The sequence below is a fragment of the Castor canadensis genome, unplaced genomic scaffold (genome assembly GCF_047511655.1).
Source record: "Castor canadensis unplaced genomic scaffold, mCasCan1.hap1v2 HAP1_SCAFFOLD_311, whole genome shotgun sequence".
Taxonomy (NCBI): Eukaryota; Metazoa; Chordata; class Mammalia; order Rodentia; family Castoridae; genus Castor; species Castor canadensis.
The window spans coordinates 1-60596 of record NW_027395418.1 but is presented as its reverse complement, the minus strand read 5'-3'; the positions used below and the strand labels follow the sequence as shown (position 1 = coordinate 60596).

The 60596-nt window shown below is 44.2% G+C and overlaps 4 long non-coding RNA genes across 6 annotated transcripts; 2 read left to right on the top strand and 2 right to left on the bottom strand.

Moving 5' to 3' along the window:
- Window positions 1-9934: 9934 nt before the first annotated feature.
- On the bottom strand, window positions 9935-29543 carry LOC141420510 (uncharacterized). 2 transcript variants are annotated; one of them, XR_012445054.1, is made up of 5 exons: window positions 29405-29543; window positions 27849-27907; window positions 27292-27476; window positions 10892-22946; window positions 9935-10353 (listed from the first exon to the last, which is right to left on the bottom strand). It is a non-coding gene; the product is annotated as an uncharacterized lncRNA (long non-coding RNA). The 2 variants fall into 2 exon arrangements; XR_012445055.1 differs by lacking the exon at window positions 27292-27476.
- A 194-nt stretch (window positions 29544-29737) lies between these two features.
- On the top strand, window positions 29738-43379 carry LOC141420512 (uncharacterized). Its single transcript, XR_012445058.1, has 3 exons — window positions 29738-29878; window positions 39020-41932; window positions 43198-43379. It is a non-coding gene; the product is annotated as an uncharacterized lncRNA (long non-coding RNA).
- LOC141420513 (uncharacterized) lies at window positions 38830-45113 on the bottom strand. Its single transcript, XR_012445059.1, has 2 exons — window positions 44973-45113; window positions 38830-39186 (listed from the first exon to the last, which is right to left on the bottom strand). It is a non-coding gene; the product is annotated as an uncharacterized lncRNA (long non-coding RNA).
- A 194-nt stretch (window positions 45114-45307) lies between these two features.
- On the top strand, window positions 45308-57346 carry LOC141420511 (uncharacterized). Of its 2 annotated transcripts, XR_012445056.1 has the most exons (4): window positions 45308-45446; window positions 46944-47002; window positions 47375-47559; window positions 51905-57346. It is a non-coding gene; the product is annotated as an uncharacterized lncRNA (long non-coding RNA). The 2 variants fall into 2 exon arrangements; XR_012445057.1 differs by lacking the exon at window positions 47375-47559.
- Window positions 57347-60596: the final 3250 nt, after the last annotated feature.

Genomic DNA, 60596 nt, shown 5'->3' with positions numbered 1-60596 from the left:
GGCTGCTTTACTTTCACCCTCCAAATTTTGTGCGAAATGACTCTTGTAGCTAGAAACAAATGGGAAGGGAATTATGTGAAATGTAGTTCAGCTACTACCATAGCTTCCTCACCAAAGAAACCAGCAGGCCTGTGCCAACTCCAGTGAAGCCAGGGTTTAGGAGAATAATGTCACCTGGAACCAAGTCTCTGAGGGGCCTGAAAGTGCAAGGAAAGGTTACATCTGTGGGAAAATTGGGGACCAAGGATCTGAGTCAACAGAATGACCTGTAACCCCAAAGTCAAGTCTTTTATGGGTTCCCCCATCCCAGACACATCCTGGGCCCCCCTTAACTTTAATTTTAGATTATGTGAATTATTCAGGTGTTATAATTGACTTCCAATACTAAATTCATTGACTTACTACAATTTACTCTAGAAAATTATGTAACACCTTCTTACCTAGACCCCTCCCCCATTCAATCACACAGTGGTTGATTCAAATTCAAGGTGAGGCCCAGTGGTTAAGGTCTCCTCCATTGAGACAAAAATCATGTTCAATCCATGAACAAACAAATAATTATTGAATATTTGAGCCTTGCCCTGTGTTTCAAACCCTCAGAAAAATAAAAGATGTTCTTTAATTGAAGAACATTCTTTTTCTTTTTCTATTTTTTTCTCTTTTGGAGTACTGAGGCTTGAACTTGGGGCCTTGCACTTGCTAGATAGGTGCTCTGCCACTTGAACCACACCTCTAGCCCATTTTGCTTTAGTTATTTTTCAAATAGGGTCTCACATTTATGCCTGTGCCAGCTTGGACTATGATTCTCCTATTTACTTCTTCCACATAGCTGGGATGACAGGTGTGTGCTGTCACCATGCTCAAATTTTTATTGATTAAGATGGGGTCTCACAAACTTTTTGCCTAGGCTGGTCTTAACCATGATCCTCCCAATCTCTGCCTCCCAAGCAGCTAGGATTACAGGTATGAGCTGTAATGTTCTGATGTTCTTCATTTCTTAAGCTTTGGACTTCTGTTTAGTTGATTTTATTTTTCTGAAAAATCTGGATGTATGGTTAAGAAAAATAGGGGAAGAGTAGAGATATCTGTGTGTGAAGGGAGGAAAGAGAACATTGACATACAACAAGAAACCTAAACATATCAGTAATTACATTAAATGTAAAGAGACTAAATATTGCAATTAAACTGGTGAAATTTAAAAAATTTTTTGACTATATGCTGTTTAAAAGAGACACATCTTAAACATAAGAATTAGAAAATACTGAAGTAAAAAGTTAGAAAAGGTATATTATGCTAACACTAAAAAAAATTGTATGTCTGCATTAGTACCAAACACAGAAACGTAAGGCAAAAAAGTATTACCAATGATAATAGCAAAGTAATAGCAAAAAGTTGATTCTACCAGAAATTTGTAGCAATTCTAAATGTGTATGCTTCTCGTAATATAACCTCAAAATATGTAAAGCAGATACAGACCTACAAAAGAACTAGAAAAAAGTCACAATTATATCATAAGATTTTAACACATTTCTCCTAGTGACTGATAAATCGACAGATCTTAAACCAGTAAAAATACAGAAGATTTGAACACCATAATTAGAAAATTTTAATAAATGAGTACACATAGCATATGTCTAGCACATGCAGAGTACATACTCTTTCAAAGGCACATACAACACTTGCTATATTTGACCATGAAAGATTAACATAATCAGAGTATATTCTTTTAAAATAATGATATTAAGGTGCAAATCAACTAAAAAATAATGAAAGTTCCCATATGTTTAGAAATTAAGAAAAAAAAATATGGACCTGAGAAGGTAGTGCAATGGGAATGAGAAAGTATTTTGAACTGAATAGTTGCTTATGTGTGCTTATTGAGAAACTGATTCTGAAACGTACACAGGAAATCAAATGGGACAAGACAGTGTCAGCAAAAAGCAAAGTAGGGGCTGAGGGCATGGCTCAAGATGCAGAACACCTGCCAGCAACCACGAGGCTCTAATTCAAACCTCTATACCATGAAATACAAATGAAAGTAAAGAACAAAGTAGGAGGATGTACTCTACTAGCTCTCAAGATTTCTAGTAAAGCTTTGCCAGTTATATAATATGATATTGCATACAGATAAGGAGGTAAATCAATGGAACAGAGCAGAGAGTTCAAAGACAGACCACACACACAGAGATCCAAGGCATCCCTGCAAAGCAACAGAGAGATGATGGTTGTGATGGCCAGCTTTATGAACTTGACTGGGTCACAAAGTTCCAGATAATAAATTAAACATTATTCTAAGTGTTTCTGTGAGGGCATTTTTGGATGAGATGAACATTTAAGTTAGTACAGTGAATAAAGCAGATTGCTCTTCCTAATGTGGTTGGGCCTTGTTCAATCAGTTGAAGGTCTAAAAAGAACAAAAAGGGTGATCTGTGTGTCTCTAAGGGGAGTTCCTCCTGTCTGTAAGAGGGGATTCCCTGATGGTTGCTTTCAAATTGTGACACTGGTTTTTCTCATTCCTTTGAACTCAAACTGGGACTGCACTATTAGTTCTTGTGGGTCTTCTGTTTGTCAGTTCACCCTGATGATCTTGGTATTTGTCAGCTTTCATAGTCACATGAGCCAGTTTCCCCCAAGTTCATATTAGTCAGGGTTCACAGTGGTTCCCTGGAGAGCTCTGACTAATACAATGATCTTTCAAATAAAAGATGCTAGATTCATTGGATATTCACATGACAAAAAATAAATTTGTTTTCTTGAGGCATGGTCTTACTGTATAGCCTGAGCTGGTCCCAAACTGACAATCCAATTGCTTCAGCCTCTCAAATGTTGCAGTTATAGGTGTCTGCCACCACACCAGTTTAAAAAATAAATCTTTAATCCTTCACACCAAATAAAAAAGTCAACTAGGTGGATTATTAATTTAAATATCAATAAAATTTCCAAAAGTTAATATAGGAGGAGCTCTTTATTGCCTTGAGATGGAGGAAGATTTCTCATCAGATTACGAAAGTTCTAACCATGTATCATAGTGGGGTGCATTTGACTACACTAAGATTAAGAACCTTCGTCAGTGGTTGGGTGACTCAGCTGTTTCCAGTTTGGCCATAGTGAAGAGAGTCACAATAACATGGCTATACAGGCATCTCTTGTGTATATTGATATACACTCCTTTAGATATATGGCCAAGAGTAGTATGGTACAGTCATAGGTAGGTCTACTCTTAGTTTTTTGAGGAACCGCTGTACTGATTTTCATATACTGTGTACACTATACCACACCACATCACACACACACACACACACACACACACACACACACACCGTGATGAAACTCACTAAACACTATTTTAAGAGGCGAAGGAGCCTAATTATAGAGGTCCCCATACACGATTGCATGTTGGTTTTGCACAATTGCATTGTTGGTTTTGAACATGGGGCCAGGCAGCACACAGGGTGGGGAGCATGTCGCAGAGCAAAACATTTCACATCATGAAAGGGAGCAAAAGAGCTGAAGGACAAGAGGCCATGAACCAGTGAATTCCCTTGATGGCCTGTCTCTAAAAATCTGAAGACTTCATGCCTCTTACAGGCTCTAACACCTGCAATACTCCCAAGCAAAGGACAAAAATCCCTCACATATTGGCCTTTGGGGCATTGGTTCCACTGACATGAGGTAGGAATGAATGGGGAGAGGTTTGTCAATAGCTAGTAAGTTCCAGTGACAATAAGGAATGAGAAGTTCCATACAAGCAGATGTGGTTGGCGTCCTATCCTTTCCAAGATTGCAATGCTGGACCATTGTCTGGGCAGCGTTGGTTTAGCATATATAGAGTTGCTGGGGTCGGATTGCAATTTCTGAATGTTAGTAAAGTCTGTGGAAGTCAGGCCTAGAGAAAGACTTGTGTAAGCAGGCTCGTGAAGAATGGGTTTATGAAGCTGACAGTTTCTTCTTTTCAGAGTTTCGGATGACTCCATGTCAAAGTCCCTTTGTTGACTATTAAAGTGTTGGGGGCGTGGCATTATTACCATGATGGGAAGAAGGGACAGCAGGCATGCTGCAGCCCCAGCATGGTGTCCCGTCTCAGCACCAGGGACTGTTGCTAGGGTACCAGGTCTGGTTCTCAAGCTTAGAAATGCAGTGTGCCTTCTGAATGTGGGTTTTCTTTCTTGTTGTTGGTTTGGGGGTTTGAACTCAGGGCCTCACACTTGCCAGGAAGTTGCTCTATCACTTGTGAAGAGGAAGATAGCCTTAAAAGAGGGTTGTAAAACATGGTAAACTGTCAATTAAAAGCTGTAACCTCGGACAGAGCTGTGAGGAATTGCCCATTAGAGCCATGCAAAAGTTCGGGACCGAGATGAAAGGCACCATGCAGAGATAAGCACCCATTCCTGCCTTTCTTTGTCTCCATTTGTAAATAAACTTTCCAAAGCAGGTCTCCCCTGCTGTTCTTATCTAAATAACACTAGGTCCCTAGCTCGCTACCAGCCCAATTAACCTAAACAATCTAACTCACTGGTTAGGACACCATGACCTGAGCACATCTTTGTAACCTGATGCCCTACACTACCTTTTAAATATCTTGTGAATCCTTTGTTCAGGGCTCAGACACAGGTACACATCTGGGCCCGCTGGCGTAAAATTAAAATCTGAGTTCTCCACTCCTCTGAGTATCGCTTGGTTTCTCCTCTGACTATATTGCCACAACACTTGAGCCACTCTGCCAGCCCTGAATGTGGGTTTTCATTGTGGGTGAAGCAGTCTGCTTGTCTGAGCTATTTCACTGTTTTTGTTTGTTTGTTTGTTTTTTATGGGTGTGGATTTTTTTTTAATCTTCAATCTTGAATCCTTTGTTTGGTGTTGGTGTGAAAGCTACTGTTTCTCATTATACTGAATAATGATACAATTTATTGTACTGTAAGCTATTGAATAATAGGGGAGCATGGTGATAGAGAAAGAGTGAGTAATGGGGGTTAATTTGATTAAAGCATGATATATACAGACCTGAAGTTCCATGGCAAAACCTCCTTGGACTATCAATCTGCACTTTAAAAAATTGAAAGGCAGGAGGGTAAACCAGGTCTTTTCTGGGCATAGGTGCCAGTAGGAGGGGGGAGGCATAAGGAAGTAGTGAGTGAGGCTGTAGCATTTGTATTTTGTGTTCATATATGAAAATAAAAAAATGAAACTTGTTGAAATTGTTCTAAAAGGGAGGGAGAGAAGAAAAAAGATGGAGGGGGTATATCTAAGATATATTGTTGTATCCCCTGTACAACTATTATATGCTAATAACATTTTTAATGGTTAAAAAAAGAAAAGGAAGGGGCAGAGAGGAGGGGAAGAATGGAAATATAATAAAGGTGATAAACTTGGTCAGAGTATATTGTATGCATGTGCAGAATTATCACAATGACATCCCCTCATATTATCGATGTATGCTAATCAAAAATAAAATTATTTTTAAAAGATTAAGAACAACCGTGAAGCCAGGCAAGATCCTTTCTATTCAGGAGGCCAAAGCAGGAAGAGCACTTCAGCCCAGGAGTTTGAGAACAGCTTGAGCAACATAGTAAGACCTCATCTCAAAAGAAATAAAACTTGTGGGAGTCCATCAAAACATTCTTTCCTATCAAAGAAGGTTGTGATCACATACTTCAGAGAGATGGCTGTCATGGGAAGAGGAAACAGCTCAGCATGATTCCTGGGTGAGTAAAGCCTCTATGTTACTGAAAAACACTGACCCAACAAGTTAGCAGCATGTTAGAGCCCAAATCCACCTTAGAGGGGAGCCAAGCTCGTTAGCAAAGCACCATTCTTCAAATGGTCATAGTAATCCTATCTCTGTTTCAGATGAAATCAGGAGTGAAACACATACAGAAACCAGTAGTGGCTGGTAGTCCTAAATGTTAAGTGCACTTCCTGCCCACCACCAACTTTAAAGTACTTCTTCATTCTCCTGCACAGGTCCAGACTGATGGCTTAGTTTTTAAAATTATTTTAGTTGCTTCATTGGTTCAAAGAACACGAGCTCCACAATTTTAGAAACTGAAGGATTCTACCGGGTAAAAAGGATATATCTTATTTGGACAGAGCATTTTCACAGGGCTTGTCTGTCTCATCAAGATTGTGCCAAGAACAAAAGCACTAAGACAAAGAGGAAGGAAAATCCAAGCTTTCTCCCTGTTGAACTACTTGTTCCACTATTGAGAATATCCACGAAGCAGGAGTGGCCACTATGAAGGCAAACTGAGCTGCAGTCTCAGAAACACCCTGTTCTTCCTCCCAGACCGCTAGCATTGGTTCCCATAGATAGCTGTAGGTGCCTCAAAATTGGCACGCTTCAGGCTGCGGTCATCACTTTTGATTTGTGCTGGAATCCTGGCATCTTCTTCTCAGATTGAGAGAGGCCAAATCATTAAAGATGAAAATAACAGCTCAGGTCTTTCCTTTTGGGATGATTTACGTTGGCTGCTTAATTTGTAAAGGTTGGAAAGTTTTGAACAACTGTTCAAAAGACCTGTTTTACCTCTTATTCCAGCTAATAAGGTACATTTTAAAAAATTACTTAATGATTCTTAAACATTGGTTCTGATACAGTCTTTGATGCTAATGAAAAGTTGGCCAAACTTTGCTCCTATAAAGGTACCAAAAGGCAATGGACTATGAATCCATGCATCTTAGTTTACTATAAAATGAGGGAATTGAGGCAGATGTTGAAATGATCTCTAGTGTTGTGTCCAGTGGGAATCTACAAATATTTATATTATTTGATTTGTGGGAAAGAGTTGCTGCAGGTGGTTGGTGGAGTTACTGGAGAGGGTGAGGTAGGAGGACTGCCTGAGCCCAGTAGTTCAAGGCCAGCTTGGGCTACATAGCAAGACCCTGTACCAAAGGAGAGACAAGGTGATGGGGAGGGAGAAGAAAAGGGAGAGAGAGAGAGAGAATAAGAATATATACCGTATGTATACAGAATATTATTATTTATGCAACAAACACTTTTGAGTACCTGTCTATGCCAGGGATGATAACAACAAGGTGTGGTCCCTGCCCTTAACCTGCTGATAGTTTGGGAGACTGACAGGTAGACAGGTGATTAATTACCTGCAGTGCAACAAAGGCTGTGATGTGACAGAAGAATACAAGTGAGAATATGGGATGGGGGTGTGGCTTTCACCAGTTCAAAGCCAAGAAATTGGTCCTATTTCTTCCTTAACTGAGTGAATCAGATCATGAACTGTTTTACATCTCTAAATTGAAAGATGAGCACCTTCGTGAATTATGGAGGATGCTAAAAATAGTGTTTCCTACAGGGCAGGGCTCCCTACCAGTGTAGTCACTTCGAGAGTTTTTGACCTGAAAGTTCTTTGGCATATTTTTTTCTCTACTTTTTCCCTCTCTCCTTTTTTCTCCACTTTATTTTCTAGAGACCTGGGTAGTCCCAAAGGAAGTATGTTTATGGATTCAAAGGGTGATTTATATAGGTAAAGAAGAAAATGATTTTTTTAAACCAAATACATAATGAGCCAGGTGCTGGTGGCTCACACCTGTAATCCTAGCTACTCTGGAGTCCGAGATCAGGAGGATCGTGGTTTGAAGACAGTCTGGGCAAATAGTACATGGGACTCTATCTCAAAAATACCCATCACAAAAAAGGACTGTTGGAGTGGCTCAAGGTGTAGGCCTTGAGTTCCAACCCAACTGCAAAAAAAAAAAAAAAAAAAAAAGAATGCAGGGTGATAGCATGGCTCAAGTGATAGAGTACCCGGCTCTATATCATTTTTATGTAGTCTCATACATATTGAAATTTATGATAATTTTAATTCCACTGCATTTTTCAGAATTCTCAATCACAATCCTCTGACAGCTGTCAAAGATTACTACCTTTTTAAATTGCCACCATTAAAATATCTGTAAGTACTGCAATAATTAATTTTTCTGTTGTTGTTTACTTCAATCAAAAGGTGTCATCTTTTTAGTTTTAACTAGGTAACTGAAAAAAATGTCTTTGGCAAAGGAAAGGGTCAAAATGAAGAGGCATAGGTGTGTATTATTTTAAAAAAAGACAAGATAAGAGGGGAGTGAATGCAACATAAAAATGAGAAGTGACATAATGGTTAGAAAAAAGTACAGATTCTCTTCAGTGCTAAGGTCATTAACTTGATGATGCAATCAATAAACTTACATTTCTTTAATAAGAGCTCTCTGAAACTTAATTTCTGTGACAAATAAACTCGTGAGATGGCTTCTTTTATAGGGAAACCCAAACTGAACTAATAATAGTTCCTTGAAATGTCTTTTTAAGTACACACTGTTTGTGTTGGGTTCCTCATGAATGTGTGCTTTCTCCCTCAGGGACCTGGGAAAAACACAAGTGTGACTTGGCACACTTGAGAACATCCTACTGATGACTCTTTAGTTGGAAAAACTGTAAGCTAGTTTTTATTAGATTTATGTATCACCTAGTTTCCTTTGGTTTGCTTGATTAATTTCTTAAGTCAGGCTGATTGAGATGCCATTTCCCTGTAATAAAATTCATCTTTTTTTTTTTTTTTTTTTAAAAAGGGTCTAGGGTTTGCACTCAGGGCTTTGCATTTGCTAGGCAGGTGCTGTACCTCTTGAGCCCAACCTCCCAAATTTATACTTTTTGAGTCTACAGTTTGATGAGTTTGCATAGATATGTAACGATGACCCCATTCCTGACATAGAATGATCCTGTCATCCCCAAATGCCCCTCATGTCTCTTTGGAGTCAGTCCACTCCTCCCACTGCTAGGCCCTTGCAACCATCAAACTTATTTCTCTTCCTATAGTTTTACCTTTTCTAGAACTTTTTTTTTTTGGTACTGGGGTTTGAATTCAGGGCTTTGCTCTTGCTAGGCAGGCCTGTGAGCCACTCTGCCAGTCCCCTTTTGAGCATTTTATAAATGGAATCATGTAGTACGTAGCCTTTGTGTTTGGCTTCTGCTGACCCTCTTCCCACCAAAGCCATGATCAGGTGTCCACAGGCAGAGATTCAATCACACTGTGTTCTTGACACGTGTGGTCGGTGTTGAACTTAACTGCTGACTGACAGGCATGTGGATAAGCATGTTCAAGAACACCCACAAGGCGGACTTGACATTATGGAGCTGCAGCAGAGGAACCCTTATTCTCCTGCAAGAAATCTGGTTTCCTGTCTTAGGCACAGAGCTCCCCAGTACCCACATCCCAGCAGTCACTTTGGCTTCAGGCTGGCATGACTAAATAATCTTAGGCCTTAACCACTCTGTCAAGAAAGAGTTATTAGGATAATAACTAGTTAAAATGTTTTTAATGTATAAAAGAAGCAATCAGGCTTACTGGAAATAAATTACCTGTCCCATGTTTCAGTGGGAAATGAACTGCACGTGGAGATGCTGACAGAAACCGCCTCCTACAGAGGAAGCGACTTGACTCATTAAGAGGAGAGAGACTTGAGAGGGACCAAGAGGCTCACTACACTGTCAGGTTACACTAAGACCTGGAACACTAAGAAGCCACCTGTAGGAGGTGACAGTTTTCAGTGGGGAGGACTGGGATGGGTGGTGTCATTGTTACAAATTGAAATATTTGATGCATTTTATACGCAAACCAGCAATTATTACTTTGTTCGCACAGTGCTCACTTAACTGGTGCTATGTGAAGACTGCTAATATAGGTATTATAGAATGTGAACTGAGGAACGGATCCAAAAGCTTCAGAGAGGATAGCAAAAAATCTAGTGTGAGTTTATATATATATATATATATATATGTACACATACACACACATACAGATATGTGTGTGTATGTGTACATATATATATATACCATATAGCTTAAGCTGATTTAAAACAAAAGCCTTAGACTAATTTTTGGTTTTCTTTCTTGAAATAAGCTAATGGCTTGTTTGTGTAAAGCTTTTTTATTAAAAGAAAACTTTTAAAAATCTTGTACCTAGCACAGTATTGTTAATAGAATTTATATGGAACATTTTATAGTTTAAGTCTGTCGGTTTCTTAATTGTGGACAAATTAACAGGCGGCCTTTTGCTGTAACACACCGTGTCACTCACTCAGCCCTGGCACCTGTGTGGACACATCAGTTTCATTTCCACTGTCCTTGGAAGTTCAGACTCAGCATGGATTTTTGTCAGGTAGCTCTAATGCCTGCTGTTTGTTTTCTTATTCTTTTTTCTGCCTTTCCTTCCTTCCTTTTCTTTCTTCCTTTCTTTTTTAGTTGAAGTTTAAGAGGGAAAGTACCAGTGTTCAGATTTGAACTATAATAGTTTGTATATTCAACATTTGAAGCATATTCTATTTTGTTGTACTCTTGTTTCAAAGTGTATTCAAGTAGGTTTTCTGAAATATAGAAATGAAATTTCAAAAAAAAAAAAAAGAAAGAAAGAGTTATTAGGATAATGGGCTGGAAATGATCATTAGTATTTGTACCCTCCCCTGTTTTACAAAAGAGAGAATGGTGGCACTAGAAAGCCAGGCAAATTGCCTGGAGACCACCCAGCTAGCTGTGCTCTGCTGCCACTGGACAAAGGAATAACCCCAGGAGCAGGAATTTTATTTTGTCAAGCTGCTCCTCTTTTATTATTTATCCCTCCCTCCCCCTTCCACTCTGACCTGATCACTCTCAACCTTCCTACAAGTTCTGCTAGGCTTAGGAAGGGTGGAACCCGAGCAGCTGCTGCCCTGTGTCTAAGAAAAAGTAAACAGAAAGCTGTTTTATTTGACACTTTCTTGTACCATGAGGTTCATGTGAGCAAAAGGAGGCCAAGGTTGAGGTTGCTTGCACCTTGACGGCACTTTCCTATGTCCCCAAACAGTGTCTTACCCAAGGGGGTCATTCAATGACTATTGACAATTGATTGTGAGACTCTAAACTCACCTGACACCAAGAAGCTCTTTTGCACTTTTCTCTTCTGAAGAAGCAGAATATTGCCTGTGGCTTGCAGATGGCCAAGGAACAGTCAGGTTATCCCAGCTGGATCTGTCTGGCTCCTGTCAGTGAGAGGCTCTGTCTTGAGAGCAAAGCATAATGCCCTATCTGGACGGTGACCCTCTGTAAGTACAAAGAACTGTTGTAGCCAAGGTCTACAACACACCTTCTGCCAAGATTGATCTTTCCTTTTACTGGGCCAGAAGTAGCGTTCTGGTAGATGACTAGGGATAGCTGGGATGTTTGGAAGATAAGGGGAGGGAAGGCTGCTCCCCTATGTATGATTGCCAATGAAGATTACACTTGGAGTCCTTTGGCCCAGGGCAGTAATTGAGTGAACCTGACTCCTTCAGCCCAAGCCCAGGAGTCTCACCTGGCAGATGCTGTGCTTTGAGAGGCAGGAATAGCTCTGCAGAGACAAATGCAAAGACAGAAGTTCACATACCATCTCCCATGAAGTGCCCATAGGCAAACCTGAGCCCAGGTGGATATTGTGCAGGTCAGAGGTTCATCTTCCCAGGCAATTAGAAATAAATGGGTCTCCAGATCAGCCATTAGGAAAGGGACCGGCAGGAGGCTCAGCAGCCAGCTTGCAGGACACTTTCTTGCTAGGGTGCGGTCAGAAGATAGCCACCGTGATGTGACCCCCTTCTTCAGGGATCAGACTCCATCCTCTTCAGTGTGCCAGGACTGGACAATGCGGATGCTCCTGTCCCAATCCAACAGGCTCTCAGAGCCTGAGGCCCTCATTTATTCCTTGGGGCTGTGTCTGTCATTCTTTTACTCAGGGAATACTTGCCAGGGGACAGGCTCTGCTAGGTGCTAGAAAATGCCCTAACTTACAAATTTCAATGACACATGAATTTCTTTTGCATAACATACATAATAATTCTTGCTGCCGATGTATAAAATGAAGTTCATTTGTAGTTGGTTTTTTCCTCAATGCTATTTTCTCCTCCATGCTCTCCTGCATTCCAGTTCTGCATCAGTCTCTGTGGATCCATGATGCTCTATGTGGCGTCCTTTCTAATTGCCGTTGGCTCTCCTGGTGCAAAAGATTTGAAGGCTAACACTGTTCTTTGAGAGCTTATTAAATGCTCTGCGTCAGGCCTGTAGACAAGTAGTGGTTGTATGTATGATAAAGGTATCTGGTCTCAGGGCTTTGCTGTAAGAAAATGGTAATGTAGACTCAAGAGGCTGGGAGTCAGGCTTTATAAAATGAACGGTAAAGTTAAATTTTGTCATAGAAGTAGCTCTTGGATTGACCCAGCATAGCTGTGTTAAGGAACACAGGCCTGCCACAAGTGCAGCTTGGAGTCTTTGCTCTCTGCACCTTTTTCTAGAACCCTTGGGCCAGCTAGTGATGCTTCCTAATTAAGATGCTTCCTCCTGGGTCAGTCCCTCAGTTTCTCACCAACACACCTTTGGCTTGTGACAGCTTCTGCATTGGGATCCCAATTTTAGTACTTAGAACATTGGCAAGGGAATTCATGGTCATGGCTTAAGAGGATGGGCTTTGACACAAAAGTCCCATGTACAAATCTTGCTGCTGCCACTTCCCTGTAGTGTGGCTTTGGGTAAATTACTTGACCTACTGAGCCTCAGTTTCTTTCTCCATATAAAGGGTATAATGTTGATTCCCTGATCACAGAGTTGTGAGGATTTAAGAAATAATGCATGTATTCCATAATACACAGCAAATAATACAGCTGCTGTTATTAATTAGCATTAGTATTGACAACCAGCATGGGATTAAGTGTACAAAAATAACAGTGGATATTGAAAATAGCCAACAATGACAAAACAACTAATTTCAGCTCTACTGCCAAGCCGTTGTGGGCTCCAGCTAATTGTGCACCCCTGGGTCACTCAGTCCCTGCCTTGTTGAAGCACTACAGTGGAAACAGAGGCCAGTTGGGGATGCAGAATACTCTTCAAAGACAGCTGCAGAGGGCTGGGGCCATGGCTTAAGTGGTAGAGCACCTGCCTAGCAAGCACAAAGCGCTGACTTCAAACCCAGGTACCGACCCCTCCCCCTAAAAAAAAGAAGAGGGATGATCCTTTCCTTTCCTTGCTGATTGCTCTACTCCTGTGCACTCAGGATTCCCTTTCTCTTCCTCCTTTGGCAGAGTCTGTTCCAGACTTGCTGTCTGATACTAGGGCTGCTGGCCATAAGCTCTGTGTGTGTGTGTGTGTGTGTGTGTGTGTGTGTGTGTGTGTGTGTGTGTGTGTTGGGGGGGGCGATTTCAGCTCTGTATAGGCAAGGACTTTCAAATAATTTGCACTTCCAGTCAGGGAAAGAGTGGCTCACCTTGTAACAGCTTCTGTGGTTCCACTAACATTTACTGAGTATCCACTGCATGCCAGGTTCTATATTGTATAAATTAAACATTGTTTCTTGCAGTGACTCATTCTGTAAAATCCTCTTATGTACATTTGAAGATACCTACTTCCCAGATAAGACACCTGAGTCTCAAATTAAATGAGCTCCCATGGTTGTTCACCACAGTGTTGAGGGACTATGATTTGATCTTGGCTCTTTCATCTTGTCACATAACTGGATGGCCATCCTTCAGCATTTGTAATATGTTGTGATACATTACCTCCCAAGGCCTTCTTTTTTTTTTCTTTTTTTTTTTTGTGGTACTGGGGATTGAACTCAGGGCCTCATGCATGCAAGGCAAACACTAAACCACTGAGCTATATCCCAAGCTCCTGAGGCCCTTCTGATCTTAAGATTAGTCTGGGATTCCTTTATCATTTAGTTTTCCATCTATCCATTTTCTCCCCAGCTGGATTGTTAGTACCCTGAGGACAAGGATAGTATTTGTAGCAAATAACTAGCATGTTTGGGAACCACCTCTCTGATGCTGCCTATTTCCTTAACATATGGAAACAGGAGATAAGAGAGCGAGTGAGAGGGAGAGCCCACTAATAAAAGGATAGCCAAGAACTTCCAATTCAAGGAATTTACCTCTTAGAATTACTTTCCCATGTATGCAAAAATATGAATAAGGATGGATTTTTTCAGTGTTCTTGTAAGTGAACAAAGTCTATTCCTAGAAGAACAGCTGGTGAAATGATGACACATCTGTATCATGGAATGCTATGGAGCCATTATAAAGAATGAAACAGCCAGGTGCCGGTGGCTCACTCCTGCAATCCTAGCTACTCAGGAGGCAGAGAACAGGAGGATTGCAGTTCAAGCCAGCCCAGGCAAATAGGTCAAGAGACCCTATTTTGAAAAAAAACATTCACAAATCAGGACTAGTAGAGTGGCTAAAGGTGTAGGCCCTGAGTTCAAACCCCAGTACTGAAAAAATAAAATATATCCCCATGTGCTGAAATAAAATAGTATCTATAACATATTAAGTGAAAGATGTAACTTAGACACTATGTGTGTGTATATATATATATATCTCACATGTTTATCTAAAAAAAAACTAAATGTGTGTATATGTATAATAATGAACTAGAAGGATTTACACCAATTTTAAGTGTCTCTTAGGTTGTAAGGAAGAGAGAGAGGGATTTTCATGATATAATTTTTTTATAGTTCTGCTGAGGGTATGTTGTGGCATTTACAAAAGTCCTTACATATAACATTCTTGAGTTCACTCCCTCCAACATTCTCCTTTATCCCCCCTTCCCCCTGTAAATTTTTTTAGTGAACAAGAATTTCATATTTGAAAGAAATTAAGATGTTTTAAAAGAAAAACAAGGTCAGAAATTATATGTAAGGAGAGACTAGCCAGAAAAACTTGTCCCCCTTGATTTTCCAGCTTGGGACCAACCCTCCAATCCCACTCCTTTGTGTAAGCAGTGGAAGAAGCCAGTGATTTTCTCTCTGGTCCAATTCTGCCATGTTTTTCTTCTTTCTGGGTCCCCTTGTGCTGAGAGCATTCCTTACAGCCAATTGGAGTGTGGGCCTGAGATCACTGCATACATTCATCATTGGTGATTGTAGATAAAAGCAGGGAAGCAGTGACCATCGGAGGTGAGGGTGATTGATGGAGCAGTCTCTGAGCACGTGCTTACTTCTTTAGTCACACTGATAAAACTCAGTCCCCAGGGACAAGAAGAAAGGGAGTGAAATGAAAACCAAAACCAGGAGGACCAAGCTCCCCTATCTCCAGCCTCCTGCTTTAGTGGCCCATCTGCCAGGGCTCAGTGACGACTACAGAGGTTCTGGTGAGGTGGTGAGGTTGCGTGTGCATGCATGTGTGTGTGTGAGTATGTGAGTGTGTGTGTGTGTGTGTGTGAGTGTGTGTGTGTGTGTGTGTGTGTTTGGGGGAAGCAAGCTTTCTGAAGTCTCACTCACAAACACAACCACATGCCTCCTAAATTCTCATCCAGCACTAAGATATCCTTTTTGTAATATCTTGTTTCCATTATAAAAGTAATACACTAAGAGAACATCTGGGGGGCTATCCAAGAAAGTGGTAATGTGGGAAGGGTGGCAGGGACTTAAGCTTCTGATGGTGCATCCTTTTTGTACTTTTTTTAACCACTTGAAAACATTATCTATTAAAAAATGAAAACTGAGAAGACTAACACATACTCACTGAAAAACATGTAAAAATTATAAAAGTATTTTTAAGAAATGCTAAAACATCCATAAGCCACCAGGCGCTATACCACTTGAGTCCCTCTGCCAGCCCTGGGAGGGACTCCCTAGATGTGAAAGACCTGAGGCGCCCCTGTGAAGAACAACAGGAACTGCCAGGTGGCCCACTTGCAGAGTTGAGTAGTCAGGGGGTGGTGGAGCGACCACTATGCCAAGCCAAGCCCTGTGTTTAGGGAAATAGTGGTCAGATAGATTATAGACCACAGACTTGGGACCGAGCCCATAAGCAGTGCAGAGCCAACAAATGACTTGCAGCTTGAGGTTGTCTAAAGGACATGGTGTTTTATGATGAGCTTGGCACAGTAGGGATGGGCAGAGGCCATGGGTAGGACCTGTGGTAATAGAACAGATGTGAGGTAATTGCCCTATGCTTCAGAAGGGGCCTTGTAAAAAAGAAAAAAAAAAAAAAAGGAAGGGGCCTTGTAGGCAACAGTTTTTCTGCACATCGGGGCCTGTCAGTGTTGCCAGCATGAGGTGGGAACTGGAGGGCTATCGTAAGATTTATTCCACCAGTTTTATTTACCCTGTAGTTGGACCTGTGGAATTAGCAGTGAGCCTGAGTAGTTGTGGGCACCTCAGGTTTCTTTTCCTTTTTTTTTTTTTTTTTTTTGGTAATTGATTAGTGAGATTTCAATGATTAATGAGCTTTCACCTTTCATACCCTCCTTAATGGGAAATGGATATGTAGCAATTGCTGTCCTGGGAAGCAGGCTGCAAGCTGGCCAGGAAGGTGGTTTCCAGGTTCCTCCAGCTTCTGAGGTTCACGGAGAGTGCTCACGTGCAGGCCTCAGGGGTGCCCCTTCCTCCATCTCTGTGATCACTTGCCCACACTGACTCCCCAGCCAAGAGAAAGAATTGAGCAAGCCTTCCAGAGCCCTGAAGTTTGTGCTATTGCTATGCCAGACTGGCATGAGTGTTCATTATCAATGGCAGGGTTTTCCCATAATGCCGAGCACCTACCGTCTGACCCGTCCCTGTAAAATCTTCATTCTGTACCTCTTTCCCCAAGAATGTGGAGGATGTAGAATTATACTTACTCTATTCCCTAATTAAGCCCTGGGGGCATATGAGGAGCAAGCACATTTCTGTGATCCGGTGCTCGAACTTTACCTCTACCTTCTTCTCTTGCAGCTATATGACTTAGCTTTATCCACCAGCAACAGCAAGAATTCATGATTCCTAAATAGACTCACCTCTGGGCCTTAACTTTTGCAGTCCTCTCTCCTGGGTCCCTCACCTGGAATACCCTCTCCTTTTTCTTGAAGATTTCTTGCTCTTGCCTTGAGACTCAGCCCAGGTATCACCTCCTTTAAGAAGCCTTTCCTGACTGCCCCAGTCTGCGTGTTCCTGTTGAGTATGCTATGTGTCTGTCTCTGCCCTTGAACCTGCTGTATTGTATGCACTTTTCTGACTACGTCTCTTTCCCCAGTAGCCTGCATCTCCTGCAGGGACTGTGTCATCTTACTCACACAGTGTTCTCCAGCACCCAGCGGAGGGCCTTATGCACAGGAGTTCCCAAGGCCTGCAGTGCTCTACAGTGTGACAAGACACCCTGATGCTAAGACCTTACCAAAAGCCTTACCCTGGCTGCAGTCATTGACTTTGAAGCTCTTTTTGGATGCCTAGAAGTGATTGTTATGCTGTGTCCTGAGTACTCTGATACAAGTATTACATGTTTTTGGTTAGTTTTGGCCTAGCCTATCTGTGTTAGTCAGACTTTCGTCGCTGTGACAAAATACATGACATAAATAATTCATCAGTGGCTCATGCCTGTAATCCTAGCTATTTGGGAAACTAAAGCTGGGAGGATCGTGGTTCAAGGCCAGGTCAGGCAAATAGTTCGCAAGACCCCATCTCAGTCAATAACTTGGTGTAGTATTACATACCTGTCATCCATTTTTAAGTCTAATTCTGTCTTACAGGTGATGTCTCAACTTTCAAAGATGCTCAGGCTGTTTATTAGAAAGTGTCCTTCTGCAGAATCTTGACAAGAGTTACAAGGTTTTACAAGCATAATACACAACAAAACCCAACAAAAACAGATACGTAAAAAGCAAATTCAGTAGACTTGTTAAGAGTCATTTTCCCCAGATTTGATTGCAAATGCTCTAGAAGAATCACAGATACAATGACAAAGCAAAATGAGCAAACAAAAATGTTAAAATAGCCATGGTTAAAATTCTGATAAACAGTTTAGCAACTAACAGAACAGTCTGGGTATTTCTATTGTTTTCAGCATTGTAGGGTAATAATTAATCATGACTGGCAACATTACATCAGCACCGTTAACTTCTTGTTATAGTTAGGAACACATGCACAAAAGCCTGCAAAAGGCAGCCATTACTAACAGTTTTAATTTGGTACCAGCTTGGTACAGGATTTTCCTAAACTTTCCATTTCAGAAAGTTTTATAAGCTTGGAAAACACAAATATATTTAATATACAAAGGAGTCAGCAACAGCATTACTGTTTTACAGAGGTCACACACACATAATTTAGTTGCTACCCTTGGAGTAAAACATTAAATCTTTGAATAGGTAGGATGTCAGGTTTATCACACTGACAAATTTCAAAACCCTAGATTTCCCATGAGTTTTGGGCAGGCAGTGTCAGTGACCCCAAATAGCCCCAATTTTTAACATTCAGTTGCATCTCATATATATAACAATGTTTACCCAACCAAGACAAATAGATATAGTTCAGGCTCCAAACAGCAGGACTAACCCAAATGGCCTCTTGCCTCTGAATGGCATTGATCATAAATAACAGAAATGCCAAAAGTCCTATTGATCATTTTTAAATGTAAGTGCATCTTAGATAAAAAAAAGATGCAGTGCATCTTAGATAAAAGATAGCATCAGTTGGTCATTTTATTTTATTGTTTTGGTAGTACTGGGGTTGAACTCAGGGCCTACACCTTGAACCACTCCACCAGTCCTTTTTTATGTTGGGTTTTTTCAAAATGGGGTCTTGAGAACTAGTTGCTTGGGCTGGCTTTGAACTGTGATCCTCCTAATCTCTGCCTCCTGAGTAGCTAGGATTATGGGTGTGAACCACTGATGCCTGACTTGTTATTTTATATTTACCAAACTTATACATTTTTAACTCTGCAAACATTTGTACAACATTCGGCTACAGTTTAAATATATAACTTCACATATCTTTAGTCATAGACACATGTAAGGCCTAACTGTATAAGCATCACTCAAGATAATAGTTGTTTAACTGTAATTATGCAATGGTCATTTAGAAAAGACTTGCCATAGCTGTCAAGTGGCTCAAGTGGCAAGAGTGCCTGCTAGCAAGCATGAGGCCCTGAGTTCAAACCCCAGTGCTGCCAAAAAACAACAAAAAAATGTGGTCAGAAGACTTGCCATAAACAGACTTTAAAATAATCGTTTAATTTTACTTATGATACAGTTACCTCAGTAGTCAAAACCCTGACAAAAATCAACAGAAAACACAAGCAAATATTGATGAAGACTAAGCATGGAGTTAGGAAACCTGATGGCTGAGAACCATGGCTTAGATGTGGATTAGGAGTCACATCCTAGACTGCTGACATTAGCAGATGGCTCGTGACATACAGAAGAGTCTTGCTGATCTTTAGCCAGGGAGCCCCTTCAAAATAACAGGCCTAGTATGACCACCCAAGGTCAAAAATTTCCTTCTCCTCACATGTAGAAGAGCTGGATGATTCATAGCCCAAAGTCTAAGAGTTAATGACACACAACCCTGTCAGTTAAATCAACAGAGTAAACCGGCCAACAGGCAAGCTGGCTATACAAAAATGTTCTTTTCTTTTGTGATCCCTGTTACATTTTCCTCACTGGCAATTTGTTCCTTCCATTTCTATGGAAAAGAGACATTGCAATTATCTAATTCCTGCTCAACAAAAAGCAAATTTTAAACCCCTGTTACAATTTTATAACTTTTTTTGTTATAAATCTGTCTTTAACTAGGCACAAATTACTCTTGTAAAAAAAATCATGGTTTTCCCTTCAAATCAAGCATCTTGCTTAAACTTCTTATTTAAAAAGGGGGAAAAAAAACCCTGGAGTGTAAGATGAAGACATTTCTAGGAAAATGCTTTTCATTTTGAAATCAGAAGACTGTCTCATACTGGGCACAATGGTTCAGGCCTACAATCCCATCACTGGGGAAGCTGAGGCAGGAGGATCGTGAGTTCAAGGCCAGCCTAAGCTATACAATGAGACCCTGTGTCAAAAAAAAAAAAAAGGCTCAAGTGGTAGAGCATTTGCTTAGCAAGTGTGAGGCCCTAAGTTCAAACCCCAGTGCCACCATAAACAATACAAAATAAGAGAAAGGAAAAAAAAAGGTTCATTATTGAGTGCTACTATTTTATCTAGGAAGTTTTAGAGCAAGAAAAATTCTGAATAAATCTTCATTAACTTTATTTCAGAAAGTGGTAAAATAGCTGTGGAATACAAACCCACTGATGCCAGAAGTGAAGAACTACACGAGTTAATAATTCAAATACATGGAGAGGACACCCTCAAAGCTTTCAGCTTCTCAACAGTGGATGCTCAGGTGGCCACTTGCCTTTTCTGTGCTTCAAATTAGACTTGTAATATAAGTGACTGCCTCTACAGGCAGTTGTGAGTATCTAAGGAGCTGACGTTCTTCCACTCTTTGTCCAATTGTTGCAGAATTCAGTAACAAAGATTAGCTCCCTTTGCTCTCCAATTTGACCAGGCAGCTTTCTACCCCTTCTCTCTTACTAACCACCAGAGCAGTAAACCTGCCAGGCCAAGACGTATAGCTTCAGAGAAGTGGTGCTAGACACCTGGAGAAGCAAGGCCAGTGGGCATGGTAAACATGTATCTGATCACGCAGTCAAGCTGAGCCCCAAATTCCCCTTTAAGAGGCAGACATTTTCTCTCAGAAGTGGGACACAATGCTTTGAGAGTGTTATGTGCCAGACTCCAAGTGTTGCAGGCCGGTGTCGAGGGTCCTTGCCTTTACAGGTCAGAGAACTGGCTTGTGAGGCAGCTGAGCGATGAGCCAAAGCCAGTATATGAAGTAGGGTTTATTAGAGAGAAAGGAAAGGCTACAGCTAGAGAAGTGCAGCAGAGCCCGAAGTCAGTAACTCGCTGCACAGGTGAAGGCTGGGGCTTTTTAAGGATGCTTTAACTCTGGGTTAGGGTATCAGTTAGGTTTTCTTTTCTATTGGCCATGTATTTGCATGGGGGCCCCTTTAGATGAGCTGGTCTTTTTGCCCCTTATTGGGGGGCAGGGAACAACATTGAGAGAATTTTGTTTATCAGTCCTGTGGCAGATCTGTGGGACCCTGTATCTCTTCCTGGCAGATTTGTGAGGCCCTGTATCTCTTCCTCAGGGAACAGAAATGCAGATTCATAACTCCTTCTCAGGGTGCAGGGCTCATGGGGTTCTCCATGGGGGATGGGCTACTTTCTGATCTGCCTTAGATATCCAGACCCAACAAGAGGTTGACTCTCCCTGTCCACCTCTTTGTCAGATGAATAATAAACCTTACTTCCTTCTCAAAACCTTGCTCTCCTTATTTGTAAATTGTGAATTGGCATTGAGGCCAAGGGATCAGTTTTTTCAGTAACAAAACCGGCAACCCAGATGGGATCCACAGGGGGTCCTCACTCCTTGAGTGTTAAGAGGCCCCCTGGGTTGCACTCTGGCTGGACCTCAGCAGAGGTGCTGGTAAATGAGGCTGGCAGACAACTAGAGGACAAATCCCAGCAGCTGCCAGGCTAAGATTAACACCAGGGACCTCCCATTGTCTCCTCCAAGAACCACAAACAGGACCTGTAGCCTCCAGGCCTGTGCACCCCAAAACCTGACTCTGCCTGTCTGAGAAGGTCCCACTGGGATCTTCACCTGGTCCCTCCAAGGGAGGAATTTGTTGGTGCCATTTTTAGGGTAGAAATCTCGGGTTAAAAGAGACCAGGGAATCTGGGGATCTGTTTTGAGGGGGAATTGTTGTCCCCACGTGGTGTTTTCTTTTGTTAAAGATCCCCATCTGGTTTGGGGGGAACTTGTGTCCCCTTTCTGGCTTCTGTGAGAGAGTCTTGTCTGTTGGCCTTAGGTCTAGGGGAGGAAACTCCCATCTGGTTGTTTGTCTGGTTCTTCATTTAGCCTGTTTGATATGGGAAACATAAATAGATGTTCTATTCTATCTGAAAGCCCTTTGGGAAATGTTAGGAAAAATGCCGCTCACAAAGAAAGCTCACAGGAAAAATCTCACGTCTAAGACCAAGGTTTAATGACAGGCTCAAGCTGTCAGGCTGACCCGGAAAAGATGGCACAGCACTGACTCTGGGCTAGGTGTGGCTTTCATAGAAGAGGGAGCTTGAGGAAGTTAGCGCATATGGGGGAGTCTCTGTTAGGGGTGGAGCTGTCTTAGAGTGCTGGAATTTCTGTTAAGGGTGGGGCTGCTGTTGGGGGTGGAACTGCCTGGGGGAGGCTCCATTTCTCAAGAAGTGAGGCCTGAGGACAAAATGGCTGCTGATTCACAAAATGCCAACATTATTACTCTATCAGGGAAGTCTTGTAGGGCTTGCTGGGAACAATGAGAAGCAAGGAGGGTCTTTCCTGCCCCAGGTCATACAGTCAATGTATGGAGCTCTGCATGAGTCCAGGGAGGGAGAAGGGAAAAGGAGGGGAGCCAGGACAGATCGGCAATCTCAGAATGGAAGACGTGGAGAAACCTGAGATGGAAGTCCCAGGTGTCGCACACCATCCTGCAACTCAGGCCCACCAGACTGAGGGCAGGGCTCTGCAATGCCTCCCTTCCTCCCCTCTCAGATTACTGCTCCTCCCCAGCAGACAACAGCTCAGGGTGGAGGAGGAAAATACTCCCTGAATCTCCCTGGTAACCAGTACAGGCAGCCTGCACCGTCGTCCAATTCTGCAGGCAGGTGTCTGCCTCCTTTAGGAGCCCAGCCATGAGGTTGGCTTTGGGGCTGAATGAGGTTACTAGAAACACAATGGAAAGTGAGAGTCAGGCAAGTTGGAAGAGGACTTGGTGCTGTGGCTGGAAAACGGAGGGGAAAGCAGAACTAATATCTCCCCTTCTCTTGCCTAGGTGAGCTTTTTCTGGTTAAGGTGGCCAATTTGGCTTAAGGATATGTACAGTGTCACACGCGAGAAAAGTATGGGCCAGAAGCTACCTGATACAGACTCTTCTGATGACGATCAGATTTCCAATAAGGATGCAGGGAAAATGGCTGAGGGGTGATTTAAGATTTTTAAAGTGTAAAAGTCTTCATTGTTCTTCTCCAAGGGAGCTCAGGGAAGTCATCATAGCGATTTCTGGAACTTCAAGAGGAAAAGGATTGCAATGTTGTTCTCCCAGCAAAATCATCATAGACAGTTCTGGAACTTCAAGAGAAAAAGGCTTGCATTATTCTCACAGGGAGCTCAGACAAGGCATCATAACAGTTCCTAAGGAGGTAGATTCAGTCCTAGAGGATGAAAGAGGGAACTGGCTTTGTTGCTCCTCACTCAGCCTAAACAGTGATGCAACTCCTGCCTCAGAAACTGACAAATTTTGTCTTCTAACACAGCCCGGCTTGTCAAATCTTACTATTCTCATTAAAATGTATGAAATTTATAACCAATTCTCTCCATGTAGTAAGAAATTAAAACCTAAACAGTTAAATAATGTATGTGCAAATCACAAGGACATAGGCAGGAAAACCAGAACTGATGCTGGACTCCTTTGTGGCAGTCTAGCTTCTGCAAGAGGCAGTGTAGGCAGTGAAAGTGCTTCTTGCCCTACCTCCTCCAGTGTAATCATCCTCTGGGCATCAGAAAACATAGCTTCAAGGGGTGTAGATTTTTAAGTCAAATCCCAGTTGTTCTCTTGCCCTTTCCTCTAGTTCACCAAGAACCAGTCATTTCCAAGGTATTTGCCTCTTGCCATCAGGGAACTGTACACCTCTAGACCTACTCACTAAATGTTGGGGTCACTAGAATATCTACATCAGTGAGTCTACTAGAGTGTGGGGCCAGGTCTTGCCTTTTTTATTCCCAAGCCCTCAAACTAGTACATGAGTATGGTCCTGTCTTGGAAGGGTTTTCCACTTTGACAAGCGGGTAGAAAATTGATAGCAGTTTGTTTTTCTTTTAGAAAAAATCAACCCTGCCAGGCACTGGTGGCTCACTCCTGCAATCCCAGCTACTCAGGAGGCAGAGATCAGGAACATCTCGGTTTGAAGCCAGCCCAAGCAAATAGTTTGAGAGACCCTATATCAAAAAAACCCTTCACAAAAAAAGAGCAGGTAAAATGGCTCAAGCTGTAGGCCCTGAGTTCAAACCCCAGTACCACACACACACACAACACACACACACACACACAGCTAAGTGGTAAGTATATGTAGGAGGGTCGTGGTTTAGGCTAGCCTAGGCAAAACCACAAGACCCTATCCAAAAAATAACTAAAATAAAAAGGACCAGGCACATAGAACAAGCAGTACAGTACATGTCTAGGAAGTACGAGGTCCTGAGTTCAAAACCCTAGTACTGAAAAAAAAAAAAGAAATGTGTTAGGCTGAATCGGGTTGTACAACTATGGTCCCAGCTACTCAGGAAGTGGAAGTAAGAGGATCAAAGTTGAAGACCAGCCTGGGCAAAGTTAGCACTAGACCATATCTGACAAAAAAAAAGTAAAAGGATTGGAAATGTGGATCACGTGGTAGAGTACTTCATGCTTGAAGCTCTGAGTTCAATTCCCAGTACCAGCAAAAAAAAAAAAATAAACAAACATATAAAAAAATAATAAGGGATGGGTTAGCTATCGCTGCAGTGATGTAACTCAGGGATTAGAATGACCTATGCAGGGCTGTAGCTGTCTAATGTAGTTGTGTTCTAATACTATGCTAGCTGGTTGGCTCCACCTTACCCTGAGGCTCTGTCCCACCTGTGCTCACTCTGCCACTAAGGGTGGAGAGGTGGTAGTTCAGAGGAGATGCTCCTCTCCTGTGAAGGCGGAAGTACACTGAAGACCAGCAGATCCTTGTGAGGCCTCTTCAAGCCAACACTTGGAACTGTACTTTCATTTCTACTTAATCTCACTGGCCAAAGCAAGCCACAGCAAAGCCTAAAGCCAGGCAACTGGAAAGGACAGTTCACCCACAATGAGATCATGGATGCCATATGGGCCAACAGGTTGGGGCTAGTAATTCAGTGTGTGAGGAGTCCTGGTTTGGAGATTATACAATGAGGGCTGCTGTTGCTGCAGCCACCTGGAAATATGGCATAGTGAAGGAAGGGGGACTCAAGCACTGTTCTCTTTGAGGTCACTTTGAGGAACCACGACAAGGCAAGAACCACATCTCCTTCCTCCCCACACAGATCTTGCTCCCTTCCCACCAGTGCCTAGCATCAAGCCCTGCTTTAGGGATGACTCAGGAATATGACCGAGTGCATTTTAGTCTGTTCCTTCAGCCTCTCCATGTAACTCGGTATGAAATATAGACTGAATGACTGGAGGTCGCAAATACTGTTATTGCCCCACAAACTAAAGAGACTGTGCCTTTGGAGCTGAAATCTGTACCCAGATGTGTCTGACCCCAAATACTGGCTCTACTGCCTTCCACAGGGACCTCCAGAAGAAAAGAATGAACACTAAAACAGAGTAGTTAAATTTCTATCTCCAGGAACCATTTGAAATGGAAAAGATTCTCATCACCTTTGAAATATCAAAAGCCAGCCAGGCACCAGTGGCTCACACCTGTAATCCTAGCTACTCAGGAGGCAGAGATCAAAGCCAACCAGGGCAAATAATTCATGACAGCCTACTTTGAAAAAAAAAGTCACAAAGAAAGGGCTGGCTCAAGCCTTGTGGGTGGAGAATGTATTTTAGGACAGTGACTCATGGTAAATTTTTCCCCAAGTCCCCAAAACGGACTACTCAATGTCAAGCCCTCAAAACCCAAGTTGGAGGGATAGAGAACCTAGGAGTGCTGTGGGGTGTTTTCGCTATATATGTTGAAGATTTTGAAGCTTGTTGTAAAAAAGTGATGGCCTATGGCTCTCCAAGATTGCCTTCATGAATACAACAGATGTTTTGTAGTAGTTTTAAAAAATCGATCCCCATGGAATGTAGGCACTGGTAAGTGAAAGAAGAAGGATAGTGGGAGACTGTGTGTTGTGTATTATCTGTACAAAACTGGGTGTCCCAATACAGTAATCACTAGCCACATATCACTGTTTAAATATAAATTTAATTTAATACAAATTAAATTTAAAAAGTCAGCTCCTAAATCACACTACCCAAATTTCCATTGCTCGATAGCCACATGTGCCTGGCCAGTGGCTACAATGGTGAACAGCAATGGTAGACCATTTCCATCATCACAGTTCTTTTTTCAGCAGTACAAGGGTTTGAACTCAGGCCTTAGCACTAGCTAGGCTGTACCATGTGAGCCCACACCCAGCTTTTTCTTGAGTCGGTTTTGGATAGGATCTCGCAGTTGTTGCCTGGGGCCAGCCTCAGACTGCAATCCTCCTACCTATGCCTCCCATGATTGGGACCACAGGTGCCCACCACCACGCCCAGCTTCTTTGCTGTGATGGGGGTCTCATTAACTTTTTGCCCATTTTGGCCTCAAACTGGGATCCTCCCGATCTCTGCCTCCTGAGTAGCGGGGATTCCATCATCATTACAATACTGATGGACAATGCTACCACTGAAAACCTCTGGAGGGACATACAAGATACTGACAATGGTGGTTTCCTTCAAGGAGGGCAGCTGGGAGGCTGCAATGACACATGTATGTGCCTTTTTGTATACACCTTTTGAATTTCACATCATGTATTTGTATCCAGTATATGAAAAATAATACAAAGATACAAATTGGGAATCCCTTCTAGGAGTCACTGTACTGGCAGAATGGTTCCCAGGAATTTACTTTGCAATTTTTCTACAATAAAATAAGCTAGTAGATTTACGACTTCGCATGTCATGTTTTTTCACAAACTTCTTGGCTCCTGCCAGCCTCTCTCTGCTCTTAGAAACTCACAGGTTAGAAGTGAATTAGTATGTAGTATAGGAATGTTAAAGGAAAATCTCACCCAGCTCTCATGCACCACTTAGCATCTTTTTTTCCCCTTTCTGACAAATGTGAGTCATTGTGATTGTATTCCATGTGAATAAACAACAGCCATAGTTCCTGTTGATAAGGCTGTTCCTGGTTCTATAACAGAAATAAGTGGGTTTCCTTTTTGGCATTCATAATCGCTGATCACTCTGCCTCCCGAGCAAGGTTGCAATCAGTGAAATAGGGAATGGGGATCTTGCTTGGCATGAACCTGTACTCAGGCTAGTTAAGGCAGGAATGGGGTGGGAGGACTGTGCAACATGACTGTGCTCTTAGAGAAAGAATGCATTCAAACTGAAAGGGGACAGGGAAGTATCTTTGCCCTGCTCAGAAGGCAACCTCTGAGTTCCAAAAGGCAACCTCCGATTTCCAACCTCTAACTGCAGATCCTGGGAGGGCCCATCACAAGAGAGGGCCTCTGAAACCTGTGTGCCACAAGCACTGTTCACAGGCAAATAAATCCTCTCTGTGTCTCCCACACTATAATTTTTATCTCACTAATAGCAATGCTATTTTCAGCATAAATTTAAATGTTATTTAAACCTTACAGCTACCTGGGAGGTCTGTCCTATTCTTCCCAGTTAATAGATGAGGAAATTGAAGTTAGGAAATAGATAACTCACCCAAGCTCAAAAAATATTATGTTAGTTGGGGCTCTTTATGTTCCATGTGAAAGAATCCAACTAAATTGCTTAAAGAACAAATGCAGCCAGGCATGGTGTGGTGGTACATGCCCGTAATCTCAGCACTTGGGAGGGGGAGGAAGGAAGATCTCAAGTCTAGGCCAGTCTAGGTACATAGCAAGACCCTGTTTCAAAGAAAGAAACAAAAAATAGTGCACAATACATCAAATCATAACAATTACTTAGAAACTGTTTAAGAACATGTGCACGGATGCGATGAACCTAGAAACCTCTCAAGTTCTCTTCTCTGATCACATAGGACTTTGTCGATCCCTTTATTATTGTTCAAGTCACATCGCAATATGAGATTTTTTTTCCATCTGGAGTTTGCCTGGTCAGCTCATGGTCCATGAATGAAATCTTTTGTGAACTTATGGCATATATACGTGCATTTGTGCATGTCACTCTTGTCCCATCCCCACCCCCATCACATCCCACCCCTGCCTTTGTGCATTTCACAAAAGCATGGAGAGCAACATGAGAAGAGGTAAACATACCTGCATATTTTTCAGAAGACCAGGAGCCTGCAAAGTAAAAGACCAGTAGAAAAGGGCTCCTGAAAAACAAAACATTATTTTGAGGGAATTCCCCACAGCCCCAAAACTCCGTAGCTATGCAACAGTTCAGTGGAGTAAGGTAGTGATATTAAGTGCTCAATTGGGAAGCAGAAGCATGGTTGTGCCAAGTCACCAATGCTCTGGCTGTGCCAGAAGTACTATTCTTTTCCCAAGGTAGCTCGATGCCTGTAGAAAATGCCTTAATTCTGGCATGGCTTTAAATGGGTTTGACAGTGGGGAGGATGGAAGGAAAGGGTGTAAGAGAGCGACTATGATGGAAATATTATGCACTCATGTAAGTAAATGGAAAAAATGAAACCTGTGGAAACTATTCCAGGAAGGAGTGGAGGGGGGAGAAAGGAGAATGTTGGAGGGGGTGAATTCTTTATGATATATTGTAAGAACTTTTGTAAATGTCACAATATACTGAATTCTCTCTGAATTTATTTCCTCCTTCCCAGTAAAATGGGGATAATCGGAAGACATGAACGTGAAGCTCTGGACAGCTAGTGTAGTGATCACTGACTAATAACTGTATTTGGGAGTTTTCCTTTGGTAAGCGTCTTTTTTAATTTTATACATCTATGGAACCAGTAAAGCAGTCTCATCTGATATTGGTCTATAGAGGTGGCGGGGGGAGGCAGGCAAGAAAAGACAAGTGGAGAACATGAAGCTCTGTGAGCAACCTTTTGCTAAAGCTGCATCTGGAGTACACCTGTTAAATATAGGTGATCAATAAAAGCCTTTGGAAGTGTTAAAAAAGAAAACAAAACAACAATAACAAAACCAATTGTTGTACCTGTACACCCAGTACAATTTTTAAGAGGCTGGTTTGACAACAAAAGAACATAGTTTGTATGTATTTGTAAACCTCCTCCTCAACTATCAACTGTTTTGAAAACACTCAACTCACCTAGCCTAAAACTCAGCAGGGGAGGTTCTCTCTCCTGCAGAACCGGCAGTCCCTAACAGCTGGTTTTATAAATGGAAGCAGACACTAAGTCCTCAACCTTTGCAGAGACACCAGCGATAGCTGCCTTGCAGAAGTCACCATGGAGCTTGAACTGAGCTGTTCCCACCCGCCCGGTGCGCGCATGCGCGTAGCTCTCCCCACGCCCACCGCAGCGCTCCACACTCAGGCCCGGGGCTCCCATTTAACGGAAAAGCCCACATCTCCCGCCCAGCCCCTCACTGGCTGCAGGTCGCTACTCTGGCCATTTTTCTTGAGTCCTTTAGGAGGAGAGATGTCACCTCTTTAAAGGAAAGAAAACAACCAGAGGACACGGTCAGAAGAGGAAAAGCTGGCCCGGGGCTCCACGCCTCTAGAGAATGACAGGCCAGGCACACGCGGGAAAGTGCCTGAAGGAGCAACGAGGGGAGCTCGTGGCATAAGGTGCGGTCAAAACCGGTGTTTTCCTGCCCTGGGCTCTGCCCACTGAGCTACACTAATGCGTGGGGGAGGCACAATAGGGCAGGAGTTATTTGGCTCCACTCACAAGTTCAACCTTCGGCAGAGGCGGGGGCGAAGTGACAGCCGCAAAGTCGCACTGTTGGTGCCAAGGCCAAGCGAGGTAAAGGACTCAGAAGCCAGGAGTCTGGTCTGCCGCAGAACTGCTGGAAACAGGCTGTACGGACGCGTATTGCCCGGCGCGGGTGACCCAGCCTTCCACCCGAGGCTGGCGCCCTGGGAACCGAGCGACAGGTACAGGCAACGGCTCCTGGGGAACGTCACCTCCAGGCTTTCCAGCGGCTGGCCCCGCCCCACGGCTTCTCTGGGCTCCTCGATTGGCTCTGGGGGTGGGAGGCGGGGCCTGGGCGCGGAGCCTACGTGATGGCGTCAGGCGAGCCCGCGCCGCTTACTGATGTCGGTGGCCGGGAGACCGAAGGGTCGGCTCCCTGGCTGAGGCGCTGCAGCGGCCGGGAGCTCAAGCCGCCGGTCCCTGCTTCCTGTGGTCAGTTGCGAGAATGAGGTGAGATGGGCAGCGCAGGGGGGCGAGGCCGCGATGCGGAAGGGCGGTGACGTCTAGACCTCCCCGCGGTCCCAGGTCCCTGCTTGCCTTGAGGCAGTCCGGCTTCTCAGTCCTCAACCCTTCCCAACCCTCTCTCCATTCTCGCCCCAGCCTTCGGCGCTGTGGGAGCTGGCCGGTCCCCTCCATTTTTTCCCATCGTAACCCGACCTCAGCGCTTACCCGCATGCCCTCATCAGCGCGCTTGCGTAAATGCACCCCACTCGTGACCCCTCTTTAGCGCAGTTGCAACGCGATCTCCGTCACATCCCTTCGGCTCCTCTTCCTCATTGTCACCCCTCAACCCCTCTGGCAATAATGCTCCTCGCTGCCCTGCCCCCCTGTCATTGAAGAACCACCACCAAAGTAGGTACCCTGTTGAATTCATCCCTTTCTTCTTGATAACTGATCTCAGCCTCACCCCAAGTCGATTGTGTACCTCCTTGACCTCACAGACTCACCCCCTAACTTCCTAGTTCATCATGTAGCTCTTTTCCCTCTCTTACCATCCTGAGGACACACCTTCCTAAATCTTTGCTAAACTGTCCCCAACTCTTGTTGCCTCAGTTCCTACCAGTTGCTCCTAGTCTTGTTAACAGTGAGATCTCCATGTCCTGTCTCCTCTGCTGTCCCCATGGCAGTTCTTCACCCAAAGTCTGTGCCCATTCTCCCCTTGGAGCAGCTCTCATTCGATCTGAGAACTTAATGCATAGCCCCTGCCAGACCCCTCCAGCTGACCCTCAACAGCCAAGTCTAGGGCTTGCTCAGAGCTGGGCAGTTAGAGACTGAACTTGACTGGCCTGTGCAGGGCCTCAGGCAGTAATAAGTGTGGAGGAATAGACATCCCTCCCCTACTCTTGGGTTTAAGCCTTTCCCCCATTGTCTGGTCCCCTGTACCTATCGCCAAGGTTTGTTTATCTGGCATCCTATTAAAGTACTTGTGCTGGCTGTTGGAATGGTCAGTGTCATTCAAACAGCTGGAAGGTGAGAGATGGCCACTCACCCAGTTTATTTAACCTGGCGCAATGAAAGCCATCACTTCCTTTTGGCTTGGTTCTGGCTCTGGAGAACCTCAGGGAGTGGCACTGTGTGGGGAAGGCTGTGATCACAGAGCCATATCCATGTGTGTTGTCCTGGCATGGTCCTGACCCTCTCCCACTGCTCCTCCCTGCCAATGCTGATTGCATTGCAGATCAATCCCATTGCTGGGACACAGGGATACGATAGATGTCAAAGGCATATTCCTTCTTGGGGAGATGATAGGTAAGTGGGTCACAGGGAGGTTGTGAGGGGGTACAGACCAGTGGAATTGCTCCCTCTTTTTATAGGTGATGGGTACTGAGCTTTAGCTTTCTAGGTTCCATGAACACAGGAAACCAAGTTAAATTATCTCTCATTACCTGAGGCAGAAGCACCAAGGTCCCATGGTCAGCATTTTGGAGTCTTTTTGGTTTACATTTGCTCTGAATTCTGATCACCTGCCAGCAAACGATGGCAATGTGTGTGTGTGTTGTGTGTGTGTGTGTGTGTGTGTGTATTTATGTGTGTGCTAGGGAAGTCTTGTAGTACTAAGGGAGACCCCTACCTGTGCTGATAATTTTAAAGGGCTCCCAAAGGACCCATTGTCTGTGGTCTCCTTCCTTTGAAAGCTGAAAGCAATTCAACCTTTAATAACCTCCCATTTTGGTGCAACCTTTTGAATGGCTTCTTCTACCCTCTTGGCAACTGGGTTAAAGGTCAGTTGTGCCACAGCAGGCCTATCACATTAGAATTGTGTGCCTTAACTCTCCGGTCTGTGAAATGGACATACCTGCCTTATGCCTGGCTTTTATTTTAATGATCAATTCAATCAACACGTGTTTTTTGAGCACCACTATGTGCCAAGCACTGTTCTAGGTACTAGGAATGCAGTGGTGAATGAATCATGCAAAGTTCTTGTTTTCATTCATTCAGAGTTTGCTTCTTGTTAGAATCCTAGAGCATATGGGATAAGATAATAGTACTGCATGGAAAGAAGGAGGAAGGAAAGAATGATACCCAGTGTTTATGACTGCACAATTCTGCCCCACTCAACTGATTAGATGATGAGGCCTTAGTGAACCCAGGCTATTATTTAGATTGTGTAGGTCTGAGTCACACGGTCCTCGCCTTAGCTGACAGAGAGAAGGGCAACTCTGGAACTTGAGGGCTCTGTCTCATAAAGGGGGCCTGAGGGAGAGTCATGGGCCATGGAACTGTGGATTGGGATCAGAATCTAGGAATCACGGGCTAGAAGTTTCTCACCCTCCAGCATATTTAATTTGAAGCTATTGCTTCAAAGCCTCATCTCCCACTTCCCCAACTCCAGTGAGTGTCCAGGAAAGGACCCTTGTCCAGAAATCCAACTTTTTTTAGGTGGAAGGAGGTGCTATTTACTTACTCAGCACTCACATGTCTGAAAGATCAGCTGCCTTTCTGAATCAGAAGATAATTTTGTCATTTTTTTTTCCAATTGTTATGTGCCGATGTTGAAGTTTTGCAGACCGGGGTCGAGGGTCCTTGCCTTCACATGCCAGGGAACTGGCTGGTGAGGCAGCTCAATGATGACCCAAAGTCGGTGTATAAAGTAGGGTTTATTAGAGAGAAAGGAAAGGCTACAGCTAGAGAAGTGCAGCAGAGCCCGAAGTCAGTAACTCACTGCTCAGGTGAAGGCTGGGGCTTTTTATGGATGCTTTAACTCTGGGTTAGGGTATTGGTTAGGTGGGTTTTTTGTATTGGCCATGTATTTGCATGTGGGCTCTCTTAGATGAGCTGGTCTGTTTGCCCCTTATTGAGGGAGGGGGAACAACTGTGAGAGCATTTTGTTTATCAACGCTGTGGCAGATTTAGGAGACCCTGTATCTCCTCCTCAGGGTGTAGGAATGCAGATTTAGAACTCCTTCTCAGGGTGCAGGGCTCATGGTGCTCTCCATGGGGGATGGGCTACTCACTCATCTGCCTTAGGTATCCAGGCAACCCAACTGAAATAGCGTGAGTCATCAATTGACACAGCCGCCAGATGGCATAAAGACCATGCTATTCTGAATAGCCAGGTACACACAGGATTCAGGCTGTGAAGAGAAGGCTGTGTGGGGTGGCTGAGAGGTCTCTAAAGAGAAGCAGTTGCTGCTTACTGATGGATCGAGTGTTTTGAGACTCAAGCCAGGTTATCCGTTCCTGCTGTTGATGTAAGTCCCATCTAAGCCATTTCTGTCTTTTCTTCCTTCCTTGAACTTTGGAGGAAGCAAAATCAGACATACCATATACAGAAGACAAGCAATATTATGCCAAACATCCAGGGCAGTTCCTTCCTGTATGTTGAACATTTAAGAAAAGGTAACTCTGAAACTTGGGTACCATGGGAAGGGCCTGGGGCTCGACTGGCTGGGGTATAAGTCTGTTTGAGGGACAATATCTTGTTGCTCTCAGGCCTTAGTCAAAACAAAATAGAGCCTCTGAGTACCTCTGAAGAATCTATAAGTAATAATTTGCCTAAGAAATTACAAAGCAAGCATCTGAGACAGTTTGATCTGGTGAAAGGAGTAAGAAAAGCAGAGAACCAGGTAAGGCCTCCCTTACCTGAGGCCTGTTTTTACTAAACCTCAGTAAAATAGGGATGACCATCTCCCACAAGATTGTTGGAAGAATTCAGTGAGGTTGGAAAATGAGATCAGAGAAGCTCATTTTGTTTTCACTTGAAAGCCGTGGAAGTGCCTGGGGTGGAAATAGGCTTGGTGCAATTTGGAATTTCCTAAATGGCAGGAGTTGCCCTTGCTATCCCAAGTAATGTTGAAGAGCCCCTGTAGCATTGCCCAGGCTCTCTCCTTAGTCCTATCAGTGTAGTACTCCTTGAATCTGTGCCTCTACCCAGTCTTGTTCTTGGTGTCAGTGAAGAATTTTCTGAGGATGGGAAGTGACACCAGTCCCTAACAGTGGTAGCTTTGGAGTCTGAGCTGCCATGTGGATAGTGGTGCACTGACCCAGCTGTCAAGAGATCCAAAGCCTTGGTCAGGTTCCATCAGCATGTCACTGATGGTCACATTCCAACCTCCCTGGAGCACTGTAGCATAGGCATGAGTAAGTAGGGTGTTTTGGCTTCCTGTAGAGAAAGATACATGTGTCCTGAATTGTGGCCTTATCCCCAATGTCTTGGTCCTAACTCTGTGAATTGTGAAATGTCTGGCCACTCTGGGGCCTGACTCCCTGTGCCTGTTTGCTCTCTTGCCAACCCCAGGGGCCAGAGATTGACTCAGCACCTTCATTGAGGACCACAGTGTTTCTCTGCTTCCACGATCTCCTGTTCACTGCTGTTCTGTAAGCCTTGCTGGCAAGACTGGCCTTAATGTTCCCTATACCCCATCCCTTGGTCCCCAGACAAAGTGTCTTCCTCCCAGCCCACCATTTGAGTCCTAGCTCTGAGGACTCCTAGCTCTGAGGACTCCTACCTCAAGTTTCACCTGACCTGGGATTGTTATCAGTCTGGGGTGCAGTGGTGGACCCAAACCACTATCAACCTTGGCATCTCCAGTAATTCCTTGAGCTGGGACAGGTCCCATGTCCTTATCTAGCAGGTGGAGATAATAAAATGGCACTCCTAGGACAATTAGGAAGAGCATAAATGAGGCAATGTAGATTAGAGTTCTTGTTTGTGTTAACTTCTTTGGACCCTAATTATTTGAAAGCAGAGACAACCTTAACACATTTTTTCTTGCAGGCACTGGGGTTTGAACTCAGGGCTTCATGCTTGCTAGGCAGGTGCTCTACCACTTGAGCCATACTGAAGGACTCAATAATGCATGGTTTCAACTATTGAAGGCAATGGCATTCTTTGTAGATTTGGGTGGCTCCGTTCACTGGGATTACAGATATCATTTATACCTAGAACACATCAGGCCCTGCGCTGGGTGTTTTACTTGGTCATACTGTCTACCTAGGGAACTGTTCCTGTATCCTGGTGTGACTTGCTAGTTAGAGGCAAATTGCCTGTTGGTCTGTTTAGACCTGTCCCTGTGCTGCCCAAGTTAAACCTTTGCCACCCAATGGAGAAGCAGAATGTAGCAACAGATCCCGTCTCCTTTTGAAGCTGCTTAGTCGTACCCTCCATCACCCAGCTAGCAGACTCTGGACAGCGACAGGATTCAGGGGCTGGTGCGGGGCCCAGGCCTTGCATGTGTATTGTGAGCTCCTGCTTCCTCTTCCTCATGGGTTCTTGGCACCTTCAGCTGAAGCATCTGCCTTGTGCCCTGAAGCAGCCTTTGGTTCCCTTCCGTCCCCACCCCCATCCCACCAGCCCTGCCTTTCTGTGCAGCTTTTGGGGTGCAGAGTCCTTACCACCCACGCATGGTACACAGGACTCCTTGCCTCCGGAGGACCGAGCCTCTGGCCTTTTCCTTCCTTAAAATCCACTCTCAGTTTTTACTTTGATGTTGTTCAGAGGCCTTTGGGTTGCAGTTTGAGTGAGCCGAGATGACTGCCTGCTGCTTACTGGGAGGGGACTGTGGTTGTGGGGTGAGTTGGGAGCATGCTCATCTGGCCACCATCTGTCCCTGCAGGTGTCATGTGAGTCTCCTCGGGAGCGGCACCTGAGTGGAAATACTGCCAGTGTTGGAGAATGGACAGGAGCTCCCAGCTGCCATCTCAGTAGGCAGGCACAGGAGGATCAAGGGTGGAAAGGGCTGTAGAAGGCTGCATGGCTTTTCTCACTGTAGTATGAATGGGCACTGTCCACGGAGATAGCCAGGTGGAGAAAAGATTCCGGCAAAAGCAGGCTCTGATGAGATCTTGTCCTTCCTAGGAGATGTCTGCCCTTTTCTTGCTTGTAAAATGGAAATCTGTGTAAGGCACAACGGGGACTTAAGGTGGGTTACCTGAAGACCAGGAATTTTTGTTCAACCCTCAGCACTCTGCTTTTACACTGCAAGTGGTTCACAGTTTGCTGAAGACTTTGATTGTCTGAAACAGTTCTTCCCAGTCACTCGTTTGTTGCCCCACAACAATGGCAGTAAATTGGCAGCTGACATACATCTTTGAACATTTACCATGCTTCAAATACAATTGTTTGTGACCAGCTCACCAGAGCCCCTTAGATGCCCTGTCTTGGAGAGTCCTTTCCCCTGGACTGGCCCTGGGCTGTCTTGGGCACTCTGGACTGGCTCTGTCAGTTCCCTTGGATTGGGAAGAGATTTGGTAACTTTTAGGGTCAGTGGAAGCCTGAGGTGGCTTCTTGGGGGAAGCCAGAATGTCCTTTTCCTCCCCATTGTTGTTCCCCACTTCAGAGAACTTTCTCCTTGAAAGGAACTATAGCCCTCAGAGGTAAGCCTTCCCCACCTGGCCACCAAAGGGTCAGCTCCACCTGTCTCCCTCTGGCTTTCATGCAAAGGCCCTTTCCCCATCCCACCCAGAACTCCCTCAGCTGTAGCTGAGCCCCCACTGAGCTCAGCCCCCACAATGGCAGCATAGACTGACTCCTTGAGGGTTTGTTGGGCTTCTAGAACTTACGTGCTATTTATCCCTGCGTGCCCTGACCCAGCACCTAGCAAATACTCAGAAGTAGTGGTTGCACTTTTATATAACTAATGGTAATATCTTGCATATAAAAGAACATTTAAAATTGGGACTTCTTCAGAGTTAAAACCTTTTATGCTTCAAAGGACACTATGAAGAATGTGAAAAGACCACCATAGATAAAGAAGATATTTGCCAATCCTATATTTGATATGGATCCAGTGTATCCAGAATGTATGAAGAACTGTTAGAATTCAGCAATACAAAGACAATCCAGTTATAAAACAGACAAAGGATTTTTTTTCTTTTTTTTTTCTTTTATTATTCATATGTGCATACAAGGCTTGGGTCATTTCTCCCCCCTGCCCCCACCCCCTCCCTTACCACCCACCAGACAAAGGATTTGAACAGCATTTCTTCAAAAAAAAAAAAAAAGCAAATGACCATGAAGTACATGTAAGATTCTCATTGCTAGTAGACTCAGGAAATGCAACTCAAAACCATAATGAGACACTATTCATTCCAGTAGGATGGCTATAATCAGTAAGGCACTAACAAATGTTGAAAAAAATGTGAAAAAAAATTTTGGCTTGGTGGTACAAGCCTGAAATTCCAGCTGCTCAGGAGGAGAGAAAGTTGGATCACAGTCCGAGGCTAGCCTCTGAAAAATGGTAAGGAGAGCCTATCTCAACAACTAAGCCAAGCATGATGGCACATGTCTGTAATCTCTGTAATCCCAGTTATTGGGGAGGCAGGAGGATGGCAGTTTGTGGCCAGCCCAGGCCAAAACAGGAGACCCTATCTAAAAAGAAAGCAATAAAAGTGCTGGGAGCATGGCTCAAGTGGTAGAGCTTTGCCTACCAAACACAAGGACCTGAATTCAATCCCCAAGTAGTACCCACCACAAAAAAAGTGGAAAAACTGGACCAGTGAGATATTGCTGGTGGGAATATAAAATAGTGCAGTTACTTTTGAGAACAGTTCAGCATTTCCTAGAAAGGTTAAACACAGGGGTTTTGTTTGTTTGATTGGTGGTTTGTATGGTGCTGGGAAGCTCATGCATGCTAAGCAAGTGTTCTGTCACTGAGCTACATCCCCAACCCAGCACAGGGTTTCATATGACTTAGCAATTCCATGCCTGAGTATATACCAAGAGATTTGGAAATGTGTCTACACAAGGACTTGTACGTGAATGTTCATAGCATTATTGCCAAAATTTGAACCAACCCAAATGTCCATTACTGATCGGTCAATAAAACATGGTATATCCATACAGCTGAATAAGGAATGAAGTCTTGATAAATCCTCTAGGATAGATAAACCTTGAAAACATGCTGAGTGAGAGAAGCCAAACACAAAAGGTCACATGTTGCAGGAATCCATTCATATGAGATGTGCAGAACATGCAACTCTGTAGAAGCAGAAAGTAGATGAGTAACTGCAGTCACTCCCAATTCCCTTCTCTCCATCTCCGGCAATCATTAATATACAGTGTTTCTTTGGGGAATGATGAAGAGGTCTAAAATTAGTGATGAAGGTTACATATTTTTCTGAACAACCATTAAATTCTATAATTTAAATGGGTGAATTTTGTGATGTGTGAATTGCAGCTCATTAATTTTTTTAAATTTAATTTTCCAAAGAACATTAGCATTTACTCTTTGGGCTAAAATAAAAATGAAAGAGTTAAATATTTAGCCATCATCATAACACTTAATTCAAAGCAGTTTTTTTTGTAATCCCTTCTAGTCTAGTGTGTTTGAAAGAAACCCATTTCTATAGTTTTCACAAAATTATGATTCAATAATTTTTGCTTTTTCCAAAGGATTTTGTGTGCACTTTGTAATGTATTCAGTACATTTATTTACTATATTACACCAGGCATAGTGCCAAGTGATGGAGACATAAGGATTGAGTCCTGTCCTCAGGAGCGTTGCCCTCTCTGCTGTAGATGAGGAAGGACTGTTTCATTTAACAGATGGGGAACTGAGGCTCAGAGAGGTTAAATGCAATGTCCGAGGTGCCCCCACTGGTTATGACAGAGCTGAGACTGAATGGAAGCCTTTGGCTTCCAGGCCCAGGATCTTCCCTAATGTAACCATGCTATTTTCTTACTGTTGTTGTTTGGCACTGCGCTGGAGATTTAACCCAGCACATGCTCGGCATGCTTTCTACCACTGAATCACACCCCAGCCCTTTCTCAATGTGTTTATGTCCCTTAGCTCATCTCTGCAGAGTGTTGGCCATGTAAATTAGCTGGAAACCTTAAGCCCTGCCCTGCCCAGTCTCCTATAGACATAACTGTGATGGAGCCAGAATTTAAACACAAGATTATATAGCTATAAATTCACTGAATTTGGTTAGAAAACAAAAAGAATCCACAAGGAAGAATATCCAAATAATATCTTCTCTATGATTTATCTTTATTTGTGATAGTTAATGAGCAGAAGGAGTCTATATACACATACACAGCTGTGTGCGCATTGTAGTTGAGCACGCATTGGATGACAGGTCAAGGGTTACATTTTAGGGGCTTTCTGTAGAATCGTCCCGTAAAGGTGTCTTTTGTTTGGCGCTGCCTAGGTCATCAAGAGGAAACTGGTGGGATCCGTGAAGGCACTGCAGGAGCAGTATGTGTGCACAGACACAGTGGTCGCTAGTGAAGACGGAGATGCCAACACCATGTGCAGTGCCTTGGAGGTTCTGTTTATCCACGACCTGCCTGCATGCCAAACACATCCAAGCTGAGGCTGGAGGAAAAAGGAAGAAACATGTCTACCAGAAATCTCTGCCTCAGCCTGTCTTCTGGCCCCTCCTGAAAGCTGTCACCCACAAGTGAGATCAGCTGGAGAGGGTTTGGTTGGGAGAGGAATGTGGGACACTTGGCTCTTTCTCTCCAGCCGTGTGGAAGACACCCTGTGGTGTAGTGTAGAGATAGTCAGATAGGCCCAGAGTGTCTACTAGAAAGGTTTATCTCCAGATCCAGCTGCCCAGCCAGTCACTAGACCTTTCCACCCTCAGCCTTCAGGCAAGAACCTGTGGCTACTTCCCCACCCCCCCCCCACCCCCGCACAGGGCTTCTGACTGTTTTGACCACACCTGGCAGAGAGAGGCATTTATTAGAGTTTCTGCGGCCTTCAAAGCCTAAAATATTTACTCTGTGGCTCTTTACAGAAAAAGTTTGCTGAACCTGCCTTTGAATATATGAACATCTGTGTCCTAATTATGACATTCATAATGAGGTTTGGGGATTTTTATCAAAGAATGGGATCCAGTTGGAGCATCTGAATTTCACCTGGGGACCCTGTCTTTGGCCTTCCCCTTAATTGTCTGGGCTTTTGAGCAAGTAGCTGTCACTGCGCCTCTAAGGGATATTAAATGCCACCTTCAGCCCAAAGGTGCCTTGTCAGTCTCTGATCTGTATTTCCATGCCTGTTACCACTCCCCTAGGTCCAGTTCTTATCCCTTTCCTGGGTGACATTGACTTTCTAGCTGTCCCCCTATGTTACTCTGTGTTTCCTTGGGCCAGTCAACTGGTCAGCCCATACTGAGCTGAAGCTAACTGGAACTCAGCCACACTGTCCAGGGGAGTGTGGTCTGTACTTGCACATAGGAGGCATGCTTAGGGCACTGTGGCAGCAGAGATGAGGGGCAGTTATGTCAGACTGAGGCATCCAGGACCTGAGTTTGGTACACCTGAGGTCTGATCTCCTTACCCAGAGCGATCCACCCTAAAGTGTACATAGCTGTGGCCAGGTCACTTTCCTGTACAGTAATCTTTGGCTCCCACATGCAAGCCTGGAGTCCAATTCACTAAGTTGCGGCCCCTGCATCTGTACCCTGGTAAGTTCTCCAGGGGCTTCTGCTACACACCTATGTGTGGGAACCTTTGCTCCAAGTGGCCTTATCAGTTTGATATTCAAGACCCTCCATTACCTGGCCTTGCCATGTAATCAGCCACTCTCCCTTCACCTGTTGTAACGGCAGTGTTCTCACTCCTGTTACAGGCCTGTTGCTTTCCTACCCTTTATCCCTTTTTCTTTCAGAACATTGTGCCTAGAAGGTTCTCCATCTTTGCGTCTGGAAAGCCTTCAGGGACTCGCTCAGCTGCTGACCTTTCTGTGGCATTTTTCTTACTCTAAGTTCGAACGTCCCACACAAGCTTCACTAACAGAAGGGCTCCATGGCAGTTTCTTGGGGCTGGGGATATACCTCAGTGGTAGAGTACTTGCCTAGCATGCACAAGGCCCTGAGTTCATTCTCCAGCTATGCAGAAAAAAAAAAAAGTAAAAAGAAGAGGAAAAGTTAGTTGGATCAAGGGTAGGAACCATGTCTTTACCCAGTATCATCCCAGCTCCAAGGACCTGTAGGCTCAGGAAACCTGTCTTGGATGAGCAGATAATGTCAAGGATCTTAGGGGTGGTTGTAATGAACATAGTGATTATATTTCATAACACCAACCTCAAAAAGTTATGGGCTATTGTGTAGTAACATCTCCCCTTAAGACTATTATCTGAGTAGGGTGCCAGTGTAATCGTAGCTACTTGGGGGGCTGAGATAAGGAGGATTGTGGTTCAAGGCCAGCCTGAGTGAATAGTTTGAGAGACCCCCATCTCCAAAATAACCAAAGCAAAATGGACCAGAGATTCAGTGGTAGAGCACCTGCTTTGCAAGGGTGAAGCCCTGAGTTCAAACCCTAGTCCCACCAAAAAAAGAAAAAAAAGAAAAAGAAAAGAAACCAAAAAGACAAAAGAAAACTCAATTACCTAAGAATCATGTCTACATATATTTGCAGTGATTATCATAGGCTTAAGAACAGCTTAAGGATCTGAGGCAGTTTCTTGAAACAATTCTGCTCTCCCCCTTTCTGGACACATCATCTCAGAATTGGAGCATGTGGTCTTTGTCAACACAGACGTGGGCCTCTGCTGGGCCTGGATGCGACTGGCCTCAATGATGGCCTGATGAAGTGCTACCTGAACCTGATCCTCCAGGACCAGGCCCCACTGTGAGAGTACTGTCAGCCCACAGCCCTTCTGGGTGACCCTGAGGAGGGTGAGTTCCTCCTTAGCTTCTCGCTAAGGAGGAGAGCTTTGTCCTTTGAGCTCTCCTACAAGTCCGCAATCTTAAATGAATGTACACTCACCACACTGACTTCTCTCTGGGCCTTGCCCACTCACTGAGCTCGATCTTCTCACTACCTGTGGTGTAGAACTACAGCAGAAAGAGTCTTTGGATTCAATTTCCATTCCTCAAGCCCAGAGGACATCAAAGTCCAGCACTTGGGCCATAAAATCCAGTGGAACAGGAAGCTCACTGCCTCTTCCCTCAGCCTGGGCACAGCCAGTTCATCCCAGCTGTCCTGCAGACTAAACTCTGATAGCTGCTTTCTCTAAGAGAATGGCTCCAAGAGCGCAGACCGAACTGACGAGCCCATGTCTGTCACTCAGCCCTGGGTACTGCAAATGCTGATGATTCCCACCAGTCTCTCCAAGAGTGAGTGCCCCTTCCCACCGCTTCTCTCTCTCTCTCTTCACTGTTCTTTCTTTCCTCGCCTCCTTCTGCCTTTCCTGTCCAATGTGATTGTCTGTCACTGAACTTGGCTAGGGTATAGGAAAATCAAATTAGACACAGGTGCTCTCTGTAACAGAGGAACATAGCACAATGTGTGTGGGGAGGTGATGGATTTAGAAAGTTCAGACTTGGTGCAAGCTCTAGCTGCACCCCTGAGTATATACAGATATCTCTGTTGTAAGCTGACTTTAATTCCTTATAATATGTACTGAGGAGTGATATGACCGGCTCATGTGTTAGTTCTATTTTTAGTTTTTGAGGAACCTCCACACTAATTTCCTTAGTGACTGGACTAGTTTTTATTCCCACCAACAGTATATAAGGGTTCCTTTTTCCCCGCACCCTCCACCTATTATGAAGATAGAATTCATGTACCGTAAAATTCAGCATTTTAAAGTGTATAATTTGGTGGTGCCTAGCATATTCACAAGTGATGTTGTGCAACCGCACTGTCATCTAATTCACCGGCCAGGCACCAGTGGCTTACATCTGTAATCCTGGTTATTCTTGAGGCTGAGATCAGGAGGATCGAGTTTGAGGCTAGCCTAGGCAAATAGTTCTTGAGACCCTCTCTCCAAAATGCCCAACACAAACAAAAAAAGGGCTGACAGAGTGCCTTAAGTGGGAGAGTGCTTGCATAGGAAGCATGAGGTCCTGAATTCAAACCCCAGTGCCACACACACACACACACACACATATTTTCATCACTGAGCAAGGAAACCTTTTATCATTAACTATGGGTTGGCTCATATAAATGGAATCATACGTCATGTGGCCTTTTGTGGCAGCTTCCTTTCACTTAGTATATCATTACAGGGTTTGTTCATGTTCTAACATGCATTTTGGCTGAATAATATTTCATTGGCTAGATCTATCACAATTCATTTATCTATTCATTAATTAATGAACATCCCTGCACACTCACACACACCTTTTGGCTATTTACAAGTATGTTGCTATGACCATTCATGTGCAAATTTTTGTGTGGACATGGTTTTAATTCTCCTTGTATATATCCAGAGGAAGAATTGCTGGGTCCCATATAACTTTGTTTAACCTTCTGAGGGACTACCAAACAGCTTTCTACAGCATTTGTACCAGTTTACATTTCTTACCACTCATGTATAAGAGTTAATTTCTCTACATCTTTGTGAACACTTGATATTGTATGTCTTTTTTTCTTACAGGTATGCTAACATGGATGAAGTATTACCTCATTGTGATTTTGATCTGCATATTCCTGATGCCAGTGATGTCCAGCATCTTTTCATGTACTTCTTGGCTGTACATGTATCATCTTTGGAGAAAAGTTTATTCCACTCACAGCCCAACTTGACCATTATGTTTCATTTATAAATATTTTCCCCCATTTTGTGGGTTTGCATTTCAAACGCAGGGCCTTGAACATCCTAGGCAAACACTACCACTGAGTAACAACCACCCCAGCCACTCAGCTTCTTGATATTATCCTCTGAAGCATAAATTTTTGATTTTTGCTGCATATGGTGCCAAATGTCTGTCACCCCAGCACTCAGAAGGCTGAAGCATGATTGCAAGTTGAAGGCCAGCCTGGGCTAGATTCTGTCACCAAAACAAAAAACAAAGGTTTTTAATTTTGATAAAGTACAGTTTACTTTTGATTGATTTTTGATCTCATAACTTTAAAAAAAAACCTTTGGTAGGCTGGCAGAGTGGACATCTATCGTGTCCCTGTGTCCCAGCAATGGGATTGATCTGCAATGCAATCAGCATTGGCAGGGAGGAGCAGTGGGAGAGGGTCAGGACCATGCCAGGACAACACACATGGATATGGCTCTGTGATCACAGCCTTCCCCACACAGTGCCACTCCCTGAGGTTCTCCAGAGCCAGAACCAAGCCAAAAGGAAGTGATGGCTTTCATTGCGCCAGGTTAAATAAACTGGGTGAGTGGCCATCTCTCACCTTCCAGCTGTTTGAATGACACTGACCATTCCAACAGCCAGCACAAGTACTTTAATAGGATGCCAGATAAACAAACCTTGGCGATAGGTACAGGGGACCAGACAATGGGGGAAAGGCTTAAACCCAAGAGTAGGGGAGGGATGTCTATTCCTCCACACTTATTACTGCCTGAGGCCCTGCACAGGCCAGTCAAGTTCAGTCTCTAACTGCCCAGCTCTGAGCAAGCCCTAGACTTGGCTGTTGAGGGTCAGCTGGAGGGGTCTGGCAGGGGCTATGCATTAAGTTCTCAGATCGAATGAGAGCTGCTCCAAGGGGAGAATGGGCACAGACTTTGGGTGAAGAACTGCCATGGGGACAGCAGAGGAGACAGGACATGGAGATCTCACTGTTAACAAGACTAGGAGCAACTGGTAGGAACTGAGGCAACAAGAGTTGGGGACAGTTTAGCAAAGATTTAGGAAGGTGTGTCCTCAGGATGGTAAGAGAGGGAAAAGAGCTACATGATGAACTAGGAAGTTAGGGGGTGAGTCTGTGAGGTCAAGGAGGTACACAATCGACTTGGGGTGAGGCTGAGATCAGTTATCAAGAAGAAAGGGATGAATTCAACAGGGTACCTACTTTGGTGGTGGTTCTTCAATGACAGGGGGGCAGGGCAGCGAGGAGCATTATTGCCAGAGGGGTTGAGGGGTGACAATGAGGAAGAGGAGCCGAAGGGATGTGACGGAGATCGCGTTGCAACTGCGCTAAAGAGGGGTCACGAGTGGGGTGCATTTACGCAAGCGCGCTGATGAGGGCATGCGGGTAAGCGCTGAGGTCGGGTTACGATGGGAAAAAATGGAGGGGACCGGCCAGCTCCCACAGCGCCGAAGGCTGGGGCGAGAATGGAGAGAGGGTTGGGAAGGGTTGAGGACTGAGAAGCCGGACTGCCTCAAGGCAAGCAGGGACCTGGGACCGCGGGGAGGTCTAGACGTCACCGCCCTTCCGCATCGCGGCCTCGCCCCCCTGCGCTGCCCATCTCACCTCATTCTCGCAACTGACCACAGGAAGCAGGGACCGGCGGCTTGAGCTCCCGGCCGCTGCAGCGCCTCAGCCAGGGAGCCGACCCTTCGGTCTCCCGGCCACCGACATCAGTAAGCGGCGCGGGCTCGCCTGACGCCATCACGTAGGCTCCGCGCCCAGGCCCCGCCTCCCACCCCCAGAGCCAATCGAGGAGCCCAGAGAAGCCGTGGGGCGGGGCCAGCCGCTGGAAAGCCTGGAGGTGACGTTCCCCAGGAGCCGTTGCCTGTACCTGTCGCTCGGTTCCCAGGGCGCCAGCCTCGGGTGGAAGGCTGGGTCACCCGCGCCGGGCAATACGCGTCCGTACAGCCTGTTTCCAGCAGTTCTGCGGCAGACCAGACTCCTGGCTTCTGAGTCCTTTACCTCGCTTGGCCTTGGCACCAACAGTGCGACTTTGCGGCTGTCACTTCGCCCCCGCCTCTGCCGAAGGTTGAACTTGTGAGTGGAGCCAAATAACTCCTGCCCTATTGTGCCTCCCCCACGCATTAGTGTAGCTCAGTGGGCAGAGCCCAGGGCAGGAAAACACCGGTTTTGACCGCACCTTATGCCACGAGCTCCCCTCGTTGCTTCTTCAGGCACTTTCCCGCGTGTGCCTGGCCTGTCATTCTCTAGAGGCGTGGAGCCCCGGGCCAGCTTTTCCTCTTCTGACCGTGTCCTCTGGTTGTTTTCTTTCCTTTAAAGAGGTGACATCTCTCCTCCTAAAGGACTCAAGAAAAATGGCCAGAGTAGCGACCTGCAGCCAGTGAGGGGCTGGGCGGGAGATGTGGGCTTTTCCGTTAAATGGGAGCCCCGGGCCTGAGTGTGGAGCGCTGCGGTGGGCGTGGGGAGAGCTACGCGCATGCGCGCACCGGGCGGGTGGGAACAGCTCAGTTCAAGCTCCATGGTGACTTCTGCAAGGCAGCTATCGCTGGTGTCTCTGCAAAGGTTGAGGACTTAGTGTCTGCTTCCATTTATAAAACCAGCTGTTAGGGACTGCCGGTTCTGCAGGAGAGAGAACCTCCCCTGCTGAGTTTTAGGCTAGGTGAGTTGAGTGTTTTCAAAACAGTTGATAGTTGAGGAGGAGGTTTACAAATACATACAAACTATGTTCTTTTGTTGTCAAACCAGCCTCTTAAAAATTGTACTGGGTGTACAGGTACAACAATTGGTTTTGTTATTGTTGTTTTGTTTTCTTTTTTAACACTTCCAAAGGCTTTTATTGATCACCTATATTTAACAGGTGTACTCCAGATGCAGCTTTAGCAAAAGGTTGCTCACAGAGCTTCATGTTCTCCACTTGTCTTTTCTTGCCTGCCTCCCCCCGCCACCTCTATAGACCAATATCAGATGAGACTGCTTTACTGGTTCCATAGATGTATAAAATTAAAAAAGACGCTTACCAAAGGAAAACTCCCAAATACAGTTATTAGTCAGTGATCACTACACTAGCTGTCCAGAGCTTCACGTTCATGTCTTCCGATTATCCCCATTTTACTGGGAAGGAGGAAATAAATTCAGAGAGAATTCAGTATATTGTGACATTTACAAAAGTTCTTACAATATATCATAAAGAATTCACCCCCTCCAACATTCTCCTTTCTCCCCCCTCCACTCCTTCCTGGAATAGTTTCCACAGGTTTCATTTTTTCCATTTACTTACATGAGTGCATAATATTTCCATCATAGTCGCTCTCTTACACCCTTTCCTTCCATCCTCCCCACTGTCAAACCCATTTAAAGCCATGCCAGAATTAAGGCATTTTCTACAGGCATCGAGCTACCTTGGGAAAAGAATAGTACTTCTGGCACAGCCAGAGCATTGGTGACTTGGCACAACCATGCTTCTGCTTCCCAATTGAGCACTTAATATCACTACCTTACTCCACTGAACTGTTGCATAGCTACGGAGTTTTGGGGCTGTGGGGAATTCCCTCAAAATAATGTTTTGTTTTTCAGGAGCCCTTTTCTACTGGTCTTTTACTTTGCAGGCTCCTGGTCTTCTGAAAAATATGCAGGTATGTTTACCTCTTCTCATGTTGCTCTCCATGCTTTTGTGAAATGCACAAAGGCAGGGGTGGGATGTGATGGGGGTGGGGATGGGACAAGAGTGACATGCACAAATGCACGTATATATGCCATAAGTTCACAAAAGATTTCATTCATGGACCATGAGCTGACCAGGCAAACTCCAGATGGAAAAAAAATCTCATATTGCGATGTGACTTGAACAATAATAAAGGGATCGACAAAGTCCTATGTGATCAGAGAAGAGAACTTGAGAGGTTTCTAGGTTCATCGCATCCGTGCACATGTTCTTAAACAGTTTCTAAGTAATTGTTATGATTTGATGTATTGTGCACTATTTTTTGTTTCTTTCTTTGAAACAGGGTCTTGCTATGTACCTAGACTGGCCTAGACTTGAGATCTTCCTTCCTCCCCCTCCCAAGTGCTGAGATTACGGGCATGTACCACCACACCATGCCTGGCTGCATTTGTTCTTTAAGCAATTTAGTTGGATTCTTTCACATGGAACATAAAGAGCCCCAACTAACATAATATTTTTTGAGCTTGGGTGAGTTATCTATTTCCTAACTTCAATTTCCTCATCTATTAACTGGGAAGAATAGGACAGACCTCCCAGGTAGCTGTAAGGTTTAAATAACATTTAAATTTATGCTGAAAATAGCATTGCTATTAGTGAGATAAAAATTATAGTGTGGGAGACACAGAGAGGATTTATTTGCCTGTGAACAGTGCTTGTGGCACACAGGTTTCAGAGGCCCTCTCTTGTGATGGGCCCTCCCAGGATCTGCAGTTAGAGGTTGGAAATCGGAGGTTGCCTTTTGGAACTCAGAGGTTGCCTTCTGAGCAGGGCAAAGATACTTCCCTGTCCCCTTTCAGTTTGAATGCATTCTTTCTCTAAGAGCACAGTCATGTTGCACAGTCCTCCCACCCCATTCCTGCCTTAACTAGCCTGAGTACAGGTTCATGCCAAGCAAGATCCCCATTCCCTATTTCACTGATTGCAACCTTGCTCGGGAGGCAGAGTGATCAGCGATTATGAATGCCAAAAAGGAAACCCACTTATTTCTGTTATAGAACCAGGAACAGCCTTATCAACAGGAACTATGGCTGTTGTTTATTCACATGGAATACAATCACAATGACTCACATTTGTCAGAAAGGGGAAAAAAAGATGCTAAGTGGTGCATGAGAGCTGGGTGAGATTTTCCTTTAACATTCCTATACTACATACTAATTCACTTCTAACCTGTGAGTTTCTAAGAGCAGAGAGAGGCTGGCAGGAGCCAAGAAGTTTGTGAAAAAACATGACATGCGAAGTCGTAAATCTACTAGCTTATTTTATTGTAGAAAAATTGCAAAGTAAATTCCTGGGAACCATTCTGCCAGTACAGTGACTCCTAGAAGGGATTCCCAATTTGTATCTTTGTATTATTTTTCATATACTGGATACAAATACATGATGTGAAATTCAAAAGGTGTATACAAAAAGGCACATACATGTGTCATTGCAGCCTCCCAGCTGCCCTCCTTGAAGGAAACCACCATTGTCAGTATCTTGTATGTCCCTCCAGAGGTTTTCAGTGGTAGCATTGTCCATCAGTATTGTAATGATGATGGAATCCCCGCTACTCAGGAGGCAGAGATCGGGAGGATCCCAGTTTGAGGCCAAAATGGGCAAAAAGTTAATGAGACCCCCATCACAGCAAAGAAGCTGGGCGTGGTGGTGGGCACCTGTGGTCCCAATCATGGGAGGCATAGGTAGGAGGATTGCAGTCTGAGGCTGGCCCCAGGCAACAACTGCGAGATCCTATCCAAAACCGACTCAAGAAAAAGCTGGGTGTGGGCTCACATGGTACAGCCTAGCTAGTGCTAAGGCCTGAGTTCAAACCCTTGTACTGCTGAAAAAAGAACTGTGATGATGGAAATGGTCTACCATTGCTGTTCACCATTGTAGCCACTGGCCAGGCACATGTGGCTATCGAGCAATGGAAATTTGGGTAGTGTGATTTAGGAGCTGACTTTTTAAATTTAATTTGTATTAAATTAAATTTATATTTAAACAGTGATATGTGGCTAGTGATTACTGTATTGGGACACCCAGTTTTGTACAGATAATACACAACACACAGTCTCCCACTATCCTTCTTCTTTCACTTACCAGTGCCTACATTCCATGGGGATCGATTTTTTAAAACTACTACAAAACATCTGTTGTATTCATGAAGGCAATCTTGGAGAGCCATAGGCCATCACTTTTTTACAACAAGCTTCAAAATCTTCAACATATATAGCGAAAACACCCCACAGCACTCCTAGGTTCTCTATCCCTCCAACTTGGGTTTTGAGGGCTTGACATTGAGTAGTCCGTTTTGGGGACTTGGGGAAAAATTTACCATGAGTCACTGTCCTAAAATACATTCTCCACCCACAAGGCTTGAGCCAGCCCTTTCTTTGTGACTTTTTTTTTCAAAGTAGGCTGTCATGAATTATTTGCCCTGGTTGGCTTTGATCTCTGCCTCCTGAGTAGCTAGGATTACAGGTGTGAGCCACTGGTGCCTGGCTGGCTTTTGATATTTCAAAGGTGATGAGAATCTTTTCCATTTCAAATGGTTCCTGGAGATAGAAATTTAACTACTCTGTTTTAGTGTTCATTCTTTTCTTCTGGAGGTCCCTGTGGAAGGCAGTAGAGCCAGTATTTGGGGTCAGACACATCTGGGTACAGATTTCAGCTCCAAAGGCACAGTCTCTTTAGTTTGTGGGGCAATAACAGTATTTGCGACCTCCAGTCATTCAGTCTATATTTCATACCGAGTTACATGGAGAGGCTGAAGGAACAGACTAAAATGCACTCGGTCATATTCCTGAGTCATCCCTAAAGCAGGGCTTGATGCTAGGCACTGGTGGGAAGGGAGCAAGATCTGTGTGGGGAGGAAGGAGATGTGGTTCTTGCCTTGTCGTGGTTCCTCAAAGTGACCTCAAAGAGAACAGTGCTTGAGTCCCCCTTCCTTCACTATGCCATATTTCCAGGTGGCTGCAGCAACAGCAGCCCTCATTGTATAATCTCCAAACCAGGACTCCTCACACACTGAATTACTAGCCCCAACCTGTTGGCCCATATGGCATCCATGATCTCATTGTGGGTGAACTGTCCTTTCCAGTTGCCTGGCTTTAGGCTTTGCTGTGGCTTGCTTTGGCCAGTGAGATTAAGTAGAAATGAAAGTACAGTTCCAAGTGTTGGCTTGAAGAGGCCTCACAAGGATCTGCTGGTCTTCAGTGTACTTCCGCCTTCACAGGAGAGGAGCATCTCCTCTGAACTACCACCTCTCCACCCTTAGTGGCAGAGTGAGCACAGGTGGGACAGAGCCTCAGGGTAAGGTGGAGCCAACCAGCTAGCATAGTATTAGAACACAACTACATTAGACAGCTACAGCCCTGCATAGGTCATTCTAATCCCTGAGTTACATCACTGCAGCGATAGCTAACCCATCCCTTATTATTTTTTTATATGTTTGTTTATTTTTTTTTTTTTGCTGGTACTGGGAATTGAACTCAGAGCTTCAAGCATGAAGTACTCTACCACGTGATCCACATTTCCAATCCTTTTACTTTTTTTTTGTCAGATATGGTCTAGTGCTAACTTTGCCCAGGCTGGTCTTCAACTTTGATCCTCTTACTTCCACTTCCTGAGTAGCTGGGACCATAGTTGTACAACCCGATTCAGCCTAACACATTTCTTTTTTTTTTTTCAGTACTAGGGTTTTGAACTCAGGACCTCGTACTTCCTAGACATGTACTGTACTGCTTGTTCTATGTGTCTGGTCCTTTTTATTTTAGTTATTTTTTGGATAGGGTCTTGTGGTTTTGCCTAGGCTAGCCTAAACCACGACCCTCCTACATATACTTACCACTTAGCTGTGTGTGTGTGTGTGTGTTGTGTGTGTGTGTGGTACTGGGGTTTGAACTCAGGGCCTACAGCTTGAGCCATTTTACCTGCTCTTTTTTTGTGAAGGGTTTTTTTGATATAGGGTCTCTCAAACTATTTGCTTGGGCTGGCTTCAAACCGAGATGTTCCTGATCTCTGCCTCCTGAGTAGCTGGGATTGCAGGAGTGAGCCACCAGTGCCTGGCAGGGTTGATTTTTTCTAAAAGAAAAACAAACTGCTATCAATTTTCTACCCGCTTGTCAAAGTGGAAAACCCTTCCAAGACAGGACCATACTCATGTACTAGTTTGAGGGCTTGGGAATAAAAAAGGCAAGACCTGGCCCCACACTCTAGTAGACTCACTGATGTAGATATTCTAGTGACCCCAACATTTAGTGAGTAGGTCTAGAGGTGTACAGTTCCCTGATGGCAAGAGGCAAATACCTTGGAAATGACTGGTTCTTGGTGAACTAGAGGAAAGGGCAAGAGAACAACTGGGATTTGACTTAAAAATCTACACCCCTTGAAGCTATGTTTTCTGATGCCCAGAGGATGATTACACTGGAGGAGGTAGGGCAAGAAGCACTTTCACTGCCTACACTGCCTCTTGCAGAAGCTAGACTGCCACAAAGGAGTCCAGCATCAGTTCTGGTTTTCCTGCCTATGTCCTTGTGATTTGCACATACATTATTTAACTGTTTAGGTTTTAATTTCTTACTACATGGAGAGAATTGGTTATAAATTTCATACATTTTAATGAGAATAGTAAGATTTGACAAGCCGGGCTGTGTTAGAAGACAAAATTTGTCAGTTTCTGAGGCAGGAGTTGCATCACTGTTTAGGCTGAGTGAGGAGCAACAAAGCCAGTTCCCTCTTTCATCCTCTAGGACTGAATCTACCTCCTTAGGAACTGTTATGATGCCTTGTCTGAGCTCCCTGTGAGAATAATGCAAGCCTTTTTCTCTTGAAGTTCCAGAACTGTCTATGATGATTTTGCTGGGAGAACAACATTGCAATCCTTTTCCTCTTGAAGTTCCAGAAATCGCTATGATGACTTCCCTGAGCTCCCTTGGAGAAGAACAATGAAGACTTTTACACTTTAAAAATCTTAAATCACCCCTCAGCCATTTTCCCTGCATCCTTATTGGAAATCTGATCGTCATCAGAAGAGTCTGTATCAGGTAGCTTCTGGCCCATACTTTTCTCGCGTGTGACACTGTACATATCCTTAAGCCAAATTGGCCACCTTAACCAGAAAAAGCTCACCTAGGCAAGAGAAGGGGAGATATTAGTTCTGCTTTCCCCTCCGTTTTCCAGCCACAGCACCAAGTCCTCTTCCAACTTGCCTGACTCTCACTTTCCATTGTGTTTCTAGTAACCTCATTCAGCCCCAAAGCCAACCTCATGGCTGGGCTCCTAAAGGAGGCAGACACCTGCCTGCAGAATTGGACGACGGTGCAGGCTGCCTGTACTGGTTACCAGGGAGATTCAGGGAGTATTTTCCTCCTCCACCCTGAGCTGTTGTCTGCTGGGGAGGAGCAGTAATCTGAGAGGGGAGGAAGGGAGGCATTGCAGAGCCCTGCCCTCAGTCTGGTGGGCCTGAGTTGCAGGATGGTGTGCGACACCTGGGACTTCCATCTCAGGTTTCTCCACGTCTTCCATTCTGAGATTGCCGATCTGTCCTGGCTCCCCTCCTTTTCCCTTCTCCCTCCCTGGACTCATGCAGAGCTCCATACATTGACTGTATGACCTGGGGCAGGAAAGACCCTCCTTGCTTCTCATTGTTCCCAGCAAGCCCTACAAGACTTCCCTGATAGAGTAATAATGTTGGCATTTTGTGAATCAGCAGCCATTTTGTCCTCAGGCCTCACTTCTTGAGAAATGGAGCCTCCCCCAGGCAGTTCCACCCCCAACAGCAGCCCCACCCTTAACAGAAATTCCAGCACTCTAAGACAGCTCCACCCCTAACAGAGACTCCCCCATATGCGCTAACTTCCTCAAGCTCCCTCTTCTATGAAAGCCACACCTAGCCCAGAGTCAGTGCTGTGCCATCTTTTCCGGGTCAGCCTGACAGCTTGAGCCTGTCATTAAACCTTGGTCTTAGACGTGAGATTTTTCCTGTGAGCTTTCTTTGTGAGCGGCATTTTTCCTAACATTTCCCAAAGGGCTTTCAGATAGAATAGAACATCTATTTATGTTTCCCATATCAAACAGGCTAAATGAAGAACCAGACAAACAACCAGATGGGAGTTTCCTCCCCTAGACCTAAGGCCAACAGACAAGACTCTCTCACAGAAGCCAGAAAGGGGACACAAGTTCCCCCCAAACCAGATGGGGATCTTTAACAAAAGAAAACACCACGTGGGGACAACAATTCCCCCTCAAAACAGATCCCCAGATTCCCTGGTCTCTTTTAACCCGAGATTTCTACCCTAAAAATGGCACCAACAAATTCCTCCCTTGGAGGGACCAGGTGAAGATCCCAGTGGGACCTTCTCAGACAGGCAGAGTCAGGTTTTGGGGTGCACAGGCCTGGAGGCTACAGGTCCTGTTTGTGGTTCTTGGAGGAGACAATGGGAGGTCCCTGGTGTTAATCTTAGCCTGGCAGCTGCTGGGATTTGTCCTCTAGTTGTCTGCCAGCCTCATTTACCAGCACCTCTGCTGAGGTCCAGCCAGAGTGCAACCCAGGGGGCCTCTTAACACTCAAGGAGTGAGGACCCCCTGTGGATCCCATCTGGGTTGCCGGTTTTGTTACTGAAAAAACTGATCCCTTGGCCTCAATGCCAATTCACAATTTACAAATAAGGAGAGCAAGGTTTTGAGAAGGAAGTAAGGTTTATTATTCATCTGACAAAGAGGTGGACAGGGAGAGTCAACCTCTTGTTGGGTCTGGATATCTAAGGCAGATCAGAAAGTAGCCCATCCCCCATGGAGAACCCCATGAGCCCTGCACCCTGAGAAGGAGTTATGAATCTGCATTTCTGTTCCCTGAGGAAGAGATACAGGGCCTCACAAATCTGCCAGGAAGAGATACAGGGTCCCACAGATCTGCCACAGGACTGATAAACAAAATTCTCTCAATGTTGTTCCCTGCCCCCCAATAAGGGGCAAAAAGACCAGCTCATCTAAAGGGGCCCCCATGCAAATACATGGCCAATAGAAAAGAAAACCTAACTGATACCCTAACCCAGAGTTAAAGCATCCTTAAAAAGCCCCAGCCTTCACCTGTGCAGCGAGTTACTGACTTCGGGCTCTGCTGCACTTCTCTAGCTGTAGCCTTTCCTTTCTCTCTAATAAACCCTACTTCATATACTGGCTTTGGCTCATCGCTCAGCTGCCTCACAAGCCAGTTCTCTGACCTGTAAAGGCAAGGACCCTCGACACCGGCCTGCAACACTTGGAGTCTGGCACATAACACTCTCAAAGCATTGTGTCCCACTTCTGAGAGAAAATGTCTGCCTCTTAAAGGGGAATTTGGGGCTCAGCTTGACTGCGTGATCAGATACATGTTTACCATGCCCACTGGCCTTGCTTCTCCAGGTGTCTAGCACCACTTCTCTGAAGCTATACGTCTTGGCCTGGCAGGTTTACTGCTCTGGTGGTTAGTAAGAGAGAAGGGGTAGAAAGCTGCCTGGTCAAATTGGAGAGCAAAGGGAGCTAATCTTTGTTACTGAATTCTGCAACAATTGGACAAAGAGTGGAAGAATGTCAGCTCCTTAGATACTCACAACTGCCTGTAGAGGCAGTCACTTATATTACAAGTCTAATTTGAAGCACAGAAAAGGCAAGTGGCCACCTGAGCATCCACTGTTGAGAAGCTGAAAGCTTTGAGGGTGTCCTCTCCATGTATTTGAATTATTAACTCGTGTAGTTCTTCACTTCTGGCATCAGTGGGTTTGTATTCCACAGCTATTTTACCACTTTCTGAAATAAAGTTAATGAAGATTTATTCAGAATTTTTCTTGCTCTAAAACTTCCTAGATAAAATAGTAGCACTCAATAATGAACCTTTTCTTTTCCTTTCTCTTATTTTGTATTGTTTATGGTGGCACTGGGGTTTGAACTTAGGGCCTCACACTTGCTAAGCAAATGCTCTACCACTTGAGCCTTTTTTTTTTTTTTGACACAGGGTCTCATTGTATAGCTTAGGCTGGCCTTGAACTCACGATCCTCCTGCCTCAGCTTCCCCAGTGATGGGATTGTAGGCCTGAACCATTGTGCCCAGTATGAGACAGTCTTCTGATTTCAAAATGAAAAGCATTTTCCTAGAAATGTCTTCATCTTACACTCCAGGGTTTTTTTTCCCCCTTTTTAAATAAGAAGTTTAAGCAAGATGCTTGATTTGAAGGGAAAACCATGATTTTTTTTACAAGAGTAATTTGTGCCTAGTTAAAGACAGATTTATAACAAAAAAAGTTATAAAATTGTAACAGGGGTTTAAAATTTGCTTTTTGTTGAGCAGGAATTAGATAATTGCAATGTCTCTTTTCCATAGAAATGGAAGGAACAAATTGCCAGTGAGGAAAATGTAACAGGGATCACAAAAGAAAAGAACATTTTTGTATAGCCAGCTTGCCTGTTGGCCGGTTTACTCTGTTGATTTAACTGACAGGGTTGTGTGTCATTAACTCTTAGACTTTGGGCTATGAATCATCCAGCTCTTCTACATGTGAGGAGAAGGAAATTTTTGACCTTGGGTGGTCATACTAGGCCTGTTATTTTGAAGGGGCTCCCTGGCTAAAGATCAGCAAGACTCTTCTGTATGTCACGAGCCATCTGCTAATGTCAGCAGTCTAGGATGTGACTCCTAATCCACATCTAAGCCATGGTTCTCAGCCATCAGGTTTCCTAACTCCATGCTTAGTCTTCATCAATATTTGCTTGTGTTTTCTGTTGATTTTTGTCAGGGTTTTGACTACTGAGGTAACTGTATCATAAGTAAAATTAAACGATTATTTTAAAGTCTGTTTATGGCAAGTCTTCTGACCACATTTTTTTGTTGTTTTTTGGCAGCACTGGGGTTTGAACTCAGGGCCTCATGCTTGCTAGCAGGCACTCTTGCCACTTGAGCCACTTGACAGCTATGGCAAGTCTTTTCTAAATGACCATTGCATAATTACAGTTAAACAACTATTATCTTGAGTGATGCTTATACAGTTAGGCCTTACATGTGTCTATGACTAAAGATATGTGAAGTTATATATTTAAACTGTAGCCGAATGTTGTACAAATGTTTGCAGAGTTAAAAATGTATAAGTTTGGTAAATATAAAATAACAAGTCAGGCATCAGTGGTTCACACCCATAATCCTAGCTACTCAGGAGGCAGAGATTAGGAGGATCACAGTTCAAAGCCAGCCCAAGCAACTAGTTCTCAAGACCCCATTTTGAAAAAACCCAACATAAAAAAGGACTGGTGGAGTGGTTCAAGGTGTAGGCCCTGAGTTCAACCCCAGTACTACCAAAACAATAAAATAAAATGACCAACTGATGCTATCTTTTATCTAAGATGCACTGCATCTTTTTTTTATCTAAGATGCACTTACATTTAAAAATGATCAATAGGACTTTTGGCATTTCTGTTATTTATGATCAATGCCATTCAGAGGCAAGAGGCCATTTGGGTTAGTCCTGCTGTTTGGAGCCTGAACTATATCTATTTGTCTTGGTTGGGTAAACATTGTTATATATATGAGATGCAACTGAATGTTAAAAATTGGGGCTATTTGGGGTCACTGACACTGCCTGCCCAAAACTCATGGGAAATCTAGGGTTTTGAAATTTGTCAGTGTGATAAACCTGACATCCTACCTATTCAAAGATTTAATGTTTTACTCCAAGGGTAGCAACTAAATTATGTGTGTGTGACCTCTGTAAAACAGTAATGCTGTTGCTGACTCCTTTGTATATTAAATATATTTGTGTTTTCCAAGCTTATAAAACTTTCTGAAATGGAAAGTTTAGGAAAATCCTGTACCAAGCTGGTACCAAATTAAAACTGTTAGTAATGGCTGCCTTTTGCAGGCTTTTGTGCATGTGTTCCTAACTATAACAAGAAGTTAACGGTGCTGATGTAATGTTGCCAGTCATGATTAATTATTACCCTACAATGCTGAAAACAATAGAAATACCCAGACTGTTCTGTTAGTTGCTAAACTGTTTATCAGAATTTTAACCATGGCTATTTTAACATTTTTGTTTGCTCATTTTGCTTTGTCATTGTATCTGTGATTCTTCTAGAGCATTTGCAATCAAATCTGGGGAAAATGACTCTTAACAAGTCTACTGAATTTGCTTTTTACGTATCTGTTTTTGTTGGGTTTTGTTGTGTATTATGCTTGTAAAACCTTGTAACTCTTGTCAAGATTCTGCAGAAGGACACTTTCTAATAAACAGCCTGAGCATCTTTGAAAGTTGAGACATCACCTGTAAGACAGAATTAGACTTAAAAATGGATGACAGGTATGTAATACTACACCAAGTTATTGACTGAGATGGGGTCTTGCGAACTATTTGCCTGACCTGGCCTTGAACCACGATCCTCCCAGCTTTAGTTTCCCAAATAGCTAGGATTACAGGCATGAGCCACTGATGAATTATTTATGTCATGTATTTTGTCACAGCGACGAAAGTCTGACTAACACAGATAGGCTAGGCCAAAACTAACCAAAAACATGTAATACTTGTATCAGAGTACTCAGGACACAGCATAACAATCACTTCTAGGCATCCAAAAAGAGCTTCAAAGTCAATGACTGCAGCCAGGGTAAGGCTTTTGGTAAGGTCTTAGCATCAGGGTGTCTTGTCACACTGTAGAGCACTGCAGGCCTTGGGAACTCCTGTGCATAAGGCCCTCCGCTGGGTGCTGGAGAACACTGTGTGAGTAAGATGACACAGTCCCTGCAGGAGATGCAGGCTACTGGGGAAAGAGACGTAGTCAGAAAAGTGCATACAATACAGCAGGTTCAAGGGCAGAGACAGACACATAGCATACTCAACAGGAACACGCAGACTGGGGCAGTCAGGAAAGGCTTCTTAAAGGAGGTGATACCTGGGCTGAGTCTCAAGGCAAGAGCAAGAAATCTTCAAGAAAAAGGAGAGGGTATTCCAGGTGAGGGACCCAGGAGAGAGGACTGCAAAAGTTAAGGCCCAGAGGTGAGTCTATTTAGGAATCATGAATTCTTGCTGTTGCTGGTGGATAAAGCTAAGTCATATAGCTGCAAGAGAAGAAGGTAGAGGTAAAGTTCGAGCACCGGATCACAGAAATGTGCTTGCTCCTCATATGCCCCCAGGGCTTAATTAGGGAATAGAGTAAGTATAATTCTACATCCTCCACATTCTTGGGGAAAGAGGTACAGAATGAAGATTTTACAGGGACGGGTCAGACGGTAGGTGCTCGGCATTATGGGAAAACCCTGCCATTGATAATGAACACTCATGCCAGTCTGGCATAGCAATAGCACAAACTTCAGGGCTCTGGAAGGCTTGCTCAATTCTTTCTCTTGGCTGGGGAGTCAGTGTGGGCAAGTGATCACAGAGATGGAGGAAGGGGCACCCCTGAGGCCTGCACGTGAGCACTCTCCGTGAACCTCAGAAGCTGGAGGAACCTGGAAACCACCTTCCTGGCCAGCTTGCAGCCTGCTTCCCAGGACAGCAATTGCTACATATCCATTTCCCATTAAGGAGGGTATGAAAGGTGAAAGCTCATTAATCATTGAAATCTCACTAATCAATTACCAAAAAAAAAAAAAAAAAAAAGGAAAAGAAACCTGAGGTGCCCACAACTACTCAGGCTCACTGCTAATTCCACAGGTCCAACTACAGGGTAAATAAAACTGGTGGAATAAATCTTACGATAGCCCTCCAGTTCCCACCTCATGCTGGCAACACTGACAGGCCCCGATGTGCAGAAAAACTGTTGCCTACAAGGCCCCTTCCTTTTTTTTTTTTTTTCTTTTTTACAAGGCCCCTTCTGAAGCATAGGGCAATTACCTCACATCTGTTCTATTACCACAGGTCCTACCCATGGCCTCTGCCCATCCCTACTGTGCCAAGCTCATCATAAAACACCATGTCCTTTAGACAACCTCAAGCTGCAAGTCATTTGTTGGCTCTGCACTGCTTATGGGCTCGGTCCCAAGTCTGTGGTCTATAATCTATCTGACCACTATTTCCCTAAACACAGGGCTTGGCTTGGCATAGTGGTCGCTCCACCACCCCCTGACTACTCAACTCTGCAAGTGGGCCACCTGGCAGTTCCTGTTGTTCTTCACAGGGGCGCCTCAGGTCTTTCACATCTAGGGAGTCCCTCCCAGGGCTGGCAGAGGGACTCAAGTGGTATAGCGCCTGGTGGCTTATGGATGTTTTAGCATTTCTTAAAAATACTTTTATAATTTTTACATGTTTTTCAGTGAGTATGTGTTAGTCTTCTCAGTTTTCATTTTTTAATAGATAATGTTTTCAAGTGGTTAAAAAAAGTACAAAAAGGATGCACCATCAGAAGCTTAAGTCCCTGCCACCCTTCCCACATTACCACTTTCTTGGATAGCCCCCCAGATGTTCTCTTAGTGTATTACTTTTATAATGGAAACAAGATATTACAAAAAGGATATCTTAGTGCTGGATGAGAATTTAGGAGGCATGTGGTTGTGTTTGTGAGTGAGACTTCAGAAAGCTTGCTTCCCCCAAACACACACACACACACACACACACTCACACACACACACACACACACTCACATACTCACACACACACATGCATGCACACGCAACCTCACCACCTCACCAGAACCTCTGTAGTCGTCACTGAGCCCTGGCAGATGGGCCACTAAAGCAGGAGGCTGGAGATAGGGGAGCTTGGTCCTCCTGGTTTTGGTTTTCATTTCACTCCCTTTCTTCTTGTCCCTGGGGACTGAGTTTTATCAGTGTGACTAAAGAAGTAAGCACGTGCTCAGAGACTGCTCCATCAATCACCCTCACCTCCGATGGTCACTGCTTCCCTGCTTTTATCTACAATCACCAATGATGAATGTATGCAGTGATCTCAGGCCCACACTCCAATTGGCTGTAAGGAATGCTCTCAGCACAAGGGGACCCAGAAAGAAGAAAAACATGGCAGAATTGGACCAGAGAGAAAATCACTGGCTTCTTCCACTGCTTACACAAAGGAGTGGGATTGGAGGGTTGGTCCCAAGCTGGAAAATCAAGGGGGACAAGTTTTTCTGGCTAGTCTCTCCTTACATATAATTTCTGACCTTGTTTTTCTTTTAAAACATCTTAATTTCTTTCAAATATGAAATTCTTGTTCACTAAAAAAATTTACAGGGGGAAGGGGGGATAAAGGAGAATGTTGGAGGGAGTGAACTCAAGAATGTTATATGTAAGGACTTTTGTAAATGCCACAACATACCCTCAGCAGAACTATAAAAAAATTATATCATGAAAATCCCTCTCTCTCTTCCTTACAACCTAAGAGACACTTAAAATTGGTGTAAATCCTTCTAGTTCATTATTATACATATACACACATTTAGTTTTTTTTTAGATAAACATGTGAGATATATATATATATACACACACATAGTGTCTAAGTTACATCTTTCACTTAATATGTTATAGATACTATTTTATTTCAGCACATGGGGATATATTTTATTTTTTCAGT